Source organism: Triticum aestivum, chromosome 5A, assembly GCF_018294505.1.
Source record: "Triticum aestivum cultivar Chinese Spring chromosome 5A, IWGSC CS RefSeq v2.1, whole genome shotgun sequence".
In the NCBI taxonomy this organism is placed as follows: Eukaryota; Viridiplantae; Streptophyta; class Magnoliopsida; order Poales; family Poaceae; genus Triticum; species Triticum aestivum.
The window spans coordinates 112,165,112-112,237,200 of NC_057806.1; positions in this window are offsets into that span (position 1 = coordinate 112,165,112).

Here is a 72,089-nt window from a genome sequence, read left to right on the forward strand (position 1 = left end):
TGGAGCTCGACTAGTTGCTTCAGCTGGTCGCTCAGGGGCACGGGGTGTCCGGCCTCAGCATACTGAGACCAGAACACCTTCTCTGTCGAGCTGCCCTCCTCGGCTCGATAGAATGCGGCGGCATCGGACACACTCCGGGGAAGATCTACGAACGCTCCTGGAGAGCTCCGGATTCGGGTAAGTAACAAGTAACTCATGTTTATGTGTTTGCTTTGCATAAAGAATGCCTTACCCGCCGCTATCTTCTTCACCTCATCCAACTCCTGGAGGGTCTTCTGGGATTCGGCCTTGGCAGACTTGGCATTTTTAATAGCCACCGCGAGCTCGGACGCTCGCGTCTTTGAGTCAAGCTCCAAACTCTCATGTTTTTCCATGAGAGCCTGGAGCTCTTGCCGCACCTTGCCAACCTCGGCCTCATACTTCTCCCGCTCGGTGCGCTCCGTGGCCGCCCTCTTCTCGGCCTCGACCAGCGCTTGCTTAAGGGTCGCCACCTCAGATGTGGCCCCTACAATAGCCATGATAATCCTGTCATTTTTTGCAATTGCACCTTTTTATATATATTTAAACAAGGTATTTCTTACCTTCATTGTCCTCGAGCTGCTTCTTGGCACGCCCGAGCTCTTGCTCGGACCGCTGGAGGTTCTGCTTTAGCGTGTCCACTTCCGCAGTCAGTGCGGCGGACGCAAGCAGAGAAGCCTGCATACGCATATTGACTCCTTTTTGTTAGACACCTGCGAATTTTATTTGATCCTCTATTCGGCTTTTCTTCCCGAACGCCAAACAGAGCATCAGGGGCTACTGTCTATGCGGTAATATTATTTACACATTCTTTACTTACCTCAAAGCCTGTTAAAAGGCTAGTACAAGCTTCAGTCAGTCCGCTCTTGGCGGACTGAACCTTCTGGACCACCGCACTCATAATGGTGCGGTGCTCCTCGTTGATGGAGGTGCCTTGGAGCGCCTCCAACAGATTGTCCGGCGCCTCCGGTTGGACGGGGGTCACCGGCACGGTGAGCTTGCTCCTCTTGGAATGAGGTCCCCCGCCGGACTTTGGAACCTTTGAAGGTTCCGGAGTGATGTCCGGCCTAGAGCCGGACTTGGAACCCTAGGGGGTTCCATCCCCTTTACTCCTGGAGTCTGAGAGGTCGCCTTGCGGCACCTCCAGGACCACCTCCTCCCGGCTTGGAACCTGTTGGGACAACACGTCGGTGTCATCCGTAGGGCGGGGGGAGGAAGCCATCGGAAGCGAGTTCACATCCGACGAGTCCAGTGAGCCGCTCGACGACGCGTCAAGCCGGTCTTTGGGTGGGCTGCATAAACATATTCGACATAAGGGAAAGCTGTGCAATAAACGAATACCATGAAATACTCTGGCATCCGAATACTTACGATTTAGCCAGGGGCTTGGCCCTGGGTGGCCACTCCTCTCCGCCATCGTCGGCGTCGGTGGAGTAGTCCGGAGGAAGGGTTTTCCCCTTCTTGGAACCTTCGGCCTCCCCAGCTGGGGCGGCCTTCCTTTTCTTCTCTCCTCCCGCTGAAGGGGGAGAGTCTCTTCTTCTTCCTCCTTGTCTTCACAGGAGGAATGCGCCTCGGAACTGTCGGATGATGGATCCGACACCTCCTGGCGCCGAGCACTCTTTCAAGTCCCCGTGGCCTTTTTCGCGGCCTTCTTCTCCGGCACCACATAGGGTGCCGAAACCAGCAGCTTCACCAAGCGAGCGTCCGCTGGGCCTTCGGGCAAAGGAGCCGGACAGTTGATCTGTCCGGACGTCTCCTGTCAATCCTGTCAAAGGTAAGGGAGCTTAGATCCCGCATGGAGTTAAACTATGAAAAACTGATACCCTGTAAAAGGAAAAAACAGCTTACCGCATGAGCGTGACGCTGCGTACTAAATCCGCGATCCTCGGTAGCAGATGCGGGGGCCTCGGCGCCCTTGAAAAGCACCTTCCAGGCATCTTCGTACATCGTGTCGAAGAGCCTGCTCAGAGTTCGGTGCCGCGCCGGGTCGAACTCCCACAGGTTGAAAGCCCGTTGTTGACACGGGAGGATCAGGCAGATGAGCATAACCTGGACTACGTTGACAAGTTTGAGCTTCTTGTCCACCAGGGTTTGGACGCATGTTTGGAGTCCGGTTAGTTCTCCTTTTTTACCCCACGAGAGGCCCGTCTCCTTCCAGGAGGTGAGCCGTGTAGGAGGTCCGGATCGAAACTCGGGGGCTGCGACCCATTCGGGGTCGCGTGGCTCGGTGATGTAAAACCACTCCGATTGCCACCCCTTCAGGGTCTCCACAAAGGAGCCCTCGAGCCATAAGACGTTGGGCATCTTGGCCACCATGGCGCCTCCGCACTCCGCCTGGTTGCCGCGCCCCACCTTCGGCTTGACATTGAAAGTCTTGAGCCATAGGCCGAAATGGGGGCGGATGCAGAGGAAAGCCTCGCACACGACAATAAACGCCAAGATGTTGAGGACAAAGTTCGGGGCCAGATCGTGGAAATCCAGGCCATAGTAGAACATGAGCCCCCGAACAAATGGGTGAAGAGGGAAGCCTAGTCCGCGAAGGAAATGGGGGAGGAACACCACCCTCTCATGGGGCCTAGGGGTGGGGATGAGTTGCCCCTTTTCGGGAAGCCGGTACGCGATGTCGTTAGACAAGTATCCGGCCTTCCTCAGTTTTTTGATGTGTCCCTCCGTGACGGAGGAGACCATCCACTTGCCTCCCGCTCCGGACATGGCTGGAGAAGGTTGAGGTGGGGAGTGCGGACTTGGGCGCTGGAGCTCGAGTGCGCGAGAATGGATAAGCAAGGGAGGAAGAAGGCGTAGGTGAAAAGGTGGATCCTTATCCCCTTATATGGGTGGACTCAACTACGTGTCTCCACCAGCCTGGTAAAACTCGCTTATCTCGAAGCGCCGTAATCAATGGCGCGGTTGGGTTACCCACGCCCGTATTGATGAGAATCCCGGAATAAGGGGACACGATCTCTGCTTTAACAAGACGTGCCAAGGAAACCGCCTCGCATGACGCACTGAGGTGGGATAATGAAACGACTCGGATAAAGGTTGGTCGTGGTGTGTCACACTACGGAATACGCCAGCAGATTAGATTTGTGTAAACATTATTCTCTCTATGGCAATATGTGGAAACTTATTTTGCAGAGCCGGACACTATCTTTGTGTTCAAAATCTTCTATGAAGTACTTGGAGGAGGAACCCGCCTTGCAATGCCGAAGACAATCTGCGCGTCGAACTCGTCGTCATTGAAGCCTGGTTCAGGGGCTACTGAGGGAGTCCTGGATTAGGGGGTGTTCGGTAGCCGGACTATACCTTCAGCCGGACTCCTGGACTATGGAGATACAAGATTGAAGACTTCGTCCCGTGTCCGGAAGGGACTTTCCTTGGCGTGGAAGGCAAGCTTGGCGATACGGATATGTAGATCTCCTACCATTGTAGCCGACTTTGTGTAACCCTAACCCTCTCCGGTGTCTATATAAACCAGAGGGTTTTAGTCCGTAGGACAACATACACAACAACAATCATACCATAGGCTAGCTTCTAGGGTTTAGCCTCTCTGATCTCGTGGTAGATCTACTCTTGTACTACCCATATCATCAATATTAATCAAGTAGGACGTAGGGTTTTACCTCCATCGAGAGGGCCCGAACCTGGGTAAAACTTCGTGTCCCTTGCCTCCTGTTACCATCCGGCCTAGACGCACAGTTCAGGACCCCCTACCCGAGATCCGCCGGTTTTGACACCGACAGGGAGTATAAACTTTACCATTCTGTTTGGGAACCGCCTATAATGTGTGTAGAATGGAAGATATCGCCATCTCTTGGTTGTTATGTTGACAATGAAAGTATACCGCTCAAAATATTATTCGCCTCTATTTCAAAACCGAGCTCTGGCACCTCTACAAATCCCTGCTTCCCTCTACGAAGGGCCTATCCATTTACTTTTATGTGAGTCATCACCCTCTTATTAAAAAGCACTAGCTGGAGAGCGCAGCTGTCATTTGCATTCATTACTGTTAATTTATATTGGGTGTGACTATGATTGGATCTCTTTTACCATGAATTACAATGTCTAGTCACTCCTTGATCTTTAAAGGTGCTCTGCATTTATGTTTTGCGGTCTTAGAAAGGGCTAGCGAGATACCATCTTGTTATATCATATTATGATTGTTTTGAGGAAGTGTTGTCATCCAAGATTTATTATTATGGCTTGCTAGTTGATTATGTTATTGATATGAGTAATCATGAGACCTAAGAATTATTGCAAATGTGGTTAGTTATAATGTTCGCTGAAAACTTGAATGCTAGCTTGACATATTTACAACAACAAGAGCAAAACGAGTTTGTAAAAGTTTTTCTTTATTTCTTCCAGTTTGTCAACTGAATTGCTTGAGGACAAGCAAGGGTTTAAGCTTGGGGGAGTTGATACGTCTGTGTCGTATCTACTTTTCCAAACACTTTTGCCCTTGTTTTGGACTCTAACTTGTATGATTTGAATGGAACTAACCCGGACTGACGCTGTTTTCAGCAGAATTGCCATGATGTTGTTTTATGTGCAGAAAACAAAAGTTCTCGGAATGACCTGAAACTCCACGGAATACCTTACAATAAATAATAAAAAATCCTCGCCAAAGATGAAGACCAGGGGCCCACACCCTTCTCACGAGGGTGGGGGGCGCGCCCCCCCTAGGGCGCCCCTACCTCGTGGGCCCCCTGGAAACCCCCGACTCCAGCTCCAACTCTATATAACTGCTTTCGGGGAGAAAAAAATAAGAGAGAAGAAATCATCGCATTTTACGATACGGAGCCGCCGCCAAGCCCTAAAACCTCCCGGGAGGGCTGATCTGGAGTCCGTTCGGTGCTCCGGAGAGGAGGATTCGTCGCCGTCGTCATCATCAACCATCCTCCATCACCAATTTCATGATGCTCACCGCCGTGCATGAGTAATTCCATCGTAGGCTTGCTGGACGGTGATGGGTTGGATGAGATTCACCATGTAATCGAGTTAGTTTTGTTAGGGTTTGATCCCTAGTATCCACTATGTTCTGAGATTGATGTTGCTACGACTTTGCTATGCTTAATGCTTGTCACTAGGGCCCGAGTGCCATGATTTCAGATCTGAACCTATTATGTTTTCATCAATATATGAGAGTTCTAGATCCTATCTTGCAAGTCTATAGTCACCTATTATGTGTTATGATCCGTTAACCCCGAAGTGACAATAATTGGGATACTTACCGGTGATGACCGTAGTTTGAGGAGTTCATGTATTCACTATGTGCTAATGCTTTGTTCCGGTTCTCTATTAAAAGGAGGCCTTAATATCCCTTAGTTTCCATTAGGACCCCGCTGCCACGGGAGGGTAGGACAAAAGATGTCATGCAAGTTATTTTCCATAAGCACGTATGACTATATTCAGAATACATGCCTACATTACATTGACGAATTGGAGCTAGTTTTGTGTCACCCTATGTTATAACTGTTACATGATGAACCGCATCCGGCATAATTATCCATCATTGATCCAATGCCTACGAGCTTTCCATATACTGGTTTACGCTTATTTACTTTCCCGTTGCTATTGTTACAATCACTACAAAACACCAAAAACATTACTTTGCTTTCATTACTCCTTCGTTACCGCTACCATCACTATCATATTACTTTGCTACTAAACACTTTGCTGCAGATACTAAGTTTCCAGGCGTGGTTGAATTGACAACTCAACTGCTAATACTTGAATATTCTTTGGCTCCCCTTATGTCGAATCAATAAATTTGGGTTGAATACTCTACCCTTGAAAGCTGTTGCGATCCCCTATACTTGTGGGTTATCACAAGCCCCCGGCGGGTACTCAGCATACGCCGCTATTGGTGGAGAGCAGCCCGGACATCAGCCCCCGCTGTAGCCCCTAGCGTGAGTCCGCCACTCACTCATTCACTGATGAGCCTTGGGGTGTGAATCCTTGATGCTAACCTTGCTGGGTTTGCAGGAGGAGAACGGCAGCAGGAGGAGCCGCCAAGGGCCACCCCCAACACGTCGCCCCCCTCGACTACGCCGCCCAGAGGGGCGTCCCCGGCAAGGGCATCGACCACCGAGCCCACACATATGGAGGAGGAGGGATCAAGCTTGGCTGCCGGTGGCTCTGCCCCGGCAACGAAATTTGGCGGGGAAGGCGCCACTTCTTCCCAGCCTGGTGCGGGTAAGTTGTTCGCTTCTCGTCCCTGTTCCTTCTTCTTCTTTTTGAATCTTGATCTTGGCTCCGTCTCATTCCCCTTCTTGGTATCCTGGCCCTTCCTCAGCGGTTCGGGAGGATATCGACACCGTCATCAAGGAGGTCGCCAAGGACGAGGCCAACCAGATTGCCGCCAAGGAGGCCGCCAAGACCGCCGCTGAAGAGGCCGCCAAGGGGCCTGCCGGGGAGGCCGGGGAGGGGTTGGTCGATGATCAACCTTCCTCCTCGGCCACTTCTCGCTCGGGAAAATATTTGAGGGTGAGCAACGACCTGTTCGTCCAGCTCCCAGGAACGGCGAGCACCAGGGCGCCAACCGAGCAGGAGGTGTTCGATGACAAGGCGCTCGCTGCCGCCCGGCTTGAGGTTGTCGACGGACCGAGCGCCAGTGGCGGCGGTTCCCAAGAGGAGCAGCTCCTTCGGGCCATGAGCGTCAACTTCCAGAAGCTCCAGGTGCTTCACCGTGCCCGCCCAGACAAGGCAAAATCCAGGATGGTGGCGGTGGATAAAGTGGAGATGGACCTCGAGGAGCGCGTCGTTGAGACGCATGCCTGGTTTCACCAGGACCACTATGAACTGAAAGTTGCCCAGGATCTGTTGGCTGAGCACAAACAGGAGCTCATCCTGAAGCAGGCTGACGTCGAGAAAGCCCAGGAGGCGGCAAAGGAACATGCTGCCAAGGACGAGGCCGCCCGGCACCAGCACCAGGCTGACCTGAACTCCCAGGAGGAGTCCCTTGCCGCTCGTGAGGAGGCGCCCGCCGCCACACTCCGTGGAAAGGATGAGGAGGTCGAGAAGCTCGTCGCGCAGCGGACCCAGGAGCTGGAGCAGAGGCACAAGGAGGCACTCAATGCTCAAGCCCTGGTCCATGCCAGCAAGGTGAAGGAGCTGGAGGTGGATCGGGACGGGCTGAAGAAACAGGTCCTTGTGCTGACGGAGAAGGATGCGACCAACGCCGCTTTGGCGGAGGTGCAGGCCACAGTCCTCGGCAAGGCCGAGCTGCTCTCCAAGGCCAGCGACGCCATCAATGAACTGAAGCTGAAGCTGGAGGGCCTTGAGGGGATGCTTTCGGAGGCCAGGGCCCGGGAAGAGACCCTGACCAAGGGCCTAGAGGAGGAGAGGCAGATGCAAAGGAATGATGATGCCGAACACAAGGAGTACGCGGAGAGGATAAACCGTTGGGTCAGCCGCCTCGCCGACGTCACCGGGAGGATCACCATGAAGTTGGCTTCCATGGGGATGCCGAATGTGAGGGACCTCCCGGAGCCGAACGTGAGTCCCAACGCCAGACTGACCATGTTCTTCAAGGGCATTCTTGGAGCCTTGGAGCAGCTCCACTCCAACCGGGCAACTTATCTGGCCAACGAGTCCCGGAGGCTCTATCGGGGCGCCCTGACTAAGGTACTCACCAAGGTGGTGTTCTGGAACCCCACCATAAACTTTGCCAACACATCGGAGAGCTTGCCGGAGGAGGCGGACCTCACGGTGCTCAAGGAGCGTATTAAGCCCATCATCAACTGTGTCGATGGAGTTGAGAGGGTGGAGGGCCAGTGTCGGGACTAGGCACCCCGTTTCTCGTTGCTGTTGCGAGTTCAAGATCAAGACAATTTTTATCTTATGATAGAACCGTAGCGATTATTTGATGTAATATAACTCTGCAGCACTTCAATATCAAGCATACTATCTTCCTGTTAGATCTTTCTTTGTATGTTTGCACCCTACGCTTGGTGAGATAAGGCTGTCGATGCATAAACCCATGCCGTGGTGCTTTGAGGACGGATCCTTAGCACCCTGCCGGGAGGGCGCTTGCTGCCGGGCAAACCACCTTGCCGATCCCAGCGCGGTCGCTTGAACTGTCGAGCGGACTCGAAAAGGACAAGAGCGCGGCTAGTAGCGGGTAGGTCACCTTGCCGTTCTCAGCGTGGCCCAATAAACTGTCGAGCAGACTCGAGACAGAGACAAGGGCATTGCCAATAGCGGAAGGGTCCCATTGCATGCAGGTTTCCCATACAAGGAAAGAGATCTTTCGAGGAGGACAGACTTATATAAATGAAATTAGCAAAAAATTTACATGACTTAGCTTTTCGGGGCCACACGGATGGTTGTCGAAGCTGCGAACGACACCAGAGGGCGGCTGATCGACGTCGCCTTCTTCCTTCGAGCCATCCCCAAGAAAGAGTCGACGCATCGGCTGCAAAACCAGATTTCCACGGCTTGCACCCCCTACTTGGCACACCAAAGATTTCAGGGGAAACGACACCTATGAGATCACGAGGAATCCCTTTTGCTACGGTTGGCGGGCGCGGGGCTGTGGAAAGAGCGGGATTGAGAGATCAACATAGGGGGATTATCCAGGTTCGGGCCGCAAGTGATGCGTAATACCCTACTCCTACTGGTTTATGTTTATCTGGTGTTCTTGGACTAGCTACAAAGCATGCAGGGTCCAAAAAGTCGGAATCTCTCTCAGTACGCCGCGTGCCTCCTTTTATAGTCAAAGGGGCTGCCACAATGGCACACATGAGGTGGAAAGCTATACAGTAGTCGAGTCTATCTCCTGGCACCGTAGGATAAACACATTTAATGCGCTGCCGATGTGTCCTTCTTGCTTTATCGGGGATGGCAAGGAAGCTCGTCCCAGCTGTCGTCGCCTCGCTTGGCTTCAACGCGCGTCTGAACTGACGAGGCATGTAGTGCCACGCTGGCTGGCTGGCTGCTGAGTTGGTGCGGTGGTAGAGTCTTCACGAAGATCGGCATGCCACCACGCAGGTGCTTGCTGAGTTGGCCTAGAGGCCACCCGTCGCCACGCAGGTGCTCGCCCAGCTGGTGGGCTGGCAGCTGCATGGGAACAGTGGTGGAGTCTTGGCAGATGTGGGCCTGGCTGCGGCCCCATGGATGTCTTCGGCAAGGGTCTTGCCAGGCCCCCGGCAAGGGTCTTGCCGTGGCGTTGTGGGCGTCCCCGGCAAGGGTCTTGCCGGGGGGGGGGGGGTTCTCGTGGGTATCCTCGGCAAGATCTGCAGGCCACCATGGAGGTGCCTCTCGAGCCTTGGTTCCAAAGTGGTTGATGGTGTTGGAATTCTTGGGCTCAAGGGTGGCGGCTCTGTTGGTGTTGGGCAAGTTGCCCCGGCAAGGTTCTTGCCGGGGCCATGGAGGCTGCCCCGGGAAGGGCCTTGCCGGGGGAGTTCACCTCGCCCTTCTGCTCTTCGTGTTTCTGGCTTGGCGTTGCTCTGGTTGTCTTGTGGCTTTGCTTCCTTCCTATGCCCTGCTAGGTGTGGCCGTAGGCGTGGCTCCAACTGCCCGCGCACAAGTAAAGGGGTACAAAATAGGACCCCTCCGTTTGTGCACCAACACTTCCTATCCATCAGATATAAATCGGACGACCTATATTGCAGGATGGCAGGCACGCCATAATCACCAACTCTGTTTTTTATATACTAGTTTATCTTGTGAGAGAAAAGGATGAACGAGGGAAGGCCTTATTTGCAAATGTGGAGAGGTGTGTGGGTGCCTTTTTACACAATTGCCATGGTTTCCTTCCTATCTGTCAGATAAGAGTAGAGATTTGGTTACCAAATCTCATGCGCGCAATGCACGTGTACCTTACTAGTTGGTAGTATGTAACGCCCTCGATGCGGCTATATCTCCCATGTGTCGAGGCACGACTTAGAGGCATAACCGCATTGAAAGCAATGTCGCAAGTTAGGCAATCTTCACAACATCCCATGTAATATAGATAATAAAAGGGGGGATACATAGTTGGCTTACACTCGCCACGTCAATCAAAGTACATAAATAGCATTACGTCAATCAAACACTCATGGCCCGACTATGGCGCCAAAATAAAAGATAAACCCAACATGCGACACGGTCCCGATCGCCCCAACTGGGCACCACTACTGATCATCAGGGAAAGACACGTAGTATCGGCGTGAGTCCTCGTTGAACTCCCACTTGAGCTCAAGCGCGTCATCTGGAACGGAATCATCAGGCCCTGCATCTGGTTTGGAAGTAATCTGTGAGCCACAGGGACTCAGCAATCTCGCACCCTCGCGATCAAGACTATTCAAGCTTATAGGTAAGTCAAGGTAAAGTATGGGGAGCTGCAGCAAGCGACTAGCAAATATGGTGACTATCCTGTTCGCAAAAGAGAGCGAGAAGAGGAGGCAAAGCGCGAACGAGTAACTAGAGAGCAACCTGCGCCAAGCATTACTCCAACACCGTGTTCACTTCTCGGACTCCGCCGAGAAGAGACCATCACGGTAACTCACACAGTTGATTCATTTTAATTAAGTTAAGGTTCAAGTTATCTACAACCGAACATTAACAAATTCCTATCTGCCCATTACCGCGGGCACGACTTTCGAAAGTTCAAATCCCTGCAGGGGAGTCCCAACTTAGCCCATGACAAGCTCTCACGGTCAACGAAGGAATAGACCTTCTCCCGAGACATTCCGATCAGACTCAGTATCCCGGTTCTACAAGACACTTCGACAAGTTAAAACAAATCCAGCAACACCGCCCGAATGTGCCAAAAAATCCTGATAGGAGCTGCACATATCTCGTTCTCAGGGCACACTCAGATGAGACTAGCTACGAGTAAAACCAACCCTCAAGTTGCCCCGAGGTGGCCCCGCAGGCAGCTCAGTCGGACCAACACTCAGAGGAGCACTGGCCCAGGGGGGGTTAAATAAGATGACCCTCGGGCTCCGGAAACCCAAGGGAAAAGAGGCTAGGTGGCAAATGGTAAAACCAAGGTTGGGCATTGCTGGAAAAGCTTTAATCAAGGTGAACTATCAAGGGGTTCCCATTATCACCCAACCGCGTAAGGAACGCAAAATCCGGGAACATAACACCGATATGACGGAAACTAGGGCGGCAAGAGTGGAACAAAATACTAGGCGAGAGGCCGAGCCTTCCACCCTTTACCAAGTGTATAGATGCATTAATATAACAAGGCAATATAATGATATCCCAATAAGTAAATAATGTTCCAACAAGGAACGGTCTCCAATCTTCACCTGCAGCTAGCAACGCTATAAGAGGGGCTGAGCAAAGCGGTAACATAGCCAATCAACAGTTTGCTAGGACATGGCGGGTTAGAGGTTTGACATGGCAATTTGGGAGGCATTATAAGCAAGTGGTAGGCATTGTAGCATAGGCATAGCAAAATAGCGAGCATCTAGCAAAGCAAAGATAGTAGTGATTTCGAGGGTATGATCATCTTGCCTGCAAAGTTGTCAGAGTTGACTGGATCCTCGAAAGCAAACTCAATGGGCTCCTCGTTAGCGAACTCGTCTCTCGGCTCTACCCAAACAAGACAAACAAGCAACAAGGACACAATCAACCACGTGCAAATCTCAAACAACATGATGCAAACATGGTATGCTATGCGGGATGCGATATGCGATGCATATGCAAGATTTGACAAGGAATGCATGAACCTTGCCTCAAGTTGGAAATCCAAGTATGCCACTGGAAAGGTGAGATGAAATCTCTTGAAAACGATATAAAGAACGCCGAAATCGGAGTTACGGTTTGGAAATGACAAGCAATTCAAATATGGCACCGGTCTGCGATTTACAGCAAGTAGCCATCTACATGCAACAAGATGAACATGCTACAGCACTCAAATATGGCACCAAAATACATGGGAGGGATCCATACATGATGCTTAACAAAAGATGAACACTGAGCTACGGCCAGTTCATCCATTAACAGGTTCAAACAAGCATGGCAAAAATGCATTTGGCAACAGATTTCAGACTTAGTGAAATTAACACTTGTCTGGAATTTCAGATCAGATGGCACAGTTTGGAGCATCAAAAATATATGCTACAGGACCTGAACATGGCAAAGTAAAGCATGGCATGGAGCTACTCAAAGAGCTTAACAAAAGTCCCTTAGTGACCTTGAGCCAAAAGGGATCAGAAAATACATTTGCAAGCATGTGAACATGGCAAAAACATAATCAGTTCTCAGACTTAGTGAAAAGTAGAGCATGCAAAATCAGATATCAAGTAGGCATGTTTACGAGCTTGATGCACTCACTACAGAGCATGTCATGACAATCTAAGCACACACCCATCAATAATACACATTATACAAGCTAGACATGGCAAGAACAATAACATAGCATGCACAGATCAACTACAACATCCTCGGCAAAATCGCTAACAAGTAGACAATCTGCCCAGATTCACGAAATGACAAAAGTAGAGCTCGATTGACTCAAGCTAGGTTGCTCCATAATTGCCAAAAAAGACATGGGTGGATAGAGCACTACAAGATTAATAAAACATCCTTACTGACCATCCTCAAAAGAGGCACGGATCACTAGGAAACAACATGAACATATGGCATATTGAGACAAACAGGTCAAGGACTTAGTGGAAATGCTAAGTCCCTGAAATCAGCATTAACGAATGCTCCACTTTGCAAGCTTGTGCTAGTCACCACACACATCACAAAAATACATGGGTTGCACCTCTGGATAGATGGCAAAACATATAACAAAACACATGTAGAGCTCAGGGGCATATCATGCACACAATAATCATGGCAAAAATGACAAATATCTAACTGGAGCAGCAGATCTGACAATTAACTCAAATAGCACTCTTCCAACAGCATTTCGGGTATCAAGATGAACTCAAATGAAAATGATGCAATGAGATGAAATGATGTGCTCTCTGAGATGAACATTTGATATGCTATATGCCCAAAACGGAGCTACGGATGCGGAGATGTAGCAGGTCAAAGTATGCAAAATAAACTAAGAACTTAGTGGAAAAAAAGGTCAACCCTAAGGTTTTTCAGATCTGGATCGGATCTCGCCGGAGTATGCAAAACGAGGTTCGCCGGAGGGGACTTGGAGGACGCCGGAGCTCGAAGGGGGCACGCCCGCCGGACTTGCCGGTCTTGGGGGCGGCGCTCGGCGGCCGGGTGGCGGCGAGCTTGGCGGCGGGGCCCTGCCGGAGCGCGCCGCCGAGCCTCGCCGGGGTACGGGCGGTGCGGCGGAGGAGCGGTCGGCGAGGTGGCCGGCCTCGGGGAAGAGGCGGCGCGGTGCGAGGTGGAGGCGGCGGGGCGAAGTGGGCCTCGGGGGCCCCGAGCGGGCCTGGCGGGCCCGCGGCGCGGGAGGCGGCGATGTGGTCACGGGGGCGCCACGTGGAGACTGCTCGTTGGTCGGCGGCGGCGGGCGGACGCGTCCGGCGCCGTCTGGACGTGTCCGGTGGCGGCGGAGACGAATGGATCTAGGGTTAGGGGAGAGTGGAACTGCGAATTTTGGAGGGTGGTCTTTATATAGAGGTAGAGGGAGCTAGGAGTGTCCAAATGAGGTGCGGTTTTCGGCCACGCGATTGTGATCGAACGCTCCAGATGATGGAGAGGGTTTTGGTGGGTTTTGGGCCAAATTGGAGGGGTGTTGGGCTGCAACACACACGAGGCCTTCTCGGTCCCTCGATTAACCGTTGGAGCATCAAACGAAGTCCAAATGGTACGAAACTTGACAGGCGGTCTACCGGTAGAAAACCAAGGCCGCTTGGCAAGTCTCGGTCCAATCCGGAAATGTTTAATCCCCACACATGAAAGAAAGGTAGAAATGACCACCGAAGGAGAACGAAGCACCGGAATGCAAAACGGACAACGGGGAAAATGCTCGGATGCATGAGATGAACATGTATGCAAATGCAATGCACATGATGACATGATATGAGATGCATGACACCGACAACAACACATGGAGACAAAAACCCGAACCCAAGAAAATAAAATAACTTAACGCCAGAAATGGCAAGAGTTGGAGTACATATTGGGTAAATCATATCCGGGGTGTTACATAGTAGTAAGAAACAAATTCCGGGTTTGGCACGAGCTCGTACTGCGGGAGCACCACAAGGCCTGCCGCGGGAGTTACATTTCCCTCTCGGGGCCCACGGGACCCAGCTTCAGTGCCTTAGTGCACCGACCTATGAGTCAATGACATGCGGACCTTAAATGCGGATGGCCGACATCTCATTCTCATGGTGGTGGCGTGGTTCGCGACTCACTCGTTTGAGATGAACCGACCGGTGGTGGTGTCGCCGTGGTGAGGGTGCCACAGCTGGGCGTTGAGGCGTTACAAGGCGTAGATGGCCACACCGGCAGGTACTACCTGTAGTACAGAAGTACTCCAGCTGAGGATTGATGCCCGGGATGAAATGTGTCACAGCTGCTGGATGAAAATTCGATGGTGCGGGGGTACGGATCGGAGCACAGGAGTGGAGCAGGCAAACCGCGTCCAATCGGGTGTGGCTGTGGTAGAAAGTTGATGGTCGCTGCAGTTCAGCTGGCCTGCATGTCATGCACACAAAGGCAGAGGAGCGGTGGGGCTGAGAGGGATGAGGCGCACGTCGGGGGACGTCGTGCCGTGGGTTGGAGCGGCGTCGTGGGAATTGCGTGTGGGTGTGGCAGTGGTAGAAACAAGAAACGTGATGGTCGCCGTGGTTCAACTTCCATGGACAAGCTGTCATGTCTGCTGACACATGCATTGCATACCGCTCACTGCAAGGAGCAGTAGCAGAGAAAACTTGTTCCAAAGATACCATTTTATTGATAAAATTCTCGAGATATCATTAGTTTTTACACATGGGATTACTCCTGCAAGGGTCAATCACAACAGGTGTTTTTGTAAAAAAAATGCATCTTGATGTTCTCTGCAATGCATGGGCATCTTGCTAGTTATAGAAGAAGCCCACACGGGCATCTTGCCGCAGGGTGTGCCACCGACCCAAACTCAATTTTTTTTCAGACGCTTAGGTGCACCGGATGCCGTGCCATGCTACAAAATGTAAAAAAAACAGCTCCAATTTTTTTAAAACCTGTTATCTTCAAACCATCAAAACAGTCCGAGGAACATATTTTGAGTAAAGCATGATTTACTTTTACTGGTATATGTATATCAAAACTAGAGTGTTTATATTTCAAGCCCGTGAACAAGTATTATTCTACTACTTTGGATCCATTGCAATGCACGGGCCAACAGATTGGTAGTAGTAGTCTCTATCTCTATCTCTACTCTACTCTTATAAAAAAACAGAGTTGTTGATAATGGTGTGCCTGCCAGACTGCAGTATAGGCCGTTTGATTTATATCCGACGGATAGGAAGGAAACTATGGCAATTTTGCAAAGAAAATACCCACGCCCCTCACCACATTTGCAAATAATGCCTTCCCTTGTTCATCCTTTTCTCCCACAAGATAACGTACTCATACAAATGCATCTTGATGTTCCATGCAATGCACAGGCATCTTGCTAGTCTACTACTCTCTTATACTAGCAAGATGCCCATGCGTTGCACGGAACATCAAGATGCATTTGTATGAGTAGTTTATCTTGTGGGAGAAAAGTATGAACGAGGGAAGGCCTTATTTGCAATTGTGGAGAGGGTGTGTGTATCTTTTTGCAGAATTGCCATAGTTTCCTTCTTATCCATCGGATATAAATCGGATGGCCTATATTGCAGGATGGCAGGCACACCATCATCACCAACTCTGTTTTTTATAAGCTCTTATAAAAAACAGAGTTGGTGATGATGGTGTGCCTGCCATCCTGCAATATAGGCCGTCCAATATATATCTAACGGATAGGAAGGAAACTATGACAATTTACCCGCACTCCTCTCCACATTTGCAGATAAGGCCTTCCCTCGTTCATCCTTTTCTCCCACAAGATCTTGATGTTCCGTGCAATGCACGAGCATCTTGCTAGTCTCTACTCTTATAAAAAATAGAGTTGGTGATGATGGTGTGCCTGGCATCCTGCAATATAGGCCATCCGATTTATATCCGACGGATAAGAAGGAAACTATGGCAATTCTGCAAAAAGATACCCACACCCCTCTCCACAATTGCAAATAAGGCCAAAGAATACTCTCAAGTATTAGCAGTTGAGTTTTCAATTCAACCACACCTGGAAACTTAATATCTGCAGCAAAGTATTTAGTAGCAAAGTAATATGATAGTAGTGGTAACGGTAGCAAAAGGTAACAGTAGTAATGTTTTTTGGTATTTTGTAGTGATGATAGCAATAGCAATGGGAAAGTAAATAAGCGAAGAACAATATATGGAAAGCTCGTAGGCAATGGATCAGTGATGGAGAATTATGCCGGATGCAGTTCATCATGTAACAGTCATAATACACAGAACTAGCTCCAGTTCATTGATATAATGTAGGCATGTATTCCGAATATAGTCATACATGCTTATGGAAAAGAATTTGCATGACATCTTTTGTCCTACCCTCCCGTGGCAGCGGGGTCCTTACAAAAACTAAGGGATATTAAGGCCTCCTTTTAATAGAGTACTGTAACAAAGCATTAACACATAGTGAATACATGAACTGCTCAAACTACGGTCATCACCGGTAAGTATAGCGATTATTGTCACTTCGGGGTTAACGGATCATAACACATAATAGGTGACTATAGACTTGCAAGATAGGATCAAGAACACTCATATATTGATGAAAACATAATAGGTTCAGATCTGAAATCATGGCACTCGGGCCCTAGTGACAAGCATTAAGCATAGCAAAGTCATAGCAACATCAGTCTCAGAACATAGTGGACACTAGGGATCAAACCCTAACAAAACTAACTCGATTACATGATAGATCCCATCCAACCCATCACCGTCCAGCAAGCCTATGATGGAATTACTCACGCATGGCGGTGAGCATCATGAAATTGGTGATGGAGGATGGTTGATGATGACGATGGCGACAGATTCCCCTCTCCGGAGCCCCGAACGGACTCCAGATCAGCCCTCCCGAGAGGTTTTAGGGCTTGGCGGCGACTCTGTATCGTAAAACGCGGTGAATTCTTCTCTCTGATTTTTTTCTCCCCGAAACACAATATATAGAGTTGGAGTTGGAGTCGGAGAGGCAACAGGGGGCCCACGAGGTAGGGGGCACGCCCTAGGGGGGCAGGCGCACCCCCACCCTCGTGGAGAGGTGGTGGGCCCCCTGGCCTTCATCTTTTGCAGGTATTTTTTATATTTTCTGAAAAGTTGCTCTGTGAAGTTTTAGGTCATTCCGAGAACATTTGTTTGTACACATAAATAACACCATGGTAATTCTGCTGAAAACAACGTCAGTCCGAGTTAGTTCCATTCAAATCATGCAAGTTAGAGTCCAAAACAAGGGCAAAAGTGTTTGGAAAAGTAGACACGTTGGAGACGTATCAACTCCCCCAAGCTTAAACCTTTGCTTGTCCTCAAGCAATTCAGTTGACAAACTGAAAGTGAAAAAGAAAAACTTTTACAAACTCAGTTTGCTCTTGTTGTTGTAAATATGTAAAGGCAGCATTCAAGTTTTCAGCAAAGACTATAACTAACCACATTCGCAATAACTCCTAGGTCTCAAGTTTACTCATATCAATAGCATAATCAACTAGCGAGCAATAATAATAAATCTCGAATGACAACACTTACTCAAAACAATCATAATATGATATAACAAGATGGTACCTCGCTAGCCCTTTCTCAGACCGCAAAACATAAATGTAGAGCACCTTTAAAGACGAAGGACTGACTAGACATTGTAATTCATGGTAAAGAGATCTAGTCAAGTCATACTCAATGTAAACTAACAGTAATGAATGCAATTGATAGTGGTGCTCTCCAACTGGTGCTTTTTAATAAGAGGATGATGACTCGGCATAAAAGTAAATAGATAGGCCCTTCGCATAGGGAAGCAGGGATTTGTAGAGGTGCCAGAGCTCGGTTTTGAAACATAGGTGAATAATACTTTGAGCGGTATACTTTCATTGTCAACATAACAACCAAGAGATGACGATATCTTCCATGCTACACACATTATAGGCAGTTCCCAAACAGAATGGTAAAGTTTATACCCCCCTTCCACCAACAAGCATCAATCCTTGGCTTGCTCGAAACAACGAGTGCCTCCAACTAACAACAATCATGGGGGAGTTTTGTTTGCAATTATTTTGATTTAGTTTGCATGAAGCATGGGACTGGGCATCCCGGTGACCAGCCATTTATCTCGTGAGTGAGGAGCGGAGTCCACTCCTCTTGAGAATAACCCGCCTAACATGGAAGATACAAACATCCCTAGTTGATACATGAGCTGTTCGAGCATACAAAACAGGATATTTATTTGAAGGTTTAGAGTTTGGCACATATAAATTTACTTGGAACAGCAGGTAGATACCATATATAGGTAGGTATAGTGGACTCATGTGGAATAACTTTGGGGTTTAAGGGATTGGATGCACAAGCAGTATTCCCGCTTAGTACAAGTGAAGGCTAGCAAAAGACTGGGAAGCGACCAGCTAGAGAGCGACAACAGTCATGAACATACATTAAAATTAATCAACACCGAATGCAAGCATGAGTAGGATATAATCCACCATGAACATAAATATCATGAAGGCTATGTTGATTTTGGTTCAACTACATGCGTGAACATGTGCCAAGTCAAGTCACTTAAATCATTCAAAGGAGGATACCACCCTATCATACCACATCATAACCATTTCAATAGCATGTTGGCATGCAAGGTAAACCATTATAACTCATAGCTAATCAAGCATGGCACAATAAACTATGATCACTAGTTGTCATTGCAAACATGTTTATTCATAATAGGCTGAATCGGGAACGATGAACTAATCATATTTACAAAAACAAAAGAGGTCGAGTTCATACCAGCTTTTCTCACCTCAATAAGTTCATCATATATCGTCATAATTGCCTTTCACTTGCACGACCGAATAGTGTGAATAATGATAATAGTGCATGTGCATTGGACTAAGCTGGAATCTGCAAGCATTCAATAAACAGGAGAAGACAAGGCAATATGGGATCTTTTGTCAGATCAATAATAATGTATATAAGAGCCACTTCAACAATTTAATTATGGTCTTCTCCTATCGACCCCCAAAGAAAAAAAAGAAAAAAAACTATTTACACGGGAATGCTCCCAACAAGCAAAAGAAGAAAAGGAAATATTTTTGGGTTTTCTTTTTAGTTACTACTACAAGCATGGAAATTAAACTAATTAAAAGCTACAACTAATTTTTTTGGTTTTTCTTAAGGTTTATTAAACACACAAGAAGAAAGCATAAAAAGGAAAATAAACTAGCATGGATGATACAATGAAAAAGTATGAGTACCAACATCTAGCAATGAGTGTGTGAACATAAATGTAATGTCGGTGAGAAATACGTACTCCCCCAAGCTTAGGCTTTTGGCCTAAGTTTGTCTATGGCCACGGCTGGCCTGGAGGATGTCCATAATAGTAGTTGGGGTCGTACTGAGATGAAGAAGAGGAAGACTCCGATTGCCACTGGCTGATAATTAGACTGTCGTGGAGGATCAACTTGTGGTTCCGGCTGGCTCCATGGCTGGTGCAGGGTTCCGATAGGCGTGAATAGCCTTTAATGGAACAAGGTACTAGCCTATAGATAAATCAAACAAAGAAGGAGCAGGTAGGGTAATAGTCTCAGGATGATGTTTATTAAAGAACAATTGGTATTTAAGCTCTCCTTCCCTATTCTTAACAATAAAATCATGTGCCGCCATACTTTTATAATCTAGATAAACACGGGGCAGCACCTTTTCTTCCTTCTCATAATGCCTTATAGGTATGTTAAAATGTGCAGCTAGGCGTGAAGCATAGATGCCTCCAAAGATGGGGCCCTTGGTACGGTTCAGACTTAACCGTTTGGCAATAATACCGCCCATACTAACAGAGTTATCACCGTATAAACCGTTGAGCAAAATGATAATATCAGGGATACTAAGGTTTCCACAGTTTCCGCGACCAATTAAACAACGACTAGCAAATAATGCAAAGTAACGTAAAACAGGAAAATGTATGCTAGTGACTCGTGCATTGGAAATCTTCCTTGTTTCCCCCATGGTGATAGTATCAATAAACCCCTCCACATCATCGCGATGTGGTTCTTCTGTCTTGCCCTCAAAAGGGACTAAACAAACCCGACAAAAATCATAAAGTGACATCTCCTTATGCTCATCATATAAATGAAACTCCACCGTAGGTGGTGAGCTCCTAGAATGGAAATGAAAGTTTTGCACAAAGGTATTTGTGAGTAAGAGATACTGATCGCATTGGTCGTGGAGGAAAGCGGTGAGGCCTGCTTTCTTAGCCAATTCATGAAAATCTTCGTAAATACTGGCTGCTCTCAAGAAATCATCGGAAGGCCATTCACACGTCCGAACCTCCGCGGTGCGAGGCAGATTATACTTAGGCTTTGGTGCCTTTTCCTTCGAGCTTTGGCTCGATGAGCCCCTCAAAAGTCTCCTCATCATTTTCTGAAAAATTCTGAAATTTTTAGTAACTTCAAAATAAAAGTAAACCAAACTCAATAATATTGATAGCAACTACTCCTACAAGTGCCTAGGGCCTATATCATGCATCAAAACTACTTTTGACAATATAAATTTGACATGCAAGCTCAAGAACAGGGTCACCTAGTCAGCATAAATTTGCAATGAATAAAGCACTAGAACAAAAACTAATTGGACCAATGGAGGAGTCACATACCAAGGAACAATCTCCCTAAGTAGTTTTGTGAGAGGTGCTTTGAGCAACGAGATCGAAAATGGCAGCAAAATGAGCTTGAACTCGTGCTTGAGCTAGATATTCGTGTTTGTGGGAGGAAGAAGAAGTGTGTGGGTGCGGGAATAACTGGAGGAGGGCCACCATGGGCCCACGAGGCAGGGGACGCGCCCAGGGGGGTAGGGCGCGCTCTCCACCCTCGTGGGCAGGTGGTTGACCCCCTATTGTGTTCTCAGTGCCCAATATTCTCAAATATTCTAGAAAAAATCATATTTAAATTTCAAGGCATTTGGAGAAATTTTATTTTTGGGGTATTTTTATATTGCACGGATAATCAGATAACAGACAGAAAAATATTTATTTTTATTTTATTTAATATGAATAATAGAAAGTAAAAGTGGGGTACAGAAGGTTGTGCTTTCTAGTTTCATCCATCTCATGATCATCAAAAGGAATCCACTAACAAGGTTGATCAAGTCTTGTTAACGAACTCATTCCGAATAACATGGAACCGGAGAAATTTCGAATAACACTATGTTACCTCAACGGGGATATGCACATCCCCAATAATAAGAATATCATATTTCTTCTTGATAGTAGGAAGATGAAATTCAAAACCTCCAAATATAATCGATGGAATTTTTCCAATAGAGTTGATACTGTGGACTTGAGGTTGTTTCCTCGGAAAGTGTACCGTATGCTCATTACTATTAACATGAAAAGTGACATTGCCTTTAGTGCAATCAATAACAGCCCCTGCAGTATTCAAAAAGGGTCTTCTAAGAATAATAGACATACTATCGTCCTCGGGAATATCAAGAATAACAAAATCCGTTAAAATAGTAACGTTTGCAACTACAACGGGCACATCCTCACAAATACTGACAGGTATAGCGGTTGATTTATCAGCCATTTGCAAAGATATTTCAGTAGGTGTCAACTTATTCAAATCAAGTCTACGATATAAAGAGAGAGGCATAACACTAACACTGGCTCCAAGATCACATAAAGCAGTTTTAACATAGTTTCTTTCAATGGACCATGGTATAGTAGGTACTCCTAGATCTCCAAGTTTCTTTGGTATTCCACCCTTAAAAGTATATTTAGCAAGCATGGTGGAAATTTCAGCTTTCGATATCTTTCTTTTATTTGTGACAATTTCTTTCATATACTTAGCATAAGGATTCATTTTGAGCATATCAGTTAATCACATACGCAAAAAGATATGTCTAATCATTTTAGCAAAGTGCTCAAAATCCTCATCATCCTTTTCTTGGATGGTTTGGGAGGAAAAGGCATGGGTTTCTGAACCCAAGGCTCTCTTTCTTTACCATGTTTCTTAGCAACAAAGTCTTTCTTATCATAACGTTGATTCTTTGATTGTGGGTTATCAAGATCAACAGCAGGTTCAATTTCTATATCATTATCATTGCTAGGTTGAGCACCATCATGAACATTATCATTAACATTATCACTAGTTTCAGGTTCATTACCAGATTGTGTTTCAGCATCAGAGATAGAAATATCATTTGGATTCTCAAGTGTTTCAGTAACAGGTTCACTAGAAGCATGCAAAGTCCTATCATTTTTCTTTTTCTTCCTTTTAGAGGGACTAGGTGCATCTATATTATTTCGCTGAGAATCTTGCTCAATTCTCTTAGGGTGGCCTTCAGGATACAAAGGTTCCTGAGTCATTCTACCAGTTCTAGTAGCCACTCTAACAGCATAATCATTATTCTTACTATTCAATTCATTGAGCAATCATTTTGAGCTTTAAGTACTTGTTCTACTTGAGTGGTAACCATAGAAGCATGTTTACTAATAAGTTTAAGTTCACCTTTGACATTAGCCATCTAATCACCCAAGTGTTCAAGCATATTTGAATTGTATTTCAATTGTCTACCAAAATAAGCATTAAAATCTTCTTGCTTGGCCATCAATTTATCAAACTCATCTAAGCATGGGCTACCAAACTTAGTAAATGGGATTTCAGCTTTATCATATCTATAGAGATAATTTACCTTTACTACATGTGTCGGGTTATCAAGACCATGAGCTTCTTCAATAGGTAATGGATTAAGATCATATGTTTCTTCAACAGGCAGTAAATTAAGACCATGTATTTCTTCAATAGGAGGTAAATTCTTAACATCTTCAGCTTTAATACCTTTTTCTTTCATAGATTTCTTTGCCTCTTGCATATCTTCAGGACTGACAAAATAGAATACCCCTTTTCTTCGGAGTTGGTTTAGGAATAGGCTCAGGAATTGGCTCCGGAGGTGTCCAATTATTTTCATTTGTCAAGATATTATTCAATAGAATTTTAGCTTCATCCGATGTTCTTTCCTTGAAAACAGAACCAGCAATCCAGGTAATCTCTGGAGGCATCGGTTAGTCCATTATAAAAGATATCAAGTATTTCATTTTTCTTAAGAGGATGATCAGGCAAAGCATTAAGTAATTGGAGAAGCCTCCCCCAAGCTTGTGGGAGACTCTCTTCTTCAATTTGCACAAAATTATATATATCCCTTAAAGCAACTTGTTTCCTATGAGCAGGGAAATATTTAGCAGAGAAGTAATAAATCATATCCTGGGGACTACGCACACAACCAGGATCAAGAGAATTAAACCATATCTTGGCATCACCCTTTAATGAGAACGGAAATATTTTAAGGATATAAAAGTAGCAAGTTCTATCATCTTTAGTAAACAGGGTAGCTATATCATTTAGATTAGTAAGATGTGCCACAACAGTTTCAGATTCATAGCCATGAAAAGGATCAGACTCAACCAAAGTAATTATATCAGGATCAACAAAGAATTCATAATCCTTATCAGTAACCCAGATAGGTGAGGTAGCAAAAGCATGGCCAGGTTTCATTCTAGCATTTAGAGATTGCTTATTCCATTTAGCTAATAACCTCTTAAGTTCGTTTCTATCTTTGCAAGCTAAAATAGCTAAAGAAGCTTCTTGATCAAAGACATAACCCTCAGGAATAACAAGTGATTCTTCATCATCACTTTCATCAGTATTATCAGATTCAATATTTTCAATCTCTCTAGCCCTAGCAATTTGTTCATCAAGAAAATCACTAAGTGGCACAGTAGTATCAGGCATAGAAGTAGTTTCATCATAAGTATCATGCATAGCAGAAGTGGCATCATCAATAACAAGCAACATATCAGAACGAATAGCAGAAGCAGGTGTAGGTGTCGCAAGCTTACTCAAAACAGAAGGTAAATCAAGTGCAGAGCTAGATGGCAGTTCCTTACCCCCCCTCGTAGTTGAGAGATAGATCTTGGTTCTTGGATCTTTCAAGTTCTTCATAATGATAAGCAGATATAAATCCCAAGTGACTCAAAGAATAGAGCTATGCTCCCCGGCAACGGCGCCAGAAAATAGTCTTGATAACCCACAAGTATAGGGGATCGCAACCGTTTTCGAGGGTAAAGTATTCAACCCAAATTTATTGATTTGGCACAAGGGGAGCCAAATAATACTCTCACGTATTAGCAGCTGAGTTGTCAATTCAACCAGACCTAGAAACTTAATATATGCAGCAAAGTATTTAGTAGCAAAGTAATATGATAGTAGTGGTAACGGTAGCAAAAGGTAATAGTAGTAATGTTTTTGGTATTTTGTAGTGATGATAGAAATAGCAACGAGAAAGTAAATAAGCGAAGAAAAATATATGGAAAGCTCATAGGCAATGGATCAGTGATGGAGAATTATGCCGGATGCGGTTCATCATGTAATAGTCATAACCTAGGGTGACACAGAACTAGCTCTAGTTCATTGATATAATGCAGGCATGTATTCCGAATATAGTCATACGTGCTTATGGAAAAGAACTTGCATGACATCTTTTGTCCAACCCTCCCATGGCACTGGGGTCCTTACGGAAACTAAGGGATATTAAGGCCTCCTTTTAATAGAGTACCGGAACAAAGCATTAACACATAGTGAATACATGAACTCCTCAAACTACGGTCATCATCGGTAATTATCCCGATTATTGTCACTTCGGGGTTAACGGGTCATAACACATAATAGGTGACTATGGACTTGCAAGATAGGATCAAGAACACTCATATATTGATGAAAACATAATAGGTTCAGATCTGAAATCATGGCACTCGGGCCCTAGTGACAAGCATTAAGCATAGCAAAGTCATAGCCACATCAATCTCAGAACATAGTGGACACTAGGGATCAAACCCTAACAAAACTAACTCGATTACATGATAGATCCCATCCAACCTATCACCATCCAGCAAGCCTACGATGGAATTACTCACGCACGGCGGCGAGAATCATGAAATTGGTGATGGAGGATGGTTGATGATGACGATGGTGACGGATTCCCCTCTCCGGAGCCCCGAACGGACTCCAGATCAGCCCTCCCGAGAGGTTTTAGGGCTTGGCGGCGGCTCTGTATCGTAAAATGCAATGAATTCTTCTCTCTGATTTTTTTCTCCTCGAAACACAATATATAGAGTTGGAGTTGGAGTCGGAGAGGCAACAGGGGCCCCACGAGGTAGGGGGTGCGCCCTAGGGGGGCAGGCGCGCCCCCACCCTCGTGGAGAGGTGGTGGCCCCCCTAGCCTTCATCCTTTGCAGGTCTTTTTTATATTTTCTGAAAATTTGCTCCGTGAAGTTTCAGGTCATTCCGAGAACGTTTGTTTCTGCACATAATTAACACCATGGTAATTCTGCTGAAAACAACGTCAGTCCGGGTTAGTTCCATTCAAATTATGCAAGTTAGAGTCCAAAACAAGGGCAAAAGTGTTTGGAAAAGTAGATACGTTGGAGACGTATCAGTGGATGATGTTGTCTACGGCCAATTTGTTGCCATACGAGTACGAAGATGCTCTGCTCCTTTCTAACCGCATCTTCGCGGTGACAAACCAGGGGACTTGTTTCGTATGGGACACATCCTACGGTATACTCCCTCTCTCCCAGTTTATTTGTTTTGAATTTTTTTGTTTTGTAAGTTTCAAATTCAAATTTAGAGCTCCCCATCACATGTTGAGATTACAATGTCCATTAAATCATTGGTGCATGTATAGTAAAAAACAAATCTCAAGTTTGGCACGAGTTCGTGCAGCGGTAACACTACAAGGCCTGGCACAGGAGTTACATTTACCTCTCGGGGCCCTCGGGACTGAACTTCAGCGCCTTACTACACCTGCCTTTGAGTCAATAACATGTGGACCCGATAGGTGGCTGGTCCACATGTAATGCTCCTGAAGGAAGATGGGCAGTGGGGCGAGAGGGGTGAGCCACAGGTCGTGGAACGTGTGGTGTCATGGGTTCGAGAGGCATCATGGGAATCACGTGTGGCTGTGGTAGAAACTTGATGCTAGCCGCATTTCAGTTGGCCCACATGTCATGCACACAAAGGCAGAGGGCTGTGCGACCGAGAGGGGTGAGGCGCACGTCGGGGGATGTGGTGCCGTGGGTTGGAGCGGCATCGTGGTAATCGCAAGTGGCAGTGGATGAAACGTGATGGTCGCCGTAGTTGAACTTCCATGGACAAGCTGTCATGTCTACGGACACATGCACGGCATACCGATCACTGGAAGGAGTAGTAGAGAAAGCTAGGCGGATAAATAGTTCCTTATAGTCAAGCGGACCCATGCTACTACTTGTTCCAAAGACATGCACACCATCAAAATAGTCCATCTATATCAATATACACAGATAGGGAATAATTTTTTTACAAGAGAGGAAATAGTTCATCCATCCATAATGCCCTGCTGCTAGTGCAGCATCTTCTTCTTCTTCTTCTTGTTCTCATTTTCTATGGGAGACGGCTTTGCAACAAGCTCTCTGGACCTTGCAACTATCTTGAAACTCACACGGGCATCGAGGGCAACATATTTTATCCGCTCGTATGTCAAGGGATAATTCTCCTATCCAAACGACCTTAATGCCAGTGTCTCGTCACCCTTCTGAAGATTTTTTCCGACCACAAAATTTGTTACGTCGAATAGGGATGGTGTCGGTTTATCACAATCTTCTACAGGAATTTTTATTTTGGTTTGTACGTCAGCGATGCTTTTCAAATCAAGGTTGTACGGCTCCAACTTCTGTTTGTCCCCTGCCATGGCAGCTCCATAGAAGTATATGTCCTCTCGAGAGAAGAAATCATGAAGCTCACCTGGTATGGAGTGCGCGTGTATGATGTGGTACACCAAAACATCATCTTCGAGGCACAACTGAAGGGCGGCGGCGCGTTGGATCTTCCCGGTGGCACGCTCCGTGTACTCTGCGTCAAGACCGATGACCTTCATCTCCACCTTTTGGAGGGAGTTGGATACATTGTTTATCCACTTCCGAACAACCCTTGGGTGGTCGGTGACTGTGGCAACTATGCTCAACGAGCCTTCGACGAGGACATGTTGGACGCTAAAAACCTGCATCTCGATCTCTTTCGCCATTTGGAACCGCTGGACCGGAGGGCTATGGTTTGGAGAATTAGGATTAGATGGCTAGTCTAACTGAAGAAGATGATTATTTATAGGGGCTTCAGAATTACTCCAGGAGGATGTGAAGAGGTTAAAACAATGTGAATGAAGTGTGGTTTGGATGCAAATGAAGATGAAGGAGTAGTGAGGAAGCCGAGGAAAATTGGTTCCCGATGGACAAGTAAATGGGAGAAGTGGCCTGCAGGCAGTTGATTAGATGGCTAGGTAGAGTAAACAAAAAGGCTACGCGGGTAGAATGAGGAGTGGGGCATGTCCCTGTACATGCCCATCCTTCTAGCGCTACATGTGCCACTGGCTAGTTGAGGTCACTCTTTCGAATCACCATGCCGAGACATTTTATGATTCCTTTTTATTTTTGCACCCTCCTGACAGGTGGGACTTATGCAAATGGATAAAAAATGTGTTGTAGCTGGTTCTGATGGATATTGGCGTGTGCGTGGGAGACACAACATTCTCTAGTTAAGGAATATGCGATTATCCTCAAAAAAGAAAAGTCCTTCTTCACGCTTCTGCATGCATGAGAATTTGGTTCTGCTTGCAATATGGATGATACCTGGAGGATGAAGTGAACCCAGAGGCATGCTAGCACGAGAGTACTACTCATGTTCCTACTACTCCTACTACTAGTAGTAGTACAATTGTGGTACATTTGATGGTCAAAATACTATTATTCATCCAGTCCTCATAGTGAAGTGACAAGACCCTGCACCCGAGGTGACACCAGTCCAGGCGTCGTGTCTAGGTTACCAAAGTCAGCCTCACCTTGTGCACTGCGCAGTCACTGTCACCGCCGTTGTATAGCATGCCTCACCTCGTCTCCCTCTCCCTATGACGGTATTGTCTTCAAAGCCGATACACACTTCTATGATGGTATTGAACACAATGGCATCATCTACGCAATCGACAAAGCAGATGGCACCACGTATTGCTGGGACGGCGCGTGTAAGTTGTTTCTGCCTGAGGTTAATGATGCCGCCATGACACTGTTTGAACTTTTTGTGATGATTGACAGATCCCTGTTTGAGCAAAATTTGAGTAGAACTATGTCAATATATTAGAGACGCCATAAATCAGCTATATTTGGAATGAGTTAATTCATGCGATTGCGACCATGTCATTACAGCCAATTTGTACCCCTGAATAACCAAACGGTTAGGAAGATATTGATGTTCTCCTTATTTTATAGTAATCTATATACTACTAAATATGAGTGTGTATCAATGGCCATGTTAGTTTCCTCATTTCATGATGTAGAAACATGCATCACGTTGTTGGTTTCATCTAACCATACATTAGGGAAGTAAATGTGCATATGGAGAACTCTATATTTGGAAATAGCGAAATCCTGTAATGCATACCATGTGTACATACCTTTGTTCGCCCTTCAGTAATCAATGGCTAGAATAATATGCTCACAAAAATTTTACCCATAGAACATGAGTATATAACAATGCATGGTCTGTTAGTTTCCTTGAAGAATTTGTTTGTGAGGACAGAACATGATTACATAACATGCATGACATGGTAGTTTCGTGTGAAGAATCGATTGTGAGATAACATGAGTATAACCATGCATGACACTTCTATATTTTTGAACCTAGTATACATTTCCCTATATTTTCCTCCCAGTTCCAACAGGGACATATCAATGTTGTTTCTTGCATTATCCTACTCATACTCGGAACAATGCTGATCTTACATTAACAATGCCTGTCCTTTTTGATATGATGCAGTGTCCCTACATCTACTGCCCTTTGTAACCCCACCACCTTTGCCAAAAACAGGGAAGCACAACTAGTTCCTCGCTCGATCAAACAACAACAAAATACTGATGATCATTTGGACACATGAGCTAGAAAAGTTATATTGCAAAAACCCCACTGTATGCAAGCACCGTGAAATACGTGAGTATCCGGACAGTGGCTGTTACATCTATGAGCAGGATACTAGCTTGTTAGGGCCTTCAGGATTTTTGAGTTGGAGGCGGGTAAACAGCCTTGGTTCACACTCTCTGTTTCTCGGACTCAATTATCCGATTAACCAGGAGATCACCGTTGGCAAGGACCTTGATGGCAGAGAGGCTCCGTTTTCTATGGAAAACTGTGTCTACACAGCGAGCCCTAGGAGTTCGGGAGAAAACTCCCCTGATTGTCAACGATATAGCCTCCAGCCAAAAGAAGGTGAGAATGACAAAGGCATCTGGATTAACTTTAATCCTTGGATGTGTCGAGTCCGACAGGCAGTGATATGGTTCAAGCCTTTAGGTTGATAGGTAATTAGGCTGTTTCGTAGAAAGGGTGGAGTATTGGTGTCTCCGGATCACTGGTGGTTGAACCGGGGCTGCAAATTATGATGGTGTTGTATCATCCCTCTTTGAATGACTTGTTGTATTTCCTGCTTGTTCTGGATGGGTAGTTCTCTCTTTTGTCATGCATATTCCTTGTCATTTGATCATCCTCGTCTATGTCACTCTTACTATGTAATAGTTGCCTCTATTTAGAATGCCATTCTCGTCTGGATCACGAGAGTATAAGCGCTGCAGATGGGTGCGTTTTGGTGGTGTAGCAAGACTTCTTATGAACTATCGTGTCTTGCTGTTTATGTTAGTAGTAGTCACTAGTCAGTGTTTGAATGTTGTATATATTGTTGTTTCGAACTATTTATTGTCTCGAACTGCTGGTGGGCTAAATGAGGGCATCACCATTCTCCAGTGTTCAGAGTATATCTCCTTTTTTCAAGTTATAATTTGAGCTTAGTGTCTTTTCGATGATGTACACTTGTTTGGCCAGTGAGGTGTCGTTGAATATGGGCCAAGTAGTAACGGAATGCCAAATAGGTCAATTATGACTCTCAGGCCAGGCTCTCAAAAGATCCTAGAAAAAGGTCGGGCTCTCTGAAAAGGAAAGAATAGGGACTCTTAGGCCGACATGTGGGCGCGACCGGTGTTTTCGTGCACTTGCACGCCGAGAGCATATTGGCGCGTGTTCGAAATTCATGCTACCTTTTCATCCCCAATCTCCCGCCCCTCCCCCACCTCTGGAATCTCGATTCCTACTCCAGTTCCCCCAAATCCCCCTCCTGTACTCCCTGTACTCAAGTGCACTATCATGTCACCGGTCAACGCGAATCTCTGAGCCGGAGATCCTGAGGTTTGTCCTGCCTTCGGGCGCTGCGTGCTGTCACTCAACAGTGGCATGGCGGCGCTTGACGACCAGTTTGCTGGCAAAGTGCTGATGGTAACGATCAACAGTGACCGGCCTCCCGTCTCGCCGGACGACCTTGTCAAAGCTCTTGGCATTGTGCATGGCAACCAAATAAGTGACTTGCTCGTCGAAGTCTATCCGCCACCAGCTGATTTCTTCGTCAGGTTCCGGAAAACTTTCGACTGCAGTCATGTGTTTGAATCTTGCCAGTGTTTGTTCAGCGATGGCGCGCTAGTGAGCTTTGATCGATGGCACCCAGGATGGGCCTCGGTGCCCTCTGAGCTTGAGTTTTTAACAAAGCTTACCTTCCACGGCATGCCTCGACGTGCTTGGAACAGCGAGTCCATGAATGAGCTTATGAACGACCTTGGAGGTGAGCTCGTAAGTATGTTTGTTCCTCAAGACATCTAGGCTCTGACGGTTATGGCATGGATGAATAAGTCGTCTACCATACCGAAGGTGATTGGTGTTGAGATACCATTGCAGGAACCGGGGTTGTACTATTCATCGCCACCAAGGCCGCCGCGGACCATGTTAGGGATGTACCTATATCGAGTGTTCGTGCATGTCGAAGAAGTGGTCAATCTATAAATCGAAATCCTCCCGCCGCCGCTGGTGCCTGGGTCCGTCGACGACGTCCATTACAGGAGTCAGCGTCAAACTTTCCCCGTGTTGCTCGGAACGATGGATGGCACAGGGCCTACTCCATCACTTGGCGGAGGCCACTGCTTCTTTGGGAGAAGAGGCAGGGCTGGCTGCGTGGATGTGCTCTAATTTGAGGTAACCACTGAATCTTGTCAGATACTGTACTAATTAAATCCGAGCTATGGATGTGAAGCACTAATGTGCCAGTACATTTGATTGCGACCTGTTCTATTTTTTTACCTGAACTTTTTTTAGAAAGGGTTGTACTTAACTTAATGTTCTAGCCGAACTTATATATTGTGTTGTCTGTCTATTTTATTTGCACAACATTCAAGATATTTCCCCGTCATTGATAAAGACGATGAACCGTTATATACGAGTTCGTTGGTTTCAACATAACCCTTCCCGTAGCGATCCACTGCTTCCACCCTGATTGTGCCGCCTGCGTGAAATTTTTGTATGCAAGTTCAGTGTGCTATGATGTTCTATATGATTGTGGCAACTATATAAGTTTTTATTGAGCATCATCAATGCATATGGCTGAAAGATGTATTTACGAGCATCGACCGATGGGTTTCTCTCTCTCTCACTCTCACTCACACACACACACATGCACACACACACACACACAAACATACACATGCACACACACACACACGCACACACGCACAAGTGGGACCCGTTGAATTATTTCTTCGCTCGTGACAACTTTTAATTAGGTTCCACTATACTCTAACTTTTTTCTTAAGTTATTAATTGAGCTCAATGATTTCAAAAAGTTGTACAGAAGACTTGTTTGGGCCTTTCCAGCGTCGCTGAATGTGGGTTGAGTATCCATGTAAGGTTGTACTGTACTACACAGGCCTTTTTTCAACATCAACAATACAATTGGGCCGACAGTTGTACACAATCCGGGTCAACTTGTTATTCTCCGCCCCGCTGGGCTGCAAATCTTTCCTAGGAGGGATGCATTAGGCTTAACAAGAAAATGGGCTTTAAGAAATAATAAATGGGATGTAATTATAAAAACTGGGTAGTAACTATAAAAAATGCACTAAACACATAATTAGTTTATAAAATATTACTTTTGGATTTTGAAAATTTTAATTTCATTAATTGTTGCGCGCGCAATGTTTCATTGGATTTTTACATAGTACAAATTTATATTGAAATTGTATTTAATCTGACTAGAAATTTCGGGATAAAAATATTTCGGATCCCATCAAAATGTGGGAAATTTTATTAAATTCTATTTTGAACGGTTGGTTGAAATTATTAATCATTGTCCTAGCTAGAAAATGGGATGTACTTTTAAAAAACTATAAATGAGCTGTAGTAAATTCCATTAGAATTCAAAAATGAGTTTTACATTCTTACAAATCACAAATGGGCTATAAGTTCTCTGCCACACACTTGTGGGCCTACTAAGTTGACGCGTCCCCTAAAAAAGTAAGTTGGCGCATATGCAAGGCTTTGTCAACTTATAGTCAACACACGGTTCTCGCAGCAGTGGCCGTTGGATGTCCATCCAACGGATGTCGTGATTCTTCTTCAATCTCAGATATTCTAGCTTCAGCCGCCCAAAAATTGATTCCTCCCCCTAAAATTTAGGATGCACCGTTTCGGAGGCTGACCTGTGGGCCTACTAAGTTGACGCGTACCAAGGGTTGTGTCAACTTAGTCAATATAAACAATTCTAGCTGCAGAGACCGTACGATGTGCATCCAACGGCCGTAGTGCTTCTTCAACCTCTGGTCTTCTTGCTCCAGCCGCCCAAACCATCGTCGGTGGGACTGCCTGCTCCCGCCGCCCGTGGCCGGCTATGCTGCCGCACAGACCACACCGCCCCACCCTACTCCATTGCTGGCCAGACCATTCCTCTACTCACCCACACCTCCTGTTATTTTCTGGCGATGGCAGCCGGACCAGTAAACCCTCATACTCCCCACCGCATGGGCTTCCACTGCCGCGTCTTCCCCGACTCTGTGTCGTTCCCTTCCTAGGCCTCGCTGTCGTCCACCGCCCTGGTGTTCTCGGTGCGGCATGGTGAACGTGGTCAAGGAACGACATCCATCGGACATGGACTGTATGTGGAGAGGCTGACAGCTGGGTCCATGGCCACACACAAGGAAATGCCTCCTTATTACGCGCAAAATAATGATTGCTCCACCTGACAGGAGGGACCCACCGGACGGGTCACCGTATTGTGCAAAAAAACATTCCCCCCTGACTGCTGTTACCCACCAGCTATATCTTCGCATGCAAGGAAGTGCGTCCATATTACGGGCAAAAAATGATTCGCCCCCTGACTGCCGGGACGCACCAGCTACATCTTTGCATGCAAGGAAGTGTTTGACAATCAGGACCCACCTGGTCGAAGTGTACATAGCGTTGTCATTCTGGTCGCGAACGTGTACGTACATACTGTTCGACGTAGAGGCGCACACGTGTCGTAGTAGAGGCGCGCACATGTTGTAGTAGAGGCGCACATGTAGTATGTACATGTACGTACATAGTCCAGGGTGCAAGAAAGTAAATATGGCCACTTACGCACATATGGGTGGGGTCTCGAACGCTTACACGTGCATACGTATGGCCAGGGCTCGTGTACATGGCTAGGTCGGAACGGAGAAGCTGCACCATCGTCGTGTTCATGGGGAGGCAACCGGCTGGGTCGGAATGGATTGCGTCGTTGTGTTCATTGGGAGCCAACCGGCTTGGACGGAACAACCGATGGAAACGAGGCCTGGCGTACGGCACAACGGAGGAAACAGCCTTGTGTTCGATCGGCCGGGGTCGAAACGGGATCCTGTTCATCGGGAGGGGTCTGGCGTACCGCAAAACGGAGGAAACAGACTTATGTTGGACCTCCTAGGGTGGAAACGGGGTCCTGTTGATCGGGAGGGGTGTGGCGTACCGCAAAACGGAGGAAACAGACTTGTGTTGGAGCGCTACGGTCGAAACGGGGGTCCTGTTCGTCAGGAGGGGTGTGGCGTACCGCAAAATGAGACTCAACGGGATATTGTTCATATCTACCATCGACCTCCTCCAGCCTCCATGGGCTATTGTTCATCTACCGTCGACCTCCTCTAGCCTCCACCTACGGCTGTTCATCCACGGGCTCATATTCATCCAGCCTCCACCGCGCGCTCCTCCACCAGCTACAGTTCAACCAACCCTCTCCACGGGGTCCTGTTCAACCACCCCTCCATGGGATACTATTCATCCAGCCCTCCATCGGCTACTGTTCAACCAGCCCTCCATGGGGTCGTCCTGTTCATCCAGCCCTCCACGGGGTCCTATTCATCCACCCCTCCATGGGGTCCTGTTCATCCACCCCCCAACCGGCTCGATCTATTGGGGTACTGTTCATCCAATGGCAACGGCCTCTACTACCACAGGGTCCTGTTCATCCAACCCCCCACCAGGAACTATTCATCCAACCCCCCAACAATGCTCATTGTTCATCCAGAGGCAGCATCAATCGACTTCAGTTAGCAGTAGTAGCGAAGGAATCACTCGGGTTCGGTTAACAACAAGGGATCGATCGATCACTTGGGTTCAGTAACGTGTAGCCTGCGGTGCAATCGCTCTGGTTTAGTTAGAGCCCAACGCCTAGTGTCGGTGTCAAAACTGGCGGATCTCGGGTAGGGGGTCCTGAATTGTGCGTCTAAGGCGGATGGTAACAGGAGGCAGGGGACACGATGTTTTACCCAGGTTCGGGCCCTCTTGATGGAGGTAAAACCCTACGTCCTGCTTGATTTATTCTTGATGATATGGGTATTACAAGAGTTGATCTACCACGAGATCGGAGAGGCTAAACCCTAGAAGCTAGCCTATGGTATGATTGTATGTTGTCCTACGGACTAAACCCTCCGGTTTATATAGACACCGGAGGGGGCTAGGGTTACACAAGGTCGGTTACAAAGGAGGAGATATCCATATCCGTACTGCCTAGCTTGCCTTCCACACCAAGTAGAGTCCTATCCGGACACGAGACGAAGTCTTCAATCTTGTATCTTCATAGTCCAACAGTCCGGCCAAAGGATATAGTCCGGCTATCCGGAGACCCCCTAATCTAGGACTCCCTTAGTAGCCCCTGAACCAGGCTTCAATGACGTCGAGTCCGGCGCGCAGTATTGTCTTCGGCATTGCAAGGCGGGTTCCTCCTCCAAATACGCCCCGGAAGAATTTGAATACAAGGATAGTGTCTGACCCTACAAAATAAGTTCCACATACCACCGTAGAGAGAATAATATTTCCACAAATCTAATGTACTGACACGTTTCGGCAACATGACATTATGTCACGGCCCGGTGATTATTCGAACCGTTTCCTTTAACTAACTCCGCACATAACACGAGGCAGTTTCCTAACACGTCTTGTCAAAGCAGGGATCGTGTCCCCCTTATTATGGGATTCTCATCAATACGGGCGTGGGTAACCCAACCGTGCCATCGATTACGGCGCTTGGGGAATAAGAGAGTTTTACCAGGCTAGTGGGGGCGCACGGCTTCGGCCGCCCTTATAAAGGGATAAGGTTTAACCTTTTTCTACCCACGCCTTCTTCCTCCTTGCCTATCCGCTCTTGCGCACTCGAGCTCCAACGCCCAAGTCCACATCCTTCCCCTCAACCTTCTCCAATCATGTCCGGAGCGGGAGGCAATTGGATGGCTTCCTCCATTACGGAGGGACACATCAAGAAGCTGCGCGGAGCCGGATACTTAGCCGCTAACATCGCGCATCGGCTACCCGCCACAGGGCAGATCATTCCTACCCCTGAACCTCACGAGAGGGTAGTCTTCCTCCACCACTTCCTCCGTGGACTGGGGTTTCCCTTCATCCATTCGTCTGTGGTCTCATGTTCTACTATGGGCTGGACTTTCATGATCTGGCCCTGAACTTCATCCTCAACATTTCGGCGTTCATCGTTGAGGGAGTCCTGGATTAGGGGGTCTCCGGACAGCCAGACTATCTCCATTGGCCGGACTGTTAGACTATGAAGATACAAGATTGAAGACTTCGTCTTGTGTCCGGATGGGACTCTACTTGGCGTGGAAGGCAAGCTAGGCAATACATATATGGATATCTCCTCCTTTGTAACCGACCTTGTGTAACCCTAACCCTCTCCGGTGTCTATATAAACCGAAGGGTTTTAGTCCGTAGGACAACAATCACAACATACAATCATACCGTAGGCTAGCTTCTAGGGTTTAGCCTCTCTGATCTCGTGGTAGATCTACTCTTGTAACACCCATATCATCAAGCAGGACGTAGGGTTTTACCTCCATCAAGAGGGCCTGAACCTGGATAAAACTTCGTGTCCCTTGCCTCCTGTTACCATCCGGCCTAGACGCATAGTTTGGGACCCCCTACCCGAGATCCGCCAGTTTTGGCACCGACATTGGTGCTTTCATTGAGAGTTCCTCTGTGTCGTCGCCGTTAGGCTTGATGGCTCCTACTATCATCGATAGCGATGCGGTCCAGGGTGAGACTTTTCTCCCCGGACAGACCTTCGTATTCGGCGGCTTTGCACTACGGGCTAATTCGCTTGGCCATCTGGAGCAGATTGAAAGCTACGCCCCTGGACATCAGGTCAGATTTGGAAGTTTGAATTACACGGCCAACACCCGTGGTGATTTGATCTTCGACGGATTCGAGCCACAGCCGGGCGCGCCGCACTGTCGCGATGGGTATGACCTAGCTCTGCCACTGGACGGTATCCCAGAGGCCGCGCCCGCATCAGCTCCGACCCTTAGCTCGGGGCCAACTGCGCCAATCGAGGACGGGTGGCTAGACACCGCCTCAGGGGCTGCAGTCTCGACGGCGATCGATCCAAACACCAGCATAATCCTCCGCACAGCCCGTGACTCCAAGGTGTCGGACTCTCTTCCGGACCCCGAACCATCCGCGCCCCTGCCAATCAAATCCGAGTGGGCGCCGATCATGGAATTCACCGCCGCGGATATCATTCAGCATTCGCCCTTCGGCGACATTCTGAATTCAGTAAGGTCTCGCTCTTTGTCAGGAGAGCCCTGGCTGGATTATGGCAAACAGGATTGGGATGCGGACGACAAAGAAATTCGACGCCCACCCACCACCCACTTTGTAGCCACTGTCGATGATTTAACCGACATGCTCGACTTCGACTCCGTAGACATCGACGGTATGGACAACAATGCGGGAGGCAAAGATGAACCACCGCCCACAGGGCGCTGGACGTCCACTTCATCATATGACGTATACATGGTGGACACACCAAAAGAAGACGACGGCGAGGAACGGAAGGACGCACCGAAGGCTTGTTCCCTCGAGAAGCAGTCAAAGCGGCGGTGCAAGCGCCGCCCCAAATCCCGCCTCACCAGAAATAACGATCACACAGACCCAGCGTTGGAGCAGGGCGAACCACTGCCGGACCACGGCAATACGGAGAATCAAACCGAACAAACCAATTCTGTCAAAGATAATAGTCCGGACGACACAACGCTGGATAGGCACCCAGAGCAGCAGAATGCCTGTCAAAGGCTTGTTGCCACCGCGAGGAGTCTAAAAAAGCAGAAGCAAAGGCTCAAGGCTGCGCAGGACACACTCCAAATCAGATGGAGTAAAGTACTCAACACAGCAGCGAAGTACGGCGACAATCGCCCCACCAAGAGCTACCCAAAGCGGAAGTTGCTACCTGAATTCGATGAGGAGGGCTCAGACCCCTCACAATCAAAAATCAAAACAGCCACCTGGCCGGATAGACAACCTCATGGCCAACATAGAGCGGCAAACAATGCCACTCACAAGACAATACGCGATTCACGCGGGGGCTTGCACCAAAAGGACAGCGCAACCAGATCCATCTATGGACCACGCAAGCACGCCCCAGCATACGATATAACAAACATCCGAACAACGCGGTACACCCAGATACAGGGGTGCCGCACACCCCCTATGTTTCACCGATGAGGTGCTGGATCATGAATTTCTAGAGGGATTCAAACCTGTAAACATAGAGGCATACGACGGAACAACAGACCCTGGGGTCTGGATCGAGGACTATATCCTCCACATCCATATGGCTCGAGGAGATGATCTCCACTCCATCAAGTACTTACCACTCAAACTCAAAGGGCCAGCCCGTCACTGGCTTAAAGGCCTCCCCGAAAACTCCATTGGAAGCTGGGCAGAGCTCGAAGACGCTTTTCGGGCAAACTTTCAAGGGACTTATGTCCGACCTCCGGACGCGGATGATTTGAGTCATATAACTCAACAGCCCGGAGAGTCAGCCCGAAAGCTTTGGAACAGGTTTCTTACTAAAAAGAACCAAATTGTCGACTGTCCGGACGCCGAAGCCTTGGCAGCTTTTAAGCATAGCGTCCGTGATGAATGGCTTGCCCGCCACCTCGGCCAAGAAAAAACGAGAACAATGGCAACATTAACAAGCGTCATGACCCACTTTTGCGCGGGTGAGGACAACTGGCTAGCCCGATGCAGCACCAGCGACCCCAGTACATCTGAAGTTAGAGATGGAAACGGGAAATCACGGCGCAACAGCAATAACAAACGCCGGAATAAAGGAGACAACACGAAGAGCACGACAGTAAACGCCGGATTCAAAAGCTCTCGGCCAGGTCAGCAAAAGCCGCCCTCTAAAGGCGCCAGAGACGAACTGTCCAGCCTAAACAAAATTCTGGACCAAATATGTCAGGTCCATAGCACCCCTGGCAAACCAGCCAATCATACCCACAGAGAATGTTGGGTCTTCAAGCAGTCCGGCAAGCTCAACGCCGTACACAAGGGGGAGGATACACCAAGCGAAGATGAGGATGAGCCTCTCAAGGAGACACTGGGGAACAAAAGAAATTTCCACCAGAAGTCAAAACAGTAAACGTGTTACACGTGATCAATGGAAGAAACAAAACGGCACTCCCAGAAAAATACGCCCGAAGGCCTATCACCGCGGAGTCCTGCCACTGGTCGTCTCAACCGATCACTTTCGACCATCGTGATTACTCAGCAAGTATCCGGCGTGCAGGATGGGCTGCCCTGGTATTAGACCCAATAATTGACGGATACCACTTCACACGAGTCCTGATGGACGGTGGCAGCAGTCTAAACCTGATATACCAGGATACAATCCGCGAAATGGGGATAGACCCAACAAAAAATCGCCACAACAATATTACCTTTAAAGGAGTAACGCCAGGCCCAGGGGCTCATTGCACGGGCTCCTTGCTACTAAAAGTTATATTTGACTTCCCCGATAACTTCCGTAGCGAACATCTAACCTTCCACATCGCTCCGTTCCAAAGTGGCTATCAAGCACTACTCGGACGCGAAGCTTTCGCTCGCTTTAATGCAATACCACACTACGCTTCCCTCACACTCAAGATGCCCGGTCCATGTGGCATCATTACAGTGAAAGGAAATTTTAAGCGATTTCTACGCGCCGAAGAGCGTGCGGCTACCTTGACAGCCGCACACTAAAAACGGCCTCACCAACTAAAGAATTTTGCAGGTCATCACGACCTCGGACACGGTTAGACGAGTCTGGTGCAACTATATGCAATTTATACCGGATCAATGATCACACCCCTATTACAAATACAAGGGGCTCAACGTGCATAGACAAGTGGCAATTCTTACTCACCTTGAATTATACATGGTTTATTTAAAAACTATCTTTTTGCACAACAACTTTTTCACCTAAGCCCCTCTCTTTTACAGATAATCATCGTGCTACACCCGTCCAGGATACGACACAATGGAGACACAGGCGTAGACGTGCAGCAGGGACCCGCTCCAAGGATTCTTTTTAGATTAAGACCCCGCGTAAACCTTTTTTACTGTCTCTTGTTGATACATATCCACCGAATTCTCAGCACAATTGAGAAGGATGCTGATTTCTTGGCATGTGGCCACGTCATAATAATGCACGTACCTAGACACAAGGGGCTTCTCACAAGCGGCACTATTTCAGCCCGGTTTATACCATAAAGACCGAATACCTTAGGGAGTGTTCGGCGTCGCGAGTTTGGCCTTATATGCATCAGCTCCGAATCATTATCTTTGGTCAAATGTTTGGTTTGCCCGGCTCCTGTGTTTTGGTGCCTTACATTCCGCTTTACCGGCTAAGGTAGCACCAGGAGAACTACTGCGATTGTGCCCTGGTTCATCCGGACGAGCACCTCAGTAGAGAAAGCCGAAAACTGACTGTCATGATATAGCGTGAGACTGGTCAACCACTCGATGACCTATCGGAATGTTAGAATTCCTCCGCCTTAACGAAGGGCCGTTTTCCGGCCAGGCATATAGGCACCCCGCGATCGGGAGAGTGCGGAGCCACCAGGGGCTATCTAGTAGCCCCACTGTCAAACTCCTATGGCTAAGTGAAAGTGTTAAAGCATTATAGTCCGGTTGCCTCGCTCGCTGCGCTATCACCTCCTTATTAGGACCAAGACATTGGGTTAAGTGTGAACACACGTTTTTTTGCGAGCACCTCCGCATTATATGCGTGGGGGTTGAAGCCGACGGCTGCAATCTTTCAGGTTATACACATGTATACATAAACGGCCGCACAGGAGGCATCATACTACTTTCAGGCAAAAGTATAAACATAGCCTTATAAAAACTTCATAAAAGCATTGTGTTTACAATGAGAATACATATCACTCAAACATAATATTCTTCGAGCACTGGGCCTCTATAAAATGAGCACCCTCGAGAACCTCCTTGAAATAATGCTCGGCTGCCACTCGGCCTGTGGCCGAACCCTGCGTCGCGACTACGGAAGCGTCCATCTCCGCCCAGTATGCTTTAACACGGGCAAGGGCCATCCGCGAGCCTTCTATGCATGCCGACCTCTTCATCGCATTAATGCGCGACACCGCACCGAGGAACTGCTGCACCAAGCTGAAATAGCTATCCGACTTTTGCTTCTCCGGCCACAGCTGATCCACAACAGCCCTCATGGCGAGTCCGGACAACCTATTCAGTTCGGCCCATTCGGCTAGATGGTCAGTCAATGAAAGCGGACGCTCTGGAACGTTGAACTGCGACCAGAACAGCTTGTCCATTTCACGACCTGTCTGACCTTGGAAGTACTTGGCAGCATCGGCAGCACTCGCTGCCAAATCTATATACGCATCTGCCGAACTCCACAGCCGATCCAGAGGAGCATACCGCGGATCTCCGAACTTCCTCCGTAACATGAAGGGTTTCCCAGCCGCAATATCCTTGGCTTCCCGCAGCTCCTCCTTCTTCGCTCTCATAGCAGAACGGGTGTCCTTCTCCGCCGCCGTGGCCTTCTCAAGGTCCGCTGCCTTTGCTCGGTTTTCCTTTTCAAGGACCCGACAATGGTCGGCAGTGTCTTTTAATTCCACGACCATCTTGGCCATCTTCTCTTGGCTCTCGCAATGTGCGGCCTTCTCGGCCTTCAACTCTTCGGCCGCCTTCAAAGCAGCGGCATTACTAATCCTCGCGTGTTCCTTGGCTCGGGCAAGTTCTGCCCGCAAGGCTTCCACGGAGGAAACTCCATCTGCAGTCACAACATATTAAAGATACTGGCATTATGCTTCTCTTACTATGTGGCGTTTACCAGATAATAACACTTACCCTGTGCCTCGTCAAGCCTCTTGTTAACAAGCTCAAGGTCGGCGTCTGCCGCATTCAGTTATCGTTTTAATTTGGCAAACTCACTAGTCCGGCTAGCCACCGGAGCCTCCAAAACCTGCACATAAGGGCAGTTTGGTTATTGCCTGAGAATATGATCCTCTGTTCGCCGCTGTTCTCGACGGCAACCAGAGTCTCAGGGGCTACTATCTACACAGTGCACACCTAACATGTGCAGAACTATCACATATTATCTTACGTACCTCAAAGCCTGTCAGTAGACTCATAAAGGCTTCATGTAATCCGCTTTCGACGGATGAGATTCTCTCCATCACTGTACCCATCAGCACACGGTGCTCTTCTGAAATGGCCGCTCGCCCCACCAACTCCCTCCGAACGTCGGACCGCACACCAGACGGTGTCGGACTCTTTGTCTGCTCTCCTCGGGAGCCGGACGCCTGGGACTTCGGGGGTCTATGGGATTATCTTCTGGCCTCACCGGATTTGGAGAGGCCCTCCGTGACGACACTTTGGGGTCGCCCGCTTCTGGAGCGGAGGAGTCCGGGGGAGGCATTTCGCTCTCCATCATCTCTGGAAGGAGATCCCCCGAGGACGAGCTCATCTGAGAGGGGCTAAGGCCTGAACTGCAAGACATATGCGGTGGTTATTTTCTCAAAAGAAAGATAGCATACCTTAAAGTATTTTGGGATCACTTACGATTCGTTGGAGGGCAGATCCCCCCGCGGACTGTGTGCAGCAGGAGCACCCCCCAAGGCGGGACCTTCTGTGGGAGATTTCTTCTCCCGTTTGGAGGCTTCGGCTTTCGGGTCCTCGGAAGCAGTCCTTTTCCTCCCCCGGTTGTCCTCCTTCATGGAGACGCTCATTCCCTCGGTTGGAATGAGCAGCGATGGGGGCACGCATCCGCCCGTATTATCCCCCCGGTATCTTCCTTCGAGGGCTCCGGGCAAGGTGCGACCTCGAGCATCTTTTCCAATACCGGATTTTCCAAACCCTCAGCAAGGGGGGCCAAACACCGAATCATCTTCACCTTCGTTAGCCAGTCCTGGTCAAAAAGCAAACTCTCAGAAACAACTTCGAATAAAAGATAGTGTGTTCGGCCAGAGGATTTCTTACTTGTTCGGTGGCGCGATTACTGCTCAGGCCCACGTCCTCGGTAATATCCGGACACTCCACTTGAGATCCAAAGAATGACTTGTACATCTCCTCGTGCGTCAGGCCGAGGAAGCTATGAATGGCACGCGGTCCCTCTGGATTGAACTCCCACAAGCGAAGGGGCCGGCATCTGCAAGGCTGGACTTAACGAACCAGCATAACTTGTATTACCACAGCCAAATTAAAATCTCCCTCGAAGAGATCTCGAATGCGGCCTTGCAGTATAGGCACGTCTTGGCTGGACCCCAGCTCAGGCCTCTGCTAACCCATGGCATCAGTTGTGGTGGGGGGCCCGAGCGGAAAGCAGGGGCAGCCGCCCACTTGGCACTTCGGGGAGCCGTGACGTAGAACCACTCCCATTGCCATAATTCGGACACCTCTAAAAAGGAACCTTCCGGCCATGGAGCTCCTGCTATCTTGCCTATTGATGCACCTCCGCACGCTGCCTGTTGCCCCTCGATCATCTTCGGCTTTACTTGAAAGGTCTTGAGCCACAGGCCGAAGTGAGGGGTAACGCGGAGGAAGGCCTCACACACGACAATAAATGTCGAGATGTGGAGAAAGGAGTCCGGAGCTAGATCATGAAAATCTAGCCCATAATAGAACATCAAACCCCTGACGAAAGGATCCAGAGTGAGGCCTAGACCTCGGAGGAAGTGGGAGACAAACACAACATTCTCGTTGGGTTCGAGAGTAGGGACGACCTGCCCTCGAGCAGACAGCCGATGCGAAACCTCGGCGGTCAGGTATATGGCCTCCCTCAACTTCTTAATGTCCTCTTCCGTAATGGAGGAGGGCATCCATCAGCCTTGAAGGCTGGATCCGGACATGATTGAAGATCCGAAGCACCTAACCTGGGCTTTGGGTGTTAGAACTCGAGGCGGAGGAAGGGTTCGATTGAGCACGAGGAAGAAGGAGCAAAAACCTCGTCCCTTTATAAAGAGGGTGAATATCAAGCGTCCTCTCCGTAGCCGTTTAGGACTTACCTATAATCTAGGAGTCCTAGACACGGTTGGGTTACCCACGAACCGCATTAATGAGAATCCCGTAATTGGGGGAACACGATCTCCGCTTCGGCAAGATGTGTCACGAAACCGCCTCGCGTTATGTGTGGAGCTGGTTAAAAGAAACGGTTCGAATAATCACCGGGCCATGACGTAACGTCATGCTGCCAAAACAAGCCAACAAATTAGATCTGCAAAAACATTATTCTCTCTGCGGTAGAATGTGGAATTTATTTTGCAGGGTCGGACACTATCCTCGTATTCAACTTCTTCTGTCATGTATTCGGAGAAGGAACCCGCCTTGCAATGCCGAAGACAATACCGCACGCCGGACTCATCGTCATTGAAGCCTGGTTCAGGGGCTACTGTGGGAGTCCTGGATTAGGGGGTCTCCGGACAGCCGGACTATCTCCATTGGCCAGACTGTTAGACTATGAAGGTACAAGATTGAAGACTTCGTCTCGTGTCCGGATGGGACTCTACTTGGCGTGGAAGGCAAGCTAGGCAATACGTATATGGATATCTCCTCCTTTGAAACCGACTTTGTTTAACTCTAACCCTCTCCGGTATCTATATAAACCGAAGGGTTTTAGTCCGTAGGACAACAATCACAACATACAATCATACCGTAGGCTAGCTTCTAGGGTTTAGCCTCACTGATCTCGTGGTAGATCTACTCTTGTAACACCCATATCATCAATATTAATCAAGCAGGACGTAGGGTTTTACCTCCATCAAGAGGGCCCGAACCTGGGTAGAACTTCGTGTCCCTTGCCTCCTGTTACCATCCGGCCTAGACGCACAGTTAGGGACCCCCTACCCGAGATCCGCCGGTTTTGACACCGACAATCGTCGTCTGTGAGGCTTTCCTCCGCGTCCTGCCCCACTTCGGCCTGTGGCTGAAGACGTTTAACATCAAGCCGAAGGTGGTGGGAGGCCAACAAGCAGAATGCGGCGGAGCCATGGTGGGCAAGATGCCCAATGTCACATGGCTTGAGGGCTCCTTCATGGAGACCATAAAGGCGTGGCAATCGGCCTAGTTCTACATCACCGAGCCGCGCGACGCCAAATGGGCGGCGGCCCCCGAGTTTCGATCCGGATTCCCTACATGGCTCACTTCCTGGAAAGAGAAGGGCTTGTCGTGGGGTTCATCGGTGGAGCTGGATGGACTCCAGAAATGTATCCGGAGTATGGCAAGCAAGAAGCTCAAGCTTGTCAACATAGTCTAGGTCATGCTCATCCGCCGGATCCTCCCGTGCCAACAACAGGACTTCAACTTGTGGGAGTTCGACCCGGCCCAGCACCAGACTCTGAGCGAGCTCTTCGACACGACACACAAGGAGGTCTGGAAGGTGCTGTTCAAAGGCGCCGAGGTCCCTCCCTCCCTCACCGAGGACCGCAGGCTAAGCGCGAAGCGCCAAGCGCATTCGGTGAGTTCTATACATCCGGTAGGATATTCATTTCCCCTAGCTTAACCATGTGCGGGGTCTGGGCTCCATGCCTTTGACAGGACTGGGTGGAGACGTCGGGGCAGATTAACTGTCCGGCCCCTCTGCCCGAAGACACTGCGGATGCTCTCCTAACGGAGATGCTGACTCCAGCTCCTTACAAGGTGCCGGAGAAGACCAAGAAGGCCAAGGGAACCCGAAAGAGTTCCCGGCACCAGGTGATATCGGACTCATCGTCCGAGGACTCCTCGGCGCACTCCTCTCACGAAGATGAGGAGGAAGATGAAGACGCTCCCCCTCCACTCGAGGGAGACAAGAAAAGGAAGGCCGCCCCTACTGAGGGGGCCGAAGGGTCCAAGAAGGGAAGGACTCTCCTTCCGGACTACTCCACCACCTCCGCCGAAGGCGAGGACGAGTGGCTGCTCAGGGCCAAGCCCCTGGCGAAGTCGTAAGTATTCGGATGCCAGAGTAACTCATAGCATACCTTTGCCGCACTGCCTCTCCTAACGTTGAATCATGATTATGCAGACCGCCCCGAGCCCGTATTGACGTATCCTCGTCGGACGGCTCCCTAGACTCGTCGAATATGGATAACGTCCACTTCCGACCGCCACCTCCCCTTGCCCTACGGACAACGCCGAGGTGTTGTCTCAAGAGGCACCGGGTCGAGGGGAGACAGTCCCGGAGGCGCCTCAAGGCGACCTTTTGGACTCCGGGAGCAGAGGGAACAAGGCCCCCGAGGGCTCCGAGTTCAGCCCTCAGCCGAACACCGCGCCGGAACCTCTAGTGGATCCGGACTCGAGCAGGCGGCCTCCTTCCAAGAGGGGCAAGACTCCTGTGCCGGTGACCTCTGTCCATCCAGAGGCACCGGACAATCTGCTAGGAGCGCTTCGCAGCGCTTCCATCGACGAGGAGCACCGCACTATTATGAGTGCGGTGGTCCAGAAGGTTCAGTCCGCCAAGAGCGGACTGACTGAAGCCTGTGCCATCCTTCTAACAGGATTTGAGGTAAGTTTTTGAAATATGGCGAAAAATATTACCGCATAGACAGTAGCCCCTGATGCTCTGTTCAGTGTTCACAAAGAAAAGCTGAACGGAGGATCAAACAATATCACAGGAATCTAATATAAGTATGTCAATATGCGTATGCAGGCTTTGCTTCTGGCCTCTGCCACACTAACTGTGGAGGTCGCCGCACTGAAGCAGGACCTTAAAGGGTCCAAGGACGAGCTCGGCCTTGCCAAGAGGCAGCTCGAGGAGAACAAAGGTAAGTAATACCTAGTCTATGGATATGTATAAAGAGAATGTGATTGCAAAATGACAGGATCATCGTAAATGTGCCAGGGGCCACGATCGAGGTGGCGACCCTGAAGCAAGCACTATCCGAGGCCGAAAACAAAGCGGCCAAGGAGCGCACCGAGCGGGAAAGGCATGAGGCACGGGTGGGCGAGGTGCAGCAAGAGCTCCACACTCTCGTGACGAAGCATGAGGCGTTGGAGCTTGACTTGAAGACGCGAGAGTCCGAGCTTGCCGTGGCCCTTGAGAGCGCAAAGAATGCCAAGGCCGAAGCCCAAAAGGCCCTCTAGGAGATTGATGCGATGAAGAAGATAGCGGCGGGTAAAGCATTCTATATGCAAAGCAAGCATGTGAAAGTAAATTACCTGTTACTTACCCGAATCCGGAGCTCTCCAGGAGCATCCACAGATTTGCCCCGCAACGTGTCGGATGCCGCATAGTTTTACCAGGCCGAGGAGGGAAGCTCAACGGAGAAGTTGTTCTGGTCTCAGTATACTGGGACCGAACACCCGATGCCTCTGAGTGACCAGCTGAAGCAACTGGTCGAGCTGCACAAGGCGGCCGAACAGGCCATGAAGGGCTTTATAGTTCGGATGTGGCCTGGCGACGCCCTTCCCAACAGCTACTTCGGCCTGGTGAGGCGGCTTGTGGATGCCTGCCCACGGCTAGAAGTCATCAAGCGGTCCGTTTGCATCGAAGGTTCACATCGGGCTTTCGCCCGTGTGAAGGTGCAATGGGCCAAGCTAGATGCCGTGAAGCTGATTAAGGAAGGGCCGCCGGAGGGCAAGGAGCATCGCCACCCCGAGATGTACTATGAGGGTGTCATGAAGGGTGCTCGTCTCGTAGCGGACGAGTGTACGAAAGATATAATATTCGAGTAAATTCGCTCGTGTACTCCTGTATTTATGAAAACTTGTTCATATGCGCTATGCAATGCTTGTTTGAATTTAAAATATTATGTTCTGTTCGGCTATTTATCAAATCTGAGAGATGGCTAGTCGTCGGCTTCTTCCCCCACGCCATGAGTGCTGGGGTGTTCGGGATAAACATGCGCACTCTTGTTCCCATTGTTGGGTCCTTCGAGGGAGGTGCTCAGCACAACGAACAAGGCAATCAGACTATAATACGTTATCACTCTCACTTAGCCATAGAATTCTATAATTTTAAATTTTGGCGAAGCCCCTAGTATTCGGAAGGCCGAACTCGGAGCGCGATACACGCCTTAAGCCGGACAGGGCCGACTCCTCGCTCTAAGCGGCATAAGTCTTTAAGGACTCGAAAACCTCTCGAACAGCGACCAGTCTCTCGCCTTATCATGACAGTCAGTTTCAGCTTTCTCTACTGAGGTGCTTAGCCCAGCAGAACCGGGGCACAATCGCAGTAGTTCTCCCAGTGCTACCTTAGACGATATAGCGGAACGTAAGGTACCAAAACATGGGAGCCTGGCAAACCCAACTATTGACCCAAGACATGATTCGGAGCTGATGCATATAATGCTATAAGTTCGGGGTGCCGCACTGTCAAAAGTGTTCGGACTTCTCACGCCATATTATGGGGTATGCTTAAGCCCCTAGCGTATTGGCCGTACCAGAGTGTACGGGTGCTTGATGTCATGAATGAACTTATATATATATATATAATAATAAGAATGCAATAAAAGCCTTAATGCAATGCATTGCTTATTAAAAAACGTGCGTTAAAGCAGAATGATACAGGTAGTGCGATAAGCAAAAAGTAGGACTATGTCCCCTCCAAGGGCAAGCTGAGGAATAATTTTAAAGCAAGTATTTCACTCGTTATCGTAATCCACCTGGGAGTTCCGTGGTGTGATGTAGCCTTCTGCCTCCTTGGTTGCTGCATCATGTGTTCGGCAATCATGCTGCCGGACAAGGTTTCCAGAGATTAATGTCTTGAAAGAGAGAAAAATAACAAAGTGGGAAGCCCCTAGTGTGGTTTAAGCCGTGTCTTAGGGCGTGCCGTAGTCGTGCCCCCTTCCCCTCCTGTGCCCATGGTATTTTTAATGTGTAATTATGTACGTGTGGCACGGGTTTCGCCGTTTGGCTGGGACCAGGTGGGGGCCGCATTACTATGCGAGCTCGGAACGTGCCCGGCAGTCCTGTTGCCGATTACTTCGGGCGTGCTTGAAGGTGTCCGGGTCCTTAAACTCCTAACTAGTGGATTGCCTTAAGAGGCTGCTTTGCGCTTCCGCTGTGAGGGCCGCAGTGTGCTCCTCCGTTCGAAGAGAGTGCTCTGTGTTTCCATTAACTGTAATGACCCCCCGAGGTCCTGGCATCTTGAGCTTGAGGTATGCATAATACGGTACCACATTGAATCTCGAAATGCGGTTCGCCCAAGCAGTGCATGATAGCCACTGCGGAACGGGACTATATCGAAGATTAACTCTTCGCTTCGGAAGTTATCCGGGATTCGAAGACCACTTCCAGTGTGACTAAGCCTGTGCAGTGGGCCTCTACACCTAGTATGACGCCTTTAAAGGTCGTTTTTGTGGGTTTGATCCTTGAGGGGTCTATACCCATTTTGGGCACTGTGTCCTGATAAAGTAGGTTCAGGCTACTACCGCCATCCATAAGGACTTGAGTGAGGTGAAATCCGTCAATGATTGGGTCTAGGACCAGTGCGGCGAATCCGCCATGACGGATGCTAGTGGGGTGGTCCCTGCGATCGAAGGTGGTCGGATAGGAGGACCATGGGTTGAACTTTGGGGCGACTGGCTCCAACGCATATACGTCCCTGAGCGCACGCTTCCGCTCCCTCTTGGGGATGTGGGTTGCGTATATCATGTTCACCGTCCACACTTGTGGGGGGAACCTCTTCTGTCCTCCAGTATTCGGCTGTCGGGGCTCCTCCTTGTCATCGCTATGTGGCCCCTTATCTTTGTTTTCGGCAATTAACTTGCCGGCCTGCTTGAACACCCAACAATCCCTGTTGGTGTGGTTGGCTGGCTTGTCGGGGGTGCCGTGTATTTGACATGAGCGATCGAGTATACGGTCCAAACTGGATGGTCCCGGAGTGCTTCTTTTGAATGGCTTTTTCCGCTGACCGGGTTTAGAGCCTTTGAATCCGGCATTGACTGTCGTATCCTCGGTATTGTCACTGTTAATGCGGCTCTTATGTTTGTTGCGACGTGACCTTCTATTGCTGTCCTTGGTATCCGAAGTACCATGGTTCTTTGATATGTTATTACTGCGAGCTAGCCAGCTGTCTTCTCCCGCACAAAAGTGGGTCATGACTGTCGTGAGGGCTGCCATAGATTTCGTCTTTTCCTGACCAAGGTGCCGGGATAGCCACTCATCGCAGATGTTGTGCTTGAAAGCTGCTAGGGCCTCTGCATTCGGACAGTCGATGATTTGATTTTTCTTTGTTAGGAACCATGTCCAGAATTGCCTGGCCGATTCCTCTGGCTGCTGAATTATGTGGCTCAAGTCATCGGCATCTGGTGGTCGCACATAAGTGCCCTGAAAGTTGTCGAGGAATGCGGCTTCCAGATCTTCCCAACAGCCAATGGACTCTGCTGGCAGGCTATTGAGCCAATGCTGAGCTGGTCCTTTTAGTTTGAGTGGGAAGTATTTAATGGCGTGTAGATCATCACCGCGTGCCATGTGGATATGCAGGAGGAAATCCTTGATCCATACCACAGGATCTGTTGTGCCATCGTATGATTCTATATTTATGGGTTTGAAACCCTCTGGGATTTGATGATCCATTACTTCATCTCTGAAGCATAAGGGGTGTGCGGCGCCTCTCTACTAGGCTATATCACGATACCGCTCCAATGAGTCTTGCCCGCTGTGCTCGGCCCGGCCGGATTTACTTTTGCTGTATCCGGCGTGACGATTATCGTTTCGCGTAGTGGCGCGCCCTCGTGATCCGTAGATCGATCTTGCATTTTTTGCTTTGTCCTCCAATACGTCTCGCAGGTCTGGCGTATTTCCCCATGCCTTTTTATTTGAATGGCGTCGGGGTGCAGGCTGAGCTTTTGGCTGGAATCCCACTCTGTCGCGGCCACGAGGTGGCTGGTCAGCCGCGTCATATGCTTCTTCCTCTAGTCGGGGTAGCAACCTGCATTTTGGGTAACTCTTGGAGGGGCGTTCGAGTTTGTATTCCTCGGCCGCGAGGACTTCAGTGCATCTGTCAGCTAGCAGATCTTGATCAGCTTGAAGCTGCTAGTGCTTTTCCTTAAGGCTTTTGTCGTGGCTATAAGCCGGCGCTTGAAGCGCTCTTTTTCGATGGGATCCTCTGGCACGACGAATTCGTCATCGTCGAGGCTTGCCTCGTCTTCGGAGGGGGGCATGTAATTATCATCCTCCGCCTCTCCATCTGCCGCTCCCTCAGGAGGGCTGGCCTCTCCATCCTCCTGTCCTAGATCGTGCTGGAGGGGATTGTTGCCATCTTCGGCACAATCCGGAGTGTTATTATCTCCTGTGCCGGTATCACCACTTTTTCTTTAGCGGGACTTAGAGCGGCGCCGCTGACGTTGACGCTTGGGTTGCTTCTTGGAGGGGTAATCCTCCGCTGTCTCGTCACCATAGCCTTCTTTGGGTGTGTCCACCATATATATATCATATGATGAGGTGGCTGTCCAGTGCCCTGTGGGTAGTGGTTCCTCTTCATCTCCCGCATTGTCGTCCATACCATTGATGTCAGTCGAAGTCGAGCATGTCGGTTAAGTCGTCGACAGTGGCTATGAAGTGGGTGGTGGGTGGGCGTCGAATTTCTTCTTCGTCCGCATCCCAATCCTGCCAGTCATAATCTGGCCAGGACTCTCCTGACAAAGAGAGAGACCTTAGTGAATTCAGTATGTTGCCGAATGGCGAGTGCTGAAAGATATCTGCGGCAATGAACTCCATGATCGGCGCCCAATTGGATTCAATTGGCAGGGGCGCAGATGGTTCAGAGTTCGGAGGAGAGTCCGGCAATGTGGAGTCACGGGCCTCGTGAAAGATAAGGTTGGTGTTCGGCTCGATCGCCATTGAGGCTGCAGCCTCCGCAGCGGGGTCTAGCCACCCGCCCTCGGTCGGCGTAGTTGGCTCCGAATTAAAGGTCAGAGTGGATGCGGGTGCGGCCTCCAGGGCACTATTCGGCGGCAGAGCTAAATCATGCCCATCGTGACAATGCGGTGCACTCGGCAGGGGCTCGAATCCGTCGAAGATCAAGTCTCCGCGGATATCGGCCGTGTAGTTTAAGCTTCCAAACCTGACCTTATGGCCAGGGGTGTAGCTTTCAATCTCCTCCAGATGGCCAAGCGAGTTGGCCCGCGGTGCAAAGCCACCGAATACAAAAATCTGTCCAGGGAGAAAAGTCTCACCCTGAACTGCATCGCCAACGATGATCGAAGGAGCCATCAAGGCTGATGATGACGACACAGAGGAACTCTCAATGAAAGCACCAATGTCGGTGTCAAAACCGGCGGATCTCGGGTAGGGGGTCCCGAACTGTGCGTCTAAGGCGGATGGTAACAGGAGGCAGGGGACACAATGTTTTACCCAGGTTCGGGCCCTCTTGATGGAGGTAAAACCCTACGTCCTGCTTGATTTATTCTTGATGATATGGGTATTACAAGAGTTGATCTACCACGAGATCGGAGAGGCTAAACCCTAGAAGCTAGCCTATGGTATGATTTTATGTTGTCCTACGGACTAAACCCTCCGGTTTATATAGAAACCGAAGGGGGCTAGGGTTACACAAGGTCGGTTACAAAGGAGGAGATATCCATATCCGTACTGCCTAGCTTGCCTTCCATGCCAAGTAGAGTCCTATCCGGACACGAGACGAAGTCTTCAATCTTGTATCTTCATAGTCCAACAGTCCGGCCAAAGGATATAGTCCGGCTGTCCGGAGACCCGCTAATCCAGGACTCCCTCACCTAGCTTGGGTTCAGTTAGAGCCCAATGCTTCGCACACACGCGCATACGTACGAGAGAAACATGCACCGCTCGGCCCCCGACCACCCACTGTAACCGGGAACTCCCCCGATATTTTCCTCGCCCTTGCTTCTACCATGTTTTTTTCCATCATGGACGGCCCAAAGAATATCATGCAGCTGTGTCTCTGGCCCGCCCAGGACGAAAAGCCCATTTTCTATCATGATTTTTTGTCATAGAAGTAGGACCCCACCACATCTATGATGATACCGGGTTTTGTCACAATTATCATCATAGAAGTGTCAGAAGCATGACAGGAAAAAAATTCGTTAGGCCCAAAATGTCACAGATGTGTCTTTTTTTTGCAGTGGAGACTCTCTTCTTTAATTTGAACAAAGTTAAATATTTCCTATAAGGCAACTTGTTTCTTATGAGCAGGAAAATATTTTTCAGAGAAGTAATAAATCATGAGTTTTATCATCATGAGTAAAAAGGGTGGCTATGTCATTCAACTTAGTAAGATGTCCCACAATAGTTTCAGTTTCATAACCATGGAAATGATCAAATTCAACCAAAGTAATTAGCTCTGGGTCGACATAGAATTCATAATCCTTATCATCAATAAAGATAGGTGAAGTAGCAAACTTAGGATCACATTTCATTCTAGCATGCAGAGATTTTTCTTTATACTTGCATAATAATTTCTCTAGATCATCTCTATCTCTACAAGCAAGAATATCTCTAGTTGTCTCCTCACTCATAACATAACCTTTCGGTACCTTAGGCAATTCATATCTAGGAGGGCTAGTTCTAGAAGGTGTTTTAGGAGTTTCACTTTCAAGCTCATCATCAGATTCAACAACATCATGTTGTATAACTCTAGCAATTTGTTTATCAAGAAAGTCACCAAGTGGCACATCATCATTATCAAGCAAGGTACTAGCATCATCATAAGCATTATCCATAGCAGAATAGCATCATCAATAAGTTGCGACATATCAGAATTAGTAGCATGTGGTGGTGTTGCAAGTTTACTTATAACAGAAGGTGAATCTAAAGCAGAATTGGATGGCAGTTCCTTACCTCCCCTCGTTTTTGAGGGAAATATCTTGATCTTAGCATCCTTTAGATTCTTCATAGTGATAATATGATAATAATCCCAAGTGACTCAACAAATATAGCTATGCTCTCCGGTAACGGTGCCAGAAAAAGGTCTTGATAACCCACAAGTATAGGGGATCGCAACAGTTTTCGAGGGTAGAGTATTCAACCCATATTTATAGATTCGACACAAGGGGAGCCAAATAATATTTGAAGGTATTAGTAGCTGAGTTATCAATTCAACCACACCTGGAGATTAATTATCTGCAGCAAAGTGATCAGTAGCAAAGTAGTATGATAGTTTTGATAGTAGAGACAGCAACAATGGTAACAGTAACAATGATAGCAGTAGTTTTGTAACAAGTGCAACAGTAACGATAGCAGTGGTAACTTAGCAAGAAGAATATAAGATAAATTCGTAGGCATTGGATCGGTAACTTGTTGGATGATATTCATCATGAGACAGTTATAACCTAGGGCGATACGTCACTAGCTCCAGTTCGTCAATATAATGTAGGCATGTATTCCGTAAATAGTCATACGTGCTTATGGAAAGAACTTGCATGACATATTTTGTCCTACCCTCCTGTGGCAGTGGGGTCCATATTGGAAACTAAGGGATATTAAGGCCTCCTTTTAATAGAGAACCGGAACAAAGCATTAACATATAGTGAATACATGAACTCCTCAAACTACGATCATCACCAGGAGTGGTCCCGACTATTGTCACTCCGGGGTTGCCGGATCATAACATGTAGTGGGTGACTATAACTTGCAAGATCGGATCTAGAACATGGATATAATGGTGATAACATAAACGGTTCAGATCTGAAATCATGGCACCCGGGCCCAAAGTGACAAGCATTAAGCATGGCAAAGTCATAGCAACATCAATCTAAGAACATAGTGGATACTAGGGATCAAGCCCTAACAAAACTAACTCGATTACATGATGAATCTCATCCAAATCCTCACCGACCAGCGAGCCTATGAAGGAATTACTCACTCCCGGTGGGGAGCATCATGGAATTGGCGATGGAGAAGGGTTGGTGATGGCAAAGAACGAAGACACCCGTCTCCGGAGCCCCAAACGGACTCCAGATCTGCCCTCCCGATGAAGAACAGGAGGTGACGATGGCTCTGTCTCGTGGATCGCGATAATTCTTTCTCCCTGATTTTTTTCTGGAAAAATATTTATAGCGTCGGTTTCAGGGTCTGCGGGGCCAGCAGGTGGGCCTTTCTCTCTTATTCTCTGGTTTTTTATTTGGGCCTTTCTATTTTTTATGGCCTCTTTTTTTTTCTCCTCATTTTTATTTTATTTTTCGTCCAGAGTCTCATCCGACTTGTGGGGGAATCATAGTCTCCATCATCCTTTCCTCACATGGGACAATGCTCTAATAATGATGACCATCACACTTTTATTTACTTACAACTCAAGAATTACAACTCGATACTTAGAACAAAATATGACTCTATGTGAATGCCTCCGGCGGTGTACCAGGATGTGCAATGAATCAAGAGTGACATGTATGAAAAATTATGAATGGTGGCTTTGCCACAAATACGATGTCAACTACATGATCATGCAAATCAATATGACAATGATGGAGCGTGTCATAATAAACGGAATGGTGGAAAGTTGCATGGCAATATATCTCGGAATGGCTATGGAAATGCCATAATAGGTAGGTTTGGTGGCTGTTTTGAGGAAGGTAAATGGTGGGTTTATGGTACCGGGGAAAGTTGCGCGGTACTAGAGAGGCTAGCAACGGTGGAACCGGAAGGGTGAGAGTGTGTATAATCCATGGACTCAACATTAGTCATAAAGAACTCACATACTTATTGCAAAAATCTATTAGTTATCGAAACGAAGTACTACGTGCATGCTCCTAGGGGGATAGATTGGTAGGAAAAGACCATCACTCATCCCTGACCGCCGCTCATAAGGAAGACAATCAAAAAATAAATAATGCTCCGACTTCATCACATAACGGTTCACCATACGTGCATGCTACGGGAATCACAACCTTTAACACAAGTATCTCTCAAATTCACAACTACTCAACTAGCATGCCTCTAATATCACCATCTTCATATCTCAAAACAATCATAAGGAATCAAACTTCTCATAGTATTCAATGCACTTTATATGAAAGTTTTTGTTATACCCATCTTGGATGCCCATCATATTAGGACTAATTGTATAGCCAAAGCAAATTACCATGCTGTTCTAAAAGACTCTCAAAATAATATAAGTGAAGCATGAGAGATCAATAATTTCTACAAAATAAAACCACCACCGTGCTCTAAAAATATATAAGTGAAGCACTAGAGCAAAATTATCTAGCTCAAAAGATATAAGTGAAGCACATAGAGTATTCTAATAAATTCCGATTCATGCGTGTCTCTACCAAAAGGTGTGTACATCAAGGATGATTGTGGTAAACTAAAAAACAAAGACTCAAATCATACAAGACGCTCCAAGCAAAACACATATCATGTGGTGAATAAAAATATAGCCTCAAGTAAAGTTACCGGTAGACGAAGACGAAAGAGGGGATGCCTTCCGGGGCATCCCCAAGATTAGCCTTTTGGTTGTCCTTGAATTTTACCTTGGGGTGCCTTGAGAATCCATAAGCTTAGGCTCTTTCCACTCATTATTCCAAAATCCATCAAATCTTTACCCAAAAACTTGAAAACTTAACAACACAAAACTTCAACAAAAAATCTCATGAGCTCTGTTAGTATAAGAAAATAAACCACCACTTTAAGGTACTGTAATGAACTCATTCTTTATTTATATCGGTGTGAAACCTACTTTATTCCAACTTCTCTATGGTTCATACCCCCCGATACTAATCATAGATTCATCAAAATAAGCAAACAACACATGGAAAACGAAATCTGTCAAAAACAGAACAGTTTGTAGAAATCTGGAGATTTCGAATACTTCTGTAACTCCAAAAATTCTAAAAAATTAGGAAGACCAGGATAAAAAGTATATTGATCTACTGCAGTTGGAATTGGTATTTTATCGCTCTCCGGTAAAAAATGATAATTATTTTTGTGAGTGCATACTTTCTGTTTTTATCAGCAAGATCAAACAACAATCACCCAATAAGATCACAAAGGCTTTACTTGGCACAAACACTAATTAAAACAGAAAAAACACAATCACAATAGAAGCTAGATGAATTATTTATTACTAAATAGGAACAAAAAGCAAAGAACAAATATACAATTGGGTTGCCTCCCAACAAGTGCTATTCTTTAAAGCCACTAAGCTAGGCATCTATAATTTTAATGGTGCTCACATGAAAGATAGAAATTGAAACGAAGGGAGCTTCGTGAAGCATATGAAAATCACATCTAAGTCTAACATACTTCCTATGCATAGGCATTATATAAGCAAATAAATTATCAAGATATGCAAAAACTAGCATATGCAAGGAAGTGGAAAGAAATAATAGCAATCTCAACATAACGAGAGATAATTTAGTAACATGAAAATTTCTACAACCATATTTTCCTCTCTCATAATAATTACATGTAGGATCATAAGAAAATTCAACCATATAGCTATCACAAAACATATTCTTAACACGATCCACATGTATGCAAAGTCGACACTCTTCCAAAATAGTGGGATTAACATTAACTAAAGTCACGACCTCTCCAAACCCACTTTTATCAAAAACTTCATAAGATTGAACATTCTCCAAATATGTGGGATCTAAAGTTGACACTCTTCCAAACCCACTTTTGATATTATTGCAAACATTATTATCAATCTCATATTCACCATGGGGCTTAAATAAATTTTCAAGATCATAAGAATAATCACCCCAATCATGATCATTGCAACAAATAGTAGTCATAGCAAAACTAGCATCCCCAAGCTTAAGGTTTTGCATATAATTAACACAATTGACATTAAGAGAATTTATAATAACATCATTGCAATCATGCTTTTTATTCAAAGATCTATCGGGAATCACTTCATAAAGCACTTCACCACAATTTTCAGATTCACGGATTTCAAGCAAAACTTCATAAAGATAATCTAGTGCACTCAACTCACTAGCAATTGGTTCGACATATTTGGGTCTCTTAAAAAGATTAGCAAGTGGATGAGGATCCATAAATTTTGGTTCTGATTTACAATAAACACACAATTATACCAAGCAAACGAGCAAACGATCCAAGTAAGACATAAGGGTAAACGAAAAAGACGAACAAAAGAGAGGCGAAGAAAAGGCGAACCTTTTCGAAAATCATTTTAGAATTGTGGGAGAGGAAAACTAGAGGCGAATGGCAAATAATGTAATGCGAGGGAGAAGAGTTTATGATGGGTACTTGGTATGTTTTGACTTGGCATAGATCTCCCCGGCAACGGCGCCATAAATCCTTCTTGCTACCTCTTGAGCATGCGTTGGTTTTCCCTTGAAGAGGAAAGGGTGATGCAGCAAAGTAGCGTAAGTATTTCCCTCAGTTTTGAGAACCAAGGTATCAATCCAGTAGGAGACAACGCACAAGTCACTAGTACCTGCACAAACAATCAAGAACCTTGCAACCAACATGATAAAGGGGTTGTCAATCCCTTCACGATCACTCGCAAAAGTGATATCTAATAAAGATAGTCAAGTAAATATTTTTGGTATTTTTGTTGTATATATTGGGAAGTAAAGATTGCAAAATAGTAAACGAGATGCGATGTAAATAAAAGAGATGCAATATAATAAGAAAGAGACCCGGGGGCCATAGGTTTCACTAATGGCTTCTCTCAAGATAACATGTATTACGGTGGGTGAACAAATTACTGCCGATCAATTGATAAAAAAGCGCATAGTTATGAAGATATCTAAGGCAATGATCATGAATATAGGCATCACGTCCGTGTCAAGTAGATCGAAATGATTCTGCATCTACTACTATTACTCCACACATCGACCGCTATCCAGCATGCATCTAGAGTATTAAGTTCATAAGAACAGAGTAACGCATTAAGCAAGATGACATGATGTAGATGGATAAACTCAAGCAATATGATATAAACCCCATCTTTTTAACCTCGATGGCAACAATACAATATGTGCCTTGTTGCCCCTACTGTCACTGGGAAAGGACACCGCAAGATTGAACCCAAAGCTAAGCACTTCTCCCATTGCAAGAAAGATCAATCTAGTAGGCCAAACTAAACCGATAAATCGAAGAGACTTGCAAAGATATCAAATCATGCATATAAGAATTCAGAGAAGAGCCAAATAATATTCATAGATAATCTTGTTCATAAATCAACAATTCATCAGATCTCGGCAAACACACCGCAAAAGAGTATTACATCAAATAGATCTCCAAGAACATCGAGGAAAACTTTATATTGAGATTCAAAGAGAGAGAAGAAGCCATCTAGCTAATAACTATGGACCCGAAGGTCTGTGGTAAACTATTCATGTTTCATCGGAGAGGCAATGGTGTTGATGTAGAAGCCCTCCGTGATCGATTCCCCCTCCCGCAGATCACCAGAAAAGGCCCCAAGATGGGATCTCACGGGGTACAGAAGGTTGCGGCGGTGGAAAAGTGGTTTCGTGGCTCTCTGTGATGTTTCTAGGGTATAAGAGTATATATAGGCGAAAGAAGTACGTCGGAGGAGCTATGAGGGGCCCACGAGGGAGGGGGGTGTGCTTACCCCCTGGGCGCGCCCTCCTGCCTCGTGGCCGCCTCGTGGAGTTCCAGACGTTGACTCCAAGTCTTCTGGATTGCTTTCGGTCCAATAGAGATCGTCGCGAAGGTTTCATTCCATTTGGACTCCATTTGGTATTCCTTTTCTGCGAAACTCTAAAATAGGCAAAAAAACAGAAACTGGCACTGGGCCTCCGGTTAATAGGTTAGTCCCAAGAATAATATAAAAGAGCATATTAAAGCCCATTAAACATCCAAAGCAGATAATATAATAGCATGGAACAATCAAAAATTATAGATACGTTGGATACGTATCAGGAGGCGACGAGCCACAATAGCTCCCAAGCTATAAGTGTTGTTGCCCTCCAGTGCACGATGTAAAACTGCAAGGTCTGGTGAACTGAGTGCACCCACCTTCTCTCTAGCAAGCAAGCATTTTGCAATGAAAATAGCAAAATAATGAATAACAGGAAAATGCAAGCCAACGGCAGTGATAGCAGACACCCATCAAAAGGGATCAAAGTACGATAAAAGGCTTCAAACTCTGCCGGCCTAGGATCAACTAAACTCCCATCAGAAGGGATCATGCATATGTTACAAAATTCAGTAAGTGGTATCTGATGGGTTCCAGCATATAAATCAAATTGCACTTCAGGAGGATTATTCCTAGACAGGAAAGTAAAGCTTTGAAGAAAGGAGTTTGTGAGGAGATGATACTGTTCACATTTAGCTGCGATGAAATCGGTGAGGCTGACATTAGCAGCATATTGTGTGAACTCCTGAAGGATTCTAGCCTCTTCCATGAACGGGGTGTGCGGCCATTCGCACGGCCATACTTCCACCAACCTGCGAGGATGGAGATCACTGTCAGATGACTCCCCAATAACACCCTTGGAGTTCTTCTTGGAGCCAAACTTCTTAAAGATATTCATGGTTTTCCTATGAACAAAAATTCTCAAATTTTTAGTCTACAAATTTTTCTCAACAAAACTTCACAAAAATGATACCAACTACTCATAGGGATACATAGAGGCCATAGCAAGCATTCAAACTACTTAGAACTCTAAGAGTTCAACATGCAAGCTCATCTACAGCAGCACCAAGAGTAGCTAATTATTCAAAATATAAACCACTAAAACAAAAACTAATTGGACAAATGGTGGAGTCACATACCAAGCAACAATCCCCCGAAACAGTTTCGAAAATGGAGCTTCGAGCAAAGAGATCGAAATCCGCGGGTTTGAGAGCAAGAACACGGGAGATAGATCAATGCAGAAATTTTTTGGAGGTAAGTGATGATGTGGTCTAAAGAGATAAGTGAGGGGACCCACATGGGGACCAAAACCCACCAGGGCGCGCATGGGGGTCCTGGTCTGCCCAGGTGGGTTGTGCCCACCTAGTGCACCTCCCTCTGATATTATTTGCACCAGAAATTCAGAGATATTCGGAAAAAATCATATTAAATTTTCAGAGCATTCTGAGAACTTTTATTTTTGGGTCATTTTTTGGACGGGAAATTCAGAAAACAGACAAACATGGCATTTTATTTTATTTAACTAATAAAAACAGAAAACAAAAAGGTAGAGGCAGAAGGTAGTGCTTACTAAATTCATCAACTTCATACCGCTAAAAAATGATCCATTAATAAGGTTGATCAAGTCTTATTAACAACCACTTTGGATTAGCATGAAACCGACGAACTTTCGTAAATCACTAAGTTACCTCAATGGGGATATGAATGTCCCCAACAATAAGCATTTCATGTTTCTTTTTGACAGTAGGTAGAGGTATTTGAAAACTTCCAATAGTGATTGTCGGAGATTTTTCAATAACATTAATACCATTCACTTGGAATTGTTTTTTTGGAAAGTGCACCGTATTCTCATTACCATTGATATGAAAAGTGACCTTGCTTTTATTGCAATCAATAACAGTCATTCCAGTATTTAAGAAGGGTCTACCAAGGATAATCGACATGTTGTCGTCCTCGGGCATCTCAAGTACAACAAAGTCAGTCAAAATAGTAACATTAGCAACAACAATGGGCACATCCTCACAGATACCGATAGGTATGACATTTGATTTATCAGCCATTTGCAAAGATATTTCAGTAGGTGTGAGTTTATTCAAATCAAGTCTTTTATATAAAGAGAAAGGCATAACACTAACACCAGCTCCTAAATCACACAAAGCAGTTTTCACATATTTATTTTTGATGGAGCAAAGTATAGTTGGTATTCCCGGATCTCCAAGTTTTTAGGTACTCCATCTTTAAACATGTAATTAGCAAGCATAGTGGAGATTTCAGCTTCTGGTATTTTTCTCTTATTTGTGATGATGTCTTTCATATACTTTGCATAAGGAGGCATTTTCAAGATATCAGTCAAGCGAGTACGCAAAAGGCTGGTCTCAACATTTCAGAAAAGCGTTCAAATTCATCATCATCATTCTTTTTAGTTGACTTAGGTGGAAAAGGCATAGGTTTTTGAACCCACGGTTCTCTTTCTTTACCGTGTTTTCTAGCAATGAAGTCTCTTTTATCATACCTTTTATTCTTAGGTTGTGGGTTATCAAGATCAACTGGTGGTTCTATCTCAACATCATTGTCTGGTTCTTTATTATTTGTTTGAGTATTTTTATGAACATCAGCATTATCTTTTTCATTATCACTAGGTGAATGTTCATTACCAGACTGAGTTTCAGCATTAGAAATAGAAGTTTCATTATCATTATCAGGAGGTTTCTCTATTTCAGGTTCACTAGAGGCATGCAAAGTCCTATCATTTTTCTTCTTCTTTTTTCTTTTTTAGAAGAACTAGGTGCAGTGGTGTTGTTCCTTTGTGAATCTTGTTCAATTCTTTTTGGGTGTCCCTCAAGATAAAGTGGTTCCTGAGTCATTTTACCTCCTCTAGTTGCAACCCTAACAGCAAACTCATGTATATTATTATTCATTTCATCAAGCAATTCTCTTTGAGATTTAGCAACTTGTTCTAACTGAGTTTGAACCATAGAAGCATTTGTTCCAACACCTATAACATCATTTGAGATTCTAAATAACAAGTCACTCAAGCGAGCAATCATATCAGAATTGTATTTCAATTGTTTCATAACATTTAAATTGAAATGATCTTGTTTTCTAATATAATTTTCAAACTCATAAAGGCATTGGCTAGGATGCATATTGTGAGGATTGTCATTATCATTGAAACTCATTAGAGAATTTACCTCTTCCACCTTGGGCAGTGGTGGTGTATTAAGCCCATGTATTTCTTCAATAGGAGGTAAATTTTTAACATCCTCAGCTTTAATACCTTTTTCCTTCATAGATTTCTTTGCCTCTTGCATATCTTCAGGACTGAGATATAATATACCCCTCTTCTTCAGAGTGGGTTTAGGCGGTGGTTCAGGAAGAGTCCAATCATCATAACTTTTCAATATATTATTCAATAATTCTTCAGCTTGTCCAACAGTTTGTTCCCTGAAAACATAACTAGCACAACTATCTAGGATGTCCATAGAAGCATCGGTTACTCCATTATAGAAGATATCAAGTATTTCATTTTTCTTAAGAGGATGATCAGGCAAAGCATTAAGTAACTGGCAAAGCCTCCCCCAAGCTTGTGGGAGACTCTCTTCTTTAGTTTGCACAAAGTTAAATATTTCCTATTAAGCAGCTTGTTTCTTATGAGCAGGGAAATATTTTTCAGAGAAGTAATAAATCATATCCTGGGGACTACGCACACAACCTGGAGGAAGAGTATTGTACCAAGCTTTAGCATCACCCTTCAATGAGAAAGGAAATAATTTGAGAATAAAGTAATAGCGAGTTTTCTCATTGTGAGTAAAAAGGGTGGCTATGTCATTCAACTTAGTAAGATGTGCCACAACAGTTTCAGTTTCATAACCATGGAAAGGATTAGATTCAACCAAATTAATCAACATTGGGTCGACAGAGAATTCATAATCCTTATCATCAATAAAGATAGGTGAAGTAGCAAACTTAGGACCATATTTCCTTCTAGCATTCAAAGATTTTTCTTTATACTTGCATAATAATTTCTCTAAATCATCTCTATCCTTACAAGAAAGAATATCTCTAGTTGTCTCCTCATTCATGACATAACCTTCCGGTACCTTAGGCAGTTCATATCTAGGAAGGCTAGTTCTAGCATGTGTTTCAGGAGTTTCAGTTTCAAGCTCATCATCAGATTCAACAACATCATGTTGTATCACTCTAGCAATTTGTTATCAAGAAATTCACCAAGTGGCACATCATTATTATCAAGCAAGGTACTAGCATCATCATAAGCATTATCTATAGCAGAAGTAGCATCATCAATAACTTGCGACATATTAGAATTGATAGCATGTGGTGGTGTTGCAAGTTTACTTATAACAAAAGGTGAATCTAAAGCCGAACTGGATGGCAGTTCCTTACCTCCCCTCGTCTTTGAGGGAAAAAAATCTTAGTCTTAGCATCCTTCAGATTCTTCATAGTGATAATATGATAATAATCCCAAGTGACTCAACAAATATGGTTTTGCTCCCCGGCAGCAGTGCTGGAAAAAGGTCTTGATAACCCACAAGTATAGGGGATCACAACCGTTTTCGAGGGTAGAGTATTCAACCCAAATTTATAGATTTGACACAAGGGGAGCCAAAGAATATTAGAAGGTATTAGTAGCTGAGTTGTCAATTGAACCACACCTGGAGATTAATTATCTGTAGCAAAGTGATCAGTAGAAAGTAGTATGATAGTGTTGATAATAGTAGCAACAGCAATGGTAATGGTAATAGTGATAACAATAATTTTGTAGCAAGTGTAACAGTGATGATAGCAGTAGTAACTTAGCAAAAACAATATAAGATAAATTCGTAGGCATTGGATCGGTGACTTGTTGGATGATATTCATCATGAGACAGATATAACCTAGTGCGATGCGGCACTAGCTCCAGTTCGTCAATATAATGTAGGCATGCATTCCATATGTAGTCATACATGCTTATGGAAAGAACTTGCATGACATCTTTTGTCCTACCCTCCCGTGGCAGCAGGGTCCTATTGGAAACTAAGGGATATTAAGGCCTCCTTTTAATAGAGAACGGGAACAAAGCATTAACACACGGTGAATACATGAACTCCTCAAACTACGGTCATCACCGGGAGTGGTCCCGACTATTTTGTCACTTTGCCGGATCATAACACATAGTAGGTGACTATAACTTGCAAGATCAGATCTAGACCATGGAAATAATGGTGATAACATAAACGGTCTAGATCTGAAATCATCGCACCCGAGCCCAAAGTGACAAGCATTAAGCATGGCAAAGTCATAGCAACATCAATCTTAGAACAGAGTGGATACTAGGGATCAAGCCTTAACAAAACTAACTTGATTACATGATGAATCTCATCCAACTCCTCACCGACCAACGAGCCTACGAAGGAATTACTCAATCGCGGTGGGGAGAATCATGGAATTGGCGATGGAGAAGGTTTGGTGATGACGAAGAACGAAGATCCTCCTCTCCGTAGCACTAAACGGACTCCAGATCTGGCCTCTCGATGAAGAACATGAAGTGACGGCGGCTCCGTCTCGTGGATCATGATAATTCTTTCTCTCTGATTTTTTTCTAGAAAAATAGGATTTTGTAGCATGGTTTCATGGTCTGTGGGGCCACCAGGTGGGGACAGCCCTCCTGGGCGCGCCAGTAGAGGGGGCGTGCCCTGGTGGGTTGTGCCCACCTAGGTGCCCCTCTCCGGTAGGTCTTGGCTCCAGAAATTCTTGTTTATTGTATAAAAAATCCTCGCAAAGTTTCGTTCCATTCCGAGACCTTTTATTTCTGCACAAAAACAACACCATGGTAGTTCTGCTGAAAACAACGTCAGTCCGGGGTTAGTTTCATTCAAATCATGCAAATTAGAGTCCAAAACAAGAGGAAGAGCATTAGGAAAAGTAGATACATTGGAGACATATCAAACCACAACATGTCCCTAGTAAGCCTCTAGTTGACTAGCTCGTTGATCAATAGATGGTTGTGGTTTCCTGACCATGGACATTGGATGTCGTTGATAACAGGATCACATCATTAGGAAAATGATGTGGTGGACAAGACCAAATCCTAAGCATAGCAGAAGATCATGTATTCGTTTGCTAGAGCTTTTCTAATGTCAAGTATCATTTCCTTAGACCCTGAGATTATGCAACTCTCAGATGCCGTAGGAATGCTTTGGGTGTATCAAACGTCATAACGTAACTGGGTGACCATAAAGGTGCACTACAGGTCTCTCCGAAAGTGTATGTTGGGTTGGCACGAATCGAGACTGGGATTTGTCAGTCCGTATGACGGAGAGGTATCTCTGGGGCCACTCAGCAATGCATTATCATAATGAGCTCAATGTGACTAAGGAGTTAGCCATGGGATCATGTGTTACAGAATGATTAAAGAGACTTGCCGGTAACAAGATTGAACAAGGTATGGGGATACCTACGATCGAATCTCGGGCAACTAACATACCGATGGACAAAGGGAATTGTATACGGGATTGATTGAATCCCCGACATCATGGTTCATCCGATGAGATCATCGTGGAACATGTGGGAGCCAATATGGGTATCCAGATCTAGCTATTGGTTGTTGGCTGGAGAGGTGTCTCGGTCATGTTTGCATGGTTCCCGAACACATAGGGTCTACACACTTTAAGGTTCGATGACGCTAGAGTTGTAATGAGAATTGTATGTGGTTATCGAAAGTCGTTCGGAGTCCCGGATGGGATCCCGGACGTCACGAGGAGTTCTGTAATGGTCCGAAGGTCAAGATTTATATATGGGAAGTCCAGTTTCAGTCGCTGTAAAGTTTCGGGGGTTATCGGTATTGTACCGGGACCACAGAAAGGTGTCGGGGGGTCCACCGGGTGGGGCCACATTCCCCAGGGGACCAAATGGGCTGAATATGGGTGGGAACTAGTCCCCTAGTGGGCTGGTGCACCCCCAAGGGGCCCAAGGCGCCTAGGGTTAAAACCCTAGGGGTGGGGGCGTCCCCCACCAACTTGGGGGGGGGGGAAGCACCCCCCTTGGCCGCCGCCCCCCCTCTAGATGCATCAAAGGGGGCCGGCCCCCTCTCCCCTTCACCCTATAAATAGTGGGGGTGAGGGGCAGCCGCACCTCATCCCTTGGCATAACCCTCCCCCCTCCTACACTTCCTTCTCCTTCATTGAGCTTGGAGAAGCTTTGCCGGAGAACCACGAGCTCCACCACCACACCGTCGTGTTGCCGGAGTTCTCCAACATCTTCTCCTCTCCCCTTTCTAGATCAAGAAGGAGGAGACGTCCCCGGGATGTACGTGTGTTTAACATGGAGGCGTCGTCCGTTCAACGCTAGATCGGATCTTCCGCGATTTGAATCGCCGCGAGTACGACTCCATCAACCGCGTTCCTTTAACGCTTCCGCTTAGCGATCTTCAAGGGTATGAAGATGCACTCCCTCTCTCTCGTTGCTAGCATATCCTAGATTGATCTTGGTGACAAGTAGGATTTTTTGTTGAATTATTACTACGGAACCCAACAGTGGCATCATGAGCTAGGTCTATGCGTAGATTCTATGCACGAGTAGAACACTAGTAGTTGTGGGCGATGATTTGGTCAATTTGCTTGCCGTTACAAGTCCTATATTGATTCGGCGGCATTGTGGGATGAAGTGGCCAGGACCGACTTTACACGTACGCTTACGTGAGACTGGTTCCACCGCTTGACATGCACTTGTTGCATAAGGTGGCTAGCGGGTGTCTGTCTCTCCCACTTTAGTCAGATTGGATTCGATGAACAGGGTCCTTATGAAGGGTAAATAGAAATTGGCATATCACCGTTGTGGCTTTTGCGTAGGTAAGAAGCGTTCTTGCTAGAAACACATAGCATCCACGTAAAACATGCAACAACAATTAGATGATGTCTAACTTGTTTTTGCAAGGTATGTTATGTGATGTGATATGGCCAAAAGGATGTGATGAATTATATATGTGATGTATGAGATTTATCATGTTCTTGTAATAGGAATCACGACTTGCATGTCGATCAGTATGACAACCGGCAGGAGCCATAGGAGTTGCCTTAATTTATTGTATGACTTGCGGGTTAATATAAATGCCATGTAATTACTTTACTTTATTGCTAACCGTTAGCCATAGTAGTAGAGGTAATAGTTGGAGAGACAACTTCATGAAGACACGATGATGGAGATCATGATGATGGAGATCATGGTGTCATGCTGGTGATGACGGTGATCATGCTGCGCCTCAAAGAAGGAGATCAAAGGTGCAAGATGATATTGGCCATATCATGTCACTTTTATGATTTGCATGTGATGTTTATCATGTTTACATCTTATTTGCTTAGAATGACGGTAGCATAAATAAGATGATCCCTCACTAAAATTTCAAGAAATGTGTTCCCCCTAACTGTGCACCATTGCGAAGGTTCGTTGTTTCGAAGCACCACATGATGATCAGGTGTGATAGATTCTAACGTTCGCATACAACGGGTGTAAGCCAAATTTACACATGCGAAACACTTAGGTAGACTTGACGAGCCTAGCATGTATAGACATGGCCTCGGAACGAGAGACCGAAAGGTCGAACATGAGTCATATAGTAGATGCGATCAACATGGAGATGTTCACCATTGATGACTAGTCCATCTCACGTGATGATCGGACATGGCCTAATCAATTTGGATCATGTATCACTTAGATGACCAGAGGGATGTCTATCTGAGTGGGAATCCATTAAAGAATTTGATTAGATGAACTTAATTATCATGAACTTAGTATAAAATTGTCATTACAATCTATCTTTTAGACCCAATGGCACATGCTAATGTTGCCCTCAACTTCAACGCATTCCTAGAGAAAACCAAGCTGAAAGATGATGAAGCAACTATACAGACTAGGTCCGTAACTTGAGGATCATCCTCATAGCTTCCAAGAAAGCATATCTCCATGAAGCACCACTAGGTGATGCACCCATTTTCCCAGCAACTCAAGAAGTTATGAACGCTTGGCAGTCGCGTAGTGATGATTATTTCCTAGTTCAGTGTGGCATGCTTTACATCTTAGAACCGGGGCTCCAAAAGCGTTTTGAGCAACATAGAGCATATGAGACGTTCCAAGAGCTGAGAATGGTTTTCCAAGCTCATGCCCGGGTCGAGAGATATGAAGTCTCCGACAAGTTCTTCAGTTGTAAGATGGAGGAAAACAGTTTTGTCAGCGAGCACATACTCAAAATGTCTGGGTTGCACAACCGCTTGTCTCAGCTAGGAGTTAATCTTCCAGATGACTCGGTCCTTGATAGAATCCTCCAGTCGCTTCCACCTAGCTACAAGAGCTTTGTGATGAACTTCAATATGCAAGGGATGGAGAAGACCATTCCTAAGTTATATTCGATGCTAAAATCAGCGGAGGTGGAGATCAAAAAGGAACATCAAGTGTTCATGGTGAATAAGACCACTAGTTTCAAGAAAGGCAAGGGTAAGAAGAACTTCAAGAAGGACGACAAGGGAGTTGTCGCACCCGGTAAGTCGGTTGCCGGGAAGAATCCAAAGAATGGACCCAAGACCGAGACTGAGTGCTTTTATTGCAAGGGAAATGGTCACTAGAAGCGGAATTGCCCCAAGTACTTAGCGGATAAGAAGGCCGACAATGTCAAAGGTATATATGATATACATGCAGCACAACTATCCAGGTAATCTCTGGAAGCATGGGTTAGTCCATTATAAAAGATATCAAGTATTTCATTTTTCTTGAGAGGATGATCAGGCAAAGCATTAAGTAATTGGAGAAGCCTCCCCCCAAGCTTGTGGGAGACTCTCTTCTTCAATTTGCACAAAATTATATATTTCCCTTAAAGCAGCTTATTTCTTATGAGCGGGGAAATATTTAGCAGAGAAGTAGTGAATCATATCTTGGGGACTACGCACACAACCAGGATCAAGAGAATTAAACCATATCTTAGCGTCACCCTTTAATGAGAATGGAAATAATTTAAGGTTATAATAGTAGCGAGTTTTCTCTTCATTAGTGAACAGGGTAGCTATATCATTTAATTTAGTAAGATGTGCCATAACAGTTTCAGATTCATAGCCATAAAAAGGATCAGATTCAACCAAAGTAATTATACCAGGATCAACTAAGAAATCATAATCCTTATCAGTAATAAAGATAGGTGAAGTAGCATAAGCAGGATCATATTTCATTGTAGCATACAAAGACTTTTCTTTAAGCTTAGCTAATAATTCTTCAGATCACTTCTATCATTGCAGGCAAGAAAGTCTCTAGTAGTTTCTTCATCCATAACATAACCCTCAGGCACAACAGGCAATTCATATCTAGGGGAGAATCTGCATCATCACTTTCATCAATATTATCAGTTTCAATAATTTCATTCTCTCTAGCCCTAGCAAGTTGTTCATCAAGAAATTCACCAAGTGGCACAGTAGTATCAAGCATAGAAGTAGTTTCATCATAAGTATCATGCATAGCAGAAGTGGCATCATCAATAACATGCGACATATCAGAATTAATAGCATGTATAGGTGTCGCAATCTTACTCAGAACAGAAGGTGAATCAAGTGCAGAGCTAGATGGCACTTCCTTACCTCCCCTCGTAGTTGAGGGATAGATCTTGGTTCTTTGATCTTTCAAGTTGTTCGTAATGACAAGCAGATATAAATCCCAAGTGACTCAAAGAATAGAGCTATGCTCCACGGCAACGGCGCCAAAAAATGTTCTTGATAACCCACAAGTATAGGGGATCGCAACAGTTTTCGAGGGTAGAGTATTCAACCCAAATTTATTGATTCGACACAAGGGGAGCCAAGATTAGCAGCTGAGTTGTCAATTTGACCACACCTAGAAACTTAATATCTGCAGCAAAGTGTTTAGTAGAAAAGTAATATGATAGTAGTGGTAACGGTGGCAAAAGGTAATGGTAGCAAAAGTAATATTTTTGGGTTTTGTAGTGATTGTAACAGTAGCAACGGAAAAGTAAATAAGCGAAGAACAATATATGGAAAAGCTCATAGGCATTGGATCGGTGATGGAGAATTATGTCGGATGCGATCGATCATGTAACAGTGATAACCTAGGGTGACACAGAACTAGCTCCAGTTCATCAATGTAATGTAGGCATGTATTCCGAATATAGTCATACATGCTTATGGAAAAGAACTTGCATGGCATCTTTTGTCCTACCCTCCCGTGGCAGCGGGGTCCTATTGGAAATTAAGGGATATTACGGCCTCCTTTTAATAGAGTACCGGACCCAAGCATTAACACATGGTGAATACATGAACTCCTCAAACTACGGTCATCACCGGTAAGTATCCCGATTAATGTCACTTCGGGCTTAACGAATCATAACACATAATAGGTGACTATAGACTTGCAAGATAGGATCAAGAACTCTCATATATTCATGAAAACATAATAGGTCCAGATCTGAAATCATGGCACTCGGGCCCTAGTGACAAGCATTAAGCATAGCAAAGTCATAGCAACATCAATCTCAGAACATAGTGGATACTAGGGATCAAACCCTAACAAAACTAACTCGATTACATGATAAATCTCATCCAACCCATCACCGTCCAGCAAGCCTACGATGGAATTACTCACGCACGGTGTTGAGCATCATGAAATTGGTGATGGAGGAAGGTTGATGATGACGATGGCGGCGGATTCCCCTCTCCGGAGCCCTGAACGGACTCCAGATCAGCCCTCCCGAGAGAGTTTAGGGCTTGGCGGCGGCTCCGTATCGTAAAACGCGATGAATCCTTCTCTCTGATTTTTTTCTCCCCGAAAGTGAATATATGGAGTCAAGGTTGACATCGGTGGAGCGTCAGGGGGCCCACGAGGCAGGGGGCGCGCCCAGGGGGTAGGGCGCGCCCCTACCCTTGTGGACAGGGTGTGGGCCCCCTGACATGGATCTTTCTTCCAGTATTTTTTATATATTCAAAAATAATTCTCCATTGATTTTCAGGTCATTCCGAGAACTTTTATTTCTGCACAAAAATAACACCATGGCAATTCTGCTGAAAACAGCATTTGTCCGGGTTAGTTCCATTCAAATCATGCAAGTTAGAGTCCAAAACAAGGGCAAAAGTGTTTGGAAAAGTAGATACGACGGAGACGTATCACTCCCCTGGATGTTTTCAGGGTATAAGAGTATATATAGGCGAAAGAAGTAGATCGGTGGAGCTACGAGGGGCCCACAAGGGTGGGGGGGTGCGCCTACCCCCCTGGGTGCGCCTCCCTATCTCGTGGCCGCCTCGTTGCTTCCTTGACCTCCACTTCAAGTCTCCTGGATTGCATTTGTTCCAAAAAAGATCCTCGCAAAGGTTTCGTTCCATTTGGATTCCGTTTGATATTCCTTTTCTGTGAAACACTGAAATAGGCAAAAAAACAGCAATTTGCACTAGGCCTTCGGTTAATAGGTTAGTCCCAAAAATAATATAAAAGTGCATAATAAAGCGCATTAAACATCCAAAACAGATAATATGATAGCATGGAACAATCAAAAATTATAGCTACGTTGGAGACGTATCAAGCATCCCCAAGCTTAATTCCTACTCGTCCTCGAGTAGGTAAATGATAAAAACAGAATTTTTGATGTGGAATGCTACCTAACATAATTTTCAATGTAATTCCCTTTATTGCGGCATGAATGGTTAGATCCAAAAGATTCTAGACAAAAGTT